This window comes from Helianthus annuus, chromosome 13, assembly GCF_002127325.2.
Source record: "Helianthus annuus cultivar XRQ/B chromosome 13, HanXRQr2.0-SUNRISE, whole genome shotgun sequence".
Lineage (NCBI taxonomy): Eukaryota > Viridiplantae > Streptophyta > Magnoliopsida > Asterales > Asteraceae > Helianthus > Helianthus annuus.
The window spans coordinates 5,048,838-5,120,926 of NC_035445.2; the positions used below are offsets into that span (position 1 = coordinate 5,048,838).

The 72,089-nt window shown below is 39.1% G+C and overlaps 1 protein-coding gene and 2 long non-coding RNA genes across 8 annotated transcripts; all 3 read left to right on the top strand.

Moving 5' to 3' along the window:
- Positions 1 to 11,155: 11,155 nt before the first annotated feature.
- Positions 11,156 to 12,766, top strand: LOC110897359. The gene is made up of 4 exons (XR_002568584.2): positions 11,156 to 11,248; positions 11,322 to 11,379; positions 11,698 to 12,360; positions 12,457 to 12,766. It is a non-coding gene; the product is annotated as an uncharacterized LOC110897359 (long non-coding RNA).
- Positions 12,767 to 38,250: 25,484 nt separating this feature from the next.
- On the top strand, positions 38,251 to 40,580 carry LOC110897356. 6 transcript variants are annotated; one of them, XR_002568579.2, is made up of 5 exons: positions 38,252 to 38,360; positions 38,434 to 38,491; positions 38,886 to 39,538; positions 39,635 to 39,747; positions 40,188 to 40,580. XR_002568579.2 is itself a non-coding variant. In XM_022144111.2 (3 exons), exons 1-3 carry the CDS (start codon positions 38,301 to 38,303, stop codon positions 40,475 to 40,477), a joined length of 408 nt encoding a protein of 135 aa, XP_021999803.1. In that variant the 5' UTR covers positions 38,251 to 38,300; the 3' UTR covers positions 40,478 to 40,580. The 6 variants fall into 6 exon arrangements, 1 of the variants encoding a protein (XP_021999803.1); XR_002568581.2 differs by having other exon boundaries at positions 39,635 to 39,731; XR_002568578.2 differs by lacking the exon at positions 40,188 to 40,580 and having other exon boundaries at positions 39,635 to 39,895.
- A 23,888-nt stretch (positions 40,581 to 64,468) lies between these two features.
- On the top strand, positions 64,469 to 65,817 carry LOC110897361. Its single transcript, XR_002568587.2, has 4 exons — positions 64,469 to 64,556; positions 64,630 to 64,687; positions 65,099 to 65,455; positions 65,552 to 65,817. It is a non-coding gene; the product is annotated as an uncharacterized LOC110897361 (long non-coding RNA).
- The last annotated feature ends 6,272 nt before the right edge of the window (positions 65,818 to 72,089 follow it).

Genomic DNA, 72,089 nt, shown 5'->3' on the forward strand with positions numbered 1-72,089 from the left:
AACAATGATCTCGAAAGACTCAAGAACACGAAGGATTCCCTTTTGAAAGATCCTTATCTTTCGTGTTAAATCCTTATCTTTCGAACAACAGATCTCGAAAGATTCACCAATACGAAGGATCCTTATCTTTCGGACACTTGTCTTTCGATTAGATTCCTTTCTTGAAGGATATGACTCAGACTTCGAAGGATGGGTCGAAGGATAACAATCTTTCGAGCCTTCCTTGATCGACAAATGTCGAAGGATAGTCTTTCGATGTCGAAAGATATCTTTCGATGTCGAAGGATATCTTTCGAATGAGCACTGACACACTGACACAGATATGATGGGTTGGTGAAAAGGTGATTGGTTGGTAAGTCAACTTTCGGCAAAAGGGTATGGCAGGCTGACAACAATCTTACCAACCAAGATTTGAAATAAACTATGCCAAAAATGGATAAGCTTATCTTCAAACCAGTCACCGGAAGTTTAACCGGAGCTTTCGCCGGAAAACACAAAGTTACTCAAAAACAAGTTTTCAAGTTACCCAACCCACTTTAAAACACTCCCGGTTAGTTTAAACACGTTTTTACTCAAAGAAAATGCAAGAAACTTAGTAAAAACAGGTGCAAAACCAAGTGTTTCAACACACCAAAACTTGTAAAAACCCGGTTTTAAACAAGGTTAAGAGCCTTAGCTCTGATACCACTTGTAGGTCCCTATTTCGCGGAGGATTACGAACCTAAACCTTGTTATACAAACCTACTAGCGAGTGCGGAATCCAAGCTAGTAAGCAAACCGAGTTAGTAGCAAGTAGAGAAACAAACACACAAGTTCACCGATTAACACAACTTGTATTAATGCAATGAGGGTTCGGTTACAAGCTCAATGTTTACAGAAATGTTCTATAAACTCTCTAAGTGTGTGTGTGTGAGTTCTGGACAGAATGCTCTCAAGGCTCTCTATCTCTCGGAAGTGCAAATGGCAGAACTAACTCACACTCAACACATGCATGGGTATATATACCCAGCTCAGCAGGTCTGCTCGAAGGATTCGAAAGATGGTCCGAAGGATCATCTTTCGGAAACAATGCTTTCGAAGGATAAGCAGGGACCTCGAAGGATGATCCTTCGAGGTCTACCATTCGAAGCATATCTTTCGATGAGATCGAAGGATCCAAATCATCCTTCGATCTCTACATCATCCTTCGATCAGAACATCTTTCAATATGCCAATTGTTGTCCAAGTCAAACCGGAGGATGGTTGACTTGGTCAACTTACAACACAAATCAGGACATCGTTTATATCAGACCGAATACAGACAAAGTACAGACACAAGTGCACCAACATGCAGTCCATTGCTAATAATGCTAATAACTTGTGGGGTATTCTAAACAAAAACATTCAAAGCTCAAGCAAGTTTCACAATCATGCAATTCTTCGGCATGTGCTCAAAAGTGTTTAGGACTTCCATTCTCATATAATCCTCCTCCACAAAACTCAGAGATGTATTTTGGAAAATGTGGTGGCATCAGTAGTACACCACAAAGTAAACATAAAATGGCAACTAATCTGTATGGTTGGATTCCAGATTCTCGAATGCGGACAATACTTATATGCAAAAGGGTTTAGCACCATCTTGGTTTCACTCTCCTATACCGTCAAATAACCTTCCACCACCAAAAATAAATCATTGGGCTACACCTTCTGTCGGTTGTGATCAGACTGTAACATTGAAGAATGATAGTCAAACAAGAACTACGTTCTATGTAGAAATTGTCATGAACGTCATTGATGGTGAGTCCTCGGGTGAAAAGATGATAGTTCCGGACACAGCGGTATTTCGGATGAAGATTAGTGGCGAGGATCAGTACCTTTAGCTTTAGCGGCGACTATTGCCTCTTTTCTTGTAGTGTAGTATCATAATGATGGCGACTCTCCAAAATTTCAGAAACATTGATTTGAGTAGCTCCACAAATGGATTGGGTTGGGAAGGATTGTCAACTTCCTATAGCTAATGAAATCCTTTTGGGATTCATCCAAATTTACATAATTAGTAACTAAAAACCCAATGTGGTTTACACCTTGCTACAAATCCTATTCGTCGAATGCACCATTGCACCGTTGGGGATAAAGTAATCTTCACAATTAGTTTTATATATGGTAAAAAAAAGATTGTGTGAGTTAGTCTTCTAAAGCGAATGGGGATCAAAGACGATATCACTATACATATGATGATGGAGTTGTTTATGTAAGATTAAATATATTATGTATTAATATTTAATCTATAGCCATCATAATCATTTACATTATACAGATCAAAATAAATTAGAACCTATTAAATAATTAGTTGGTAATTGTTGATGGACCATATTACCCTTATTAACTAATTAGGTTTCCTCCTGGGTGCTTATATAAGGAGAATCATGTGGAGGTTAAGGGGTTACTCAGTTACACAATTACACACACCCCATTAGCCATAACATCATAATACGGCCTCCTCTCCTAACCGATATCCCTTTTCGGTTTTCTAAGTCCCCATCATTAGTCAGCACCCTAAGGAGGAACCAGATCACGATGACAAGCATGTCGAACTCCATTACTGGATTCTCCAACGCACTGTCTGCTATCACAGGTATGTTTTTTATGTTTTCCTTCATGTATAAACAGAACTGAACCAACATGTGGTATCAGAGCATATGTTGATTAGTCAGTTCTGTTTTCGTATCCATAATTCTGGGATTGAAACTTGGAAAACGGAATTTTTTGAAACCTTATGAATCATAACAGCCGGTTTCGAGTCGGTCATGTCCACTCGAGATCATTGTTTTCGAAAAAAAGGTTAATCATATGTTCACCGAATTTCAACTGGATTACGTTTTAGCCGAAATCTGTTTAGAAAAACTATTAATATTCAGGTTTCGGGTTGCAGAATTTATGTTTTATGTTTTTAGGGTTCATCATGTTCTTAGGAAAATTCAAAAATTCTATTATGTTTTGGAATATGATTCGGATTATTAAGTGTTTTTCCTGTTTTGATCTGATTTTGTCCTCTAAAAATTTTAGAAAACTGTTAAAAGATAAACAGTTACAATTTTTCGAAATATGTTGATAAAATTAGATCATCTTAAAACAGGAAATAATATCTCATAATCCCTTAGATTTCGAATTTTCAGTTACGTTATTACAATTAACAGCTGTTGGCAGGAAGCTTCGAGATCATCAGATTACGACATTACGACTCGAGACCATCAGTCTCGACTCGAGACCATCAGTCTCGACTCGAGACCATCAGTCTCGACTCGAGACCATCAGTCTCGACTCGAGACCATAGGGTCTTGACTCGAAATCATAAGGGCTCAAAGGTCTCGACTCGAGACCATAACGTCATAACTCGAGACAAAGGTTGCGACTCGAGACCATAACGTCATAACTCGAGACCGTGGTTGCGACACGAGACCTCATCATGACTCGAGATCTCATAACTCAGTCGAGACCTGACTCGAAACCTCATCATGACTCGAAACCTCACCGCGGAGTTTGTTCCGCGCTAACGGGTCCTTAAACCTTCACAACTCGAGACCAGCAGATCTCGACTCGAGACCATAAGGTCTCGACTCGAAATCATAAGGGCTCAAAGGTCTCGACTCGAGACCATAACGTCATAACTCGAGACAAAGGTTGCGACTCGAGACGATAACGTCATAACTCGAGACCGTGGTTGCGACACGAGACCTCATCATGACTCGAGATCTCATAACTCAGTCGAGACATGACTCGAAACCTCACCGCGGAGTTCGATCCATGCTAACGGGTAGTTTGCTATTAAATAATTGGTTTTGTAATTTTTAGTTAATTAATCAGAATCAGATAATGTTTTGCAAAACCAAAATAGCTTAACTTGAATGAGCTCCTAATGTATCATTTCTGGCCAAAGCTGACTTGATACATCTAGTTATCATTCAAGTATTACGAAAGCTATGTTAAGTGTGCATCTTAAGCATGAATGTTTTAATATCTGGCCAAAGCTGATTTAATTCTTTCATAGATGGCATACTTAACAAGTGCATAACTAAAGTGATTGTTTCAATTTCTGGCCAAAGCTGATTTGTTACAACCATTTTGCACATATGCTTAAATGATTACACTTCTGGCCAAAGCTGTTTTGTCTTCGTTTAAGTAGAATTTTAACTAAGTCTATTATATTGATGTTAGTAATAGACAATATCACAGCTTCATAATGTAAAATGGTCATTATTTATGCCTGCCTTAGTTTAACGTGCCCTTAGATCACATTAGGACTTCTTCCTTAGTATCATAACTTGCTCATCTTATTTCCACTATCAGCACCAAATCAGGGGATTCCATCTTTGACTGGTGATAACTTTGCTGCATGGAAGGATGCTCTCATGCTTACGCTTGGGCTGCTGGATTTTGATTACGCTCTTAGGGAGAATAAGCCAGCGGACCTTACCACTCAGAGTACTGCTGCTGAGCAGATACTTCATGAAAAGTGGACTAGGTGTAACCGCATGTGTCTCATGTTTATGAAGCAGTCCATAAGCAATGCTATCAGGGGAGCTATTCCTGATTCTGAAGATGCTAAAACCTACTTGGCTTCTGTGGAGGCGCAGTTCAAGGGGACGTCTAAAGCACACGCTAGTACCCTTATTCTCAAGCTGGTGACAACTAAGTATGATGGGAGGAGCGGCATTCGCGAGCACATCATGATGATGAATGACATGGCCAATAAGCTGAAGGGGCTGGAAATGGAAATCAGTGATGGTTTCCTTGTTCATTTCATCATTACTTTGCTTCCTTCGTCCTTTGAAGCATTCAAGATCAATTACAACACTCAGAAGGACAAATGGACAATGAGTAAATCGGTCGCTATGTGCGTATAGGAGGAAGAGCGTATGAGGATGGATCGCCATACTGATGTTGCAAACTTCACTACCTCCAATTCTAAGAAAAGGAAGAACAATTATCAGAGGAAGGATGCTTCAAAAGTCCAAAGGCCTAATCCTAATTCTAATACAAGTGCACCTTCCAGCTCTAAGAACTCCTTAGGCAGTATCCGCTGCAAGTTCTGTAAAAAGACAGGACACATGCAGAAGGAATGCCCTGACTTTAAGGAGTGGCTGGCTAAGAAAGGTAACGATTATTTCATGATGCTTGAGTCCTATAATTTAAGTGTTCCTGCTAATTCTTGGTGGTTTGATTCTGGTTCTATGGTTCATGTTACCAATTCTACTCAGGGATTCCTTTCAATCCGGAAGCTGGAAAGAAACCAAAGAACGCTTAAGGTTGGGGATGATCGAGAATTAGAAGTGAAGGCCATTGGAACATTACAATTAGTTATGAAAACTGGTTTATGTATTAAACTTTATGATACCTCATATGTTCCTGAGGTAACTCGGAACCTTGTATCAGGACCAAAGTTAGACATGGACGGTTTTATTGTTTCCCATGGTCATCGCAAACTCTCTATCCTCTATGATTCTGTTCTTTATGGTACTGGTGTTCTGGATGGTGGTCTCTATAGATTAGAACTAGAAGATAACTTTTCCAAATCTTTGTTGTCATATAACATTAATGAATCACTCACAAAGATGGAAGAGAAACGAGACTTAGAGACTTCATCCATGTTGTGGCATCAGCGTTTAGGCCACATTTCAAAAGAACGATTAAATCGTCTCATAAAGGATGAAGTCTTACCTCCTCTCGATTTCTCTGATTTTGGAAATTGTGTCAAATGTCTTAAAGGTAAAATGACATTAGCGAATAAGAAAGGTGCCACTAGAAGTTCTAATTTATTAGAAATCATTCACACTGACATTAGTGGTCCCTACCAAATCGCTGGCATAACAGTACATACTTCATTTATCACTTTCATTGACGATTATTCTCGTTACATGTACTTGTATCTTATTAAGGAGAAATCTGAATCTCTTACGACTTTTAAAGATTATAAGGCTGAAGTTGAAAAGCAATTAGATCGTCAGATTAAAGTTGTGAGATCAGATAGAGGCGGTGAATATTATGGAAGACATACTGATGTGGGTCAAGCTCCTGGTCCATTTTATGAGTTTTGTAAGGGCCAGGGGATTGTGAACCAATACACCATGCCTGGTACACCTCAGCAGAACGGTGTCGCTGAAAGAAGAAACCGTACCCTTGTGAACATGGTGCGCAGTATGTTAGCCAACACTAATTTACCATTATTCCTCTGGACTGAAGCGTTAAAAGCAGCTGTTTATATACTCAATAGAGTTCCTTCTAAGTCTGTCCCTAAAACTCCTTATGAACTTTGGACAGGAAGGAAACCGAGTCATAAATATATGAAAGTATGGGGCTGCATTGCTGAAGCAAAACTTTACAATCCTTTCCTAAGGAAACTTGACCCTAAAACAGTTACCTGTTTCTTTATCGGGTATCCTGAGAACTCTAAGGGTTATCGTTTCTATTGTCCTTCCCATGTCACCCGTATTGTTGAAACCAAGCGTGCCGCGTTCCTGGAGGATTTCAAGGTCAGTTGGAGCAGTACCAACCCTTACCAAGAATTGCAAGAAGTACAAGACGGGGGGGGGGGGAGACTCGTCGCTTACCATTACTCCGATTACTCCTCTTGTACCCAATGCAACTACTGCACCTGAAGCTACTGCACCAACTCTAAATTCACCTCTACAATCAGAACCCATTATACCTCATGACGAAGGCACATCAAACGCTCATAACCAAGAAAACGCTGTACCCGAAAATCCACTCAGGAGGTCATCTAGGCAAAGAAGGCCTACTAATTGGGATGATTATGTTACCTACCTGACTGAAATGGATCCCGAAAAGCTCAATGATCCTATCTCTTACAATGAAGCCATTAGCAGTGATCAGTCTTCTCAATGGAATAAAGCGATGATTGATGAGCTTGAATCCATGAAGAAAAATGACGTTTGGGATTTGGTAGAATTACCCAACGGAGTCAAACCCGTAGGATGCAAATGGGTGTTCAAAACAAAACTGGATCCGAATGGGAACGTTGAACGCTACAAAGCGAGATTGGTTGCAAAAGGCTACACTCAGAAAGAGAGAATTAATTATCAAGAGACGTTTTCACCTGTCTCTCGTAAAGATTCATTAAGGATCGTCATGGCCCTAGTAGCTCATTTCGATTTGGAGTTACATTATATGGACGTTAAAACCGCTTTCCTTAACGGAGATTTGGACGAAGATGTTTACATGAAACAACCTGAAGGCTTTAAACCTGAAGGTCAGGAGCATCTAGTCTATAAGTTGAAGAAATCCATTTACGGGTTAAAACAAACATCACGTCAGTGGTACCTCAAGTTTGATGAAGTCATGAAGAGGCAAGGTTTTATAAAGAATCAAGTGGATCAATGCACCTACCTCAAGATGAGTGGGAGTAACTTTACTATACTTGTCCTTTATGTAGATGATATTCTATTGGCAAGTAATAGTTTAGACATGTTGCATGAGTCGAAGCGGTTACTTTCGCATAACTTCGACATGAAGGATCTCGGAGATGCTTCTTACGTCATTGGCATCGAAATTCACCGAGATAGAAACAAAGGGATCTTAGGATTGTCCCAAAGGGCTTACATAGATCGTGTCCTCACACGTTACAACATGCAACAGTGCAAACCCTCCGTCGCTCCAGTAGTTAAGGGAGATGTTTTCGGTTCATTCCAGTGTCCGACAACAGAGGTTGAGAAGGAGCAAATGAGCCAGATACCTTACGCGTCAGTAGTCGGGAGCTTGATGTATGCTCAAGTCTGTACTCGCCCAGATATCGCTTATATTGCTGGAATGCTAGGCCGTTATCAGACTAATCCTGGATTAGATCACTGGAAAGCAGCTAAGAAGGTACTTCGATATCTGCAAGGGACGAAAGACTATAAACTGACTTATAGAAGAAGTGATCATTTAGAAGTGGTGGGCTATTCTGATTCTGACTTTGCCAAATGCAAAGATGACAAGAAATCCACTTCGGGCTATATCTTTATGTTAGCAGGCGGCCCTATCTCATGGAAGAGTCATAAACAACAGTTGACCACAACTTCCACAATGATGGCAGAGTACATTGCTGTTTATAACGCAACCTGTCATGGAATGTTGCTTAGAAATCTGATCATTGGACTCAAAATCGTTAATTCCATTTCTAGACCATTGAAGATTTACTGTGATAATTCAGCTGCCGTTAGTTTCTCGAACAGTAACAGTTCGACTGGAGCTGGTTTATATCTCGATACAAAATATCTATTTGTACGTGAACGAGTTGAGGAAAATAATCTATGTATGGAGTATATTAGTACTAAGGATATGCTTGCGGATCCGATGACTAAAGTTCTCCCTCCTAAGGTTTACGAAGAACATGTTCGGAATATGGGATTTAGTAAAGACCTTATTTAAGCATATTGTACTAGCTTATGTTTATGATTAATGAAATTTCCTCAGTTTGATTTTGTATGTCTGTTAGAATATGTTCAACCGGTATAATGGCATATAGACAAAGAAAGTTACAAGTCAAACAAAGGGCTTAGGCGTATTTTGATCATGACGATTAGGTTTTAAATTAAGGCTATAGTATGATTAATGGGGGTCCTGAGTCGCATAATGATTCAACGGCTGTATTTTTCTGCTATAGTACTTGTTTAAGGCTAAAATGAGTGTTAACTCCTGATCAGGCTTATCTAATACTCATAGTAAATGACTACTTTGCTAAGTGGGAGAATGTAAGATTAAATATATTATGTATTAATATTTAATCTATAGCCATCATAATCATTTACATTATAGAGATCAAAATATATTAGAACCTATTAAATAATTAGTTGGTAATTGTTGATGGACCATATTACCCTTATTAACTAATTAGGTTTCCTCCTGGGTGCTTATATAAGGAGAATCATGTGGAGGTTAAGGGGTTACTCAGTTACACAATTACACACACCCCATTAGCCATAACATCATAATACGACCTCCTCTCCTAACCGATATCTCTTTTCAGTTTTCTAAGTCCCCATCATTAGTCAGCACCCTAAGGAGGAACCAGATCACGATGACAAGCATGTCGAACTCCATTACTGGATTCTCCAACGCACTGTCTGCTATCACAGGTATGTTTTTTATGTTTTCCTTCATGTATAAACAGAACTGAACCAACAGTTTAGTGAATCATTTTTCGAAAGAATCCCATAATTTTTTTTAATGGGCCACAAGAGTATATTGGTTGCAAAGATTTGAGAGTCAAACTAATCGAGATTGCATACTTGGTTCCACATTGATCGATTTATGATGGCATAATCTTTAATTGAATATACACTTATGCAATAAAACTAATAAAACCTACCTCTTATAAGATTCTGATTGTTCTACTTTCTATGGATTCAAACGGGAGGATTTGTTGGCATAAATTCAAATCATACGTTTTCTTTATCATAATCTATGCATGTATTTGACATATATTTATTACATTGTCTGTCACTCCTTTTGTATCTTGTTCATTTATGGGAGTTGACAGCTTAAATCCTTGCATGTAATATTCCACAAGGAAAGACATGAAAATTAAAAGCATAATCATTAAGAAAGTAGAAAGTGAACATAAATCACCAAAACAGATTTGATGGGATGGACTAAGATAGTTATTCAAAAGAACTTGTTTACTGCATTTGAATTTCCTTCCCCCTTTACCACATAAACCAATATTTATTTTTTGATGTAGGTTTTAAACACAAACAAATTTAAGAAACTTACTTTTCTACATGAGTAAACAAAGAAGTTATCTAAATAAAAAAAATAAGTATCACTAGAGTTTTCATGCAAACTAAAACCTCATATCTTGTGAGAAATCATGGAACCCTTTTTGTTCATGGATGTTGTTCTTGAGCCTTTGCAATAGTGAGAGTTTTGTCTAGGTTTCTTTGACAGTGATAGCAACTTCAAAAACAATACTTCTTATCCTTGGCTTGTTCACCTTTACAAAAACACTTAGGTTAATAGATAAGAGGATATAAACTTACTTTATTATGTATGGACAACTAGATTAGTAGGAATAAAAAAAGGGACGAGGCATAATGAAAATAAATGGAGTTGAAATTGTAAATCATTTTGACCTGTATTGGGTTAAGTTTACGTGCCAATTTTGATATTTGTATAGCGGATTTTATATATATGATATTGACTTTCTTGTTTTATGTGTACTAAAGTGTTTAATGTAGTACCAATTGATATGCATTTTATGTTATTATAGAAATGGCCCTGAAAAGAGCCAATAATATGCCTGTGACCGATATAGCACAGATGATTGCTCAACAACTCCAGACAGTAATTCCTACCGTCACCCACCTCCATCGCCGCCGTCCATCACTCACTGCTGACACCACCACCGCCGCCACCACGACTACCGTCGCCATGACCCACATCTGCCCCCGCCATCACCCGCCACCGCCGTCACCCGCTTCCGCCCCTACCGTAAGCCGCAACCATCACCATCTATGCCACCAACCTCTGCCCCACCACCATCCACCACTGCCGCCACCTCCGACCACCGCTACCACTAACACCTATCACCTCCGACCACCGCTACCTATCACCACCGACCACCGCCCCTCACCACCGATTTTATTACTTTGTCTTTTATTGGCTACCAAACAACACAAAGTAATGATTTTTTCATTCTGACATGGTACCCAAACAAGATAGAGAATGATAATGATCCATTCCTTTACCTCGTCCATTCCGTTGTCCATCCATTCTATTACGCCATACCAAACAGACCCTAAGAATGTAATCCCATATAACAAGGCATGCCCATTGGTAGTCAGGAGGGTGCAAAGCACCCGACGCCGAGCACAGGACCGGGACAAAGGACGTCAATAACACATTTATTTTGAACGAACAATGACTTAGCCGAAGTTGACTTTTATGAAACAACCACCCATGTATGTTAACTCTCGCCTACCTAGGTTTGTTCACCTACAAAATGATAGCTAGGTGAGAAAAAATATTAGGATGTAAAATTACAACTTGAAGATATGAACGATTACACTTACAGAAATAAACGGAGGGGGTAGAATGAAAATTAAAAAATGGGCAAAAACTGTAAATTTTTGTTGGGTGACCTAATTATAAAAGCCTACTATCGTTGTTATTCTTTTGTGAGGTTTTATTCTGCCGGCAGACAATTAGCTAGATGGCCGCAGTATCGTCGTTGTTTGATGAAATCTAGCCCACTGATATCGCAAAATCATCTGTGAGTGGTATCGTCCGTCATCAGTTTTTGCCTTTCGATTTTTTCATGACTGAGAATTGATCTCATTGTGCAGGGTGTTGAAGAAACATCGTTGACTGCTTATAGGATTTCGGAGGACGATCTCATCTCAGGTAACTTCGTCTTAAATCTGTTGCAAATTTAGCACTTTTCTATGAAAATTTTGAGCGGATTTTGTGGATCGATCTACGTTTTCTTTGATTTGAGTTTTTTTTTTTTTCATGTGAATTGCGTATCTTAGACCTAGCGATAATTTTTTTAAACACAGTTAAGTTTGTATATAATAGAATCTAAAATTAAAAGTCATTGTTAGGGATTGATTGAGTCAACAAGATGTCAAAATATTTATACTGAATCTGGTTTGGTATCTCTGTATAATATTTTGGTAGAATCAATCATGATTTATAATTGCCCTCTATTTTGCATATCAGTCTTATGGAGTTGCTGGAAGGTGTTGATCGTCAATTCAAAAAACTTTGGTGGCTTCTTAAGAGATCTATGATGGATTGTTTGAAAATTTACACTCTTTTGTGAAAAGATATATGGCAGGTAACGAAACTGAGTCATGCCATTATATGTGAACGATCAGAGCTTTGAGACAAAAGTCAATAATAAACAAAGTACTGTAGTCAAACTAGCTTTACACTCATCGGTCACATTAGAAAGCAATTGAGACAAAAGCTCTTGCAGCCTCCACCCTCTGAAAATCTTTTTTCCAGGAAGAGACTTTTTGATTCTTTTTTTGGATACATTGACCAGTTTTGGTGTTCACCGCTTCTATAGAACTTCCCATAGTAATACCATATAACATTTGGCATATCTTTATCCCCCATGAACTTGTTCACAACGCGAAGATTCTTGCCAAATATATATAAACCAATAATAAAACTATCATGTTCAATCGCGCTCCAACATTCTTCACTTGATGAACACGGAACTGAAACCAAACCATTGTTTGTTTCACAACCTACATTACAAAACTCACCCTTTCTCACCCTTTCTCCCCATTTCCCACCAAACCCTTCACCTTTCTCACGGATTCTCCCCCAAATCGGTTCATTCTCATCAATTTCACCAAATTCTCCTATAAATCGGTAAGTAATGTTTGTTTTAAGTTGAATTTCTTCTTTATTTTGTAACATATTTTGTTAATTTCTTGATTTTTTTTTGTATATATGTGTGTATGCTAGATAAATCCGCCCACCCACCACATCTTCGATCAAGACGAAGTCACTTCGAGTTGAAATGAAGCCACAGATCAAGACGACGGACACGAAGACAATGGCGGTGATGATAACATGATGTAGTTTTACACGTTTTATGCAATGTTATGATGTTAATATGTGAATTAAATGAATAACTTTTAAGTAGGTTTAGGATGTTTATATAATTATTATGTTTATGTAGTTTGTTTGTGAGTTGAGAAGAAAAAACTGGAAATTGGCAGGTTTTGTGTATCGTTGAAAACCGGAAATTATTTTAAATGCAAAAAAAAAAAAAGTAAAAGATAAAAAAGGACTTTTAGCGGAGATTTTGTGGCTACTAAGTATCAGAGTCTTTACCGACGTAGGTCTATTGTGACGACGTGTCGTCGCAAATGGTTGTACACCTTTAGCGACGATAAGAATTTTTAGCGGCAACAAATGGATCAATACTGACGACCTTAAAAGTATTAGTGGCGAGGATTAGTACCTTTAGCTTTAGCGGCGACTATTGCCTCTTTTCTTGTAGTGTAGTGACATAATAATGGCGGCTCTCCAGAATCACAGAAACATTGATTTGAGTAGTTCCACAAATGGATTGGGTTGGGAAGGATTGTCAACTTCCTGTAGCTAATGAAATCCTTTTGGGATTCATCCAAATTTTCATAATTAGTAACTCAAAACCCTATGTGGTTTACACCTTGCTACAAATCCTATTCATCGAATGCACCATTGCACCGTTGGGGATAAAGTAATCTTCACAACTAGTTGTATATTTGATTGAAAAGGAATGTGTGATTTAGTTTTCTAAAGAGAATGAGGATCAAAGACGATATCACTATACATATGATATTGGAGTTGTTTAAGGAATCATTTTTCGAAAGAATCCCATAAATTTTTTATATGGGCCACAAGAGTAATATTGGTTGCAAAGATTTGAGAATCAAATTAGTCGAGATGCATATCTGGTTCCACACTGATCGATTTATGATGGCATAATCTTTAATTGAATATACACTTATGCAATAAAACTAATAAAATCTACCTTTTATAAGATTCTGATTGTTCTACTTTCTATGGATTCAAATGGGAGGATTTGTTGGCATAAATTCAAATCATACGTTTTATTTATGATAATCTAGCATGTATTTGACATATATTTATTACAATGTCCATCACTCCTTTTGTATCTTGTTCTTTTAAGGGAGTTAACAGCTTAAATCTTGCATGTAATATTGGGGGGGGGGGGGTGGATAGTGCACGGTCCTCCCAACCACCGGAGTGATCCCACTCCGGGAGCCGCAAACCGACCAAGCTAGCTTGGCGGTCAATTCCCCTTGCCGAGTTCTTATCCTTGGCGACATATGCCACTCCCAAGACTAGAACCCGGTACCTCTACCTCTGAGAAGAGGTGGGCTACCCCGGTTGGTTTGCATGTAATATTCCACAAGGCAAGACATGAAAATTGAAAGCAAAATCATTAAGAACGTAGAAAGTTAACATAAATCACCAAAACAGATTTGATGGGATGGACTAAGATAGTTATTCGAAATAACTTGTTTGGATATTACTATCTTCACTGCGTTTGAAAATGTTAGACTCTGGCGGTGATGATAACATGATGTAGTTTTACACGTTTTATGCAATGTTGTTAATGCACTTTAGGTGATAAGTGCATGACTCCCATGTTACCAATGAAAGTTTGAAGATCTCAAGTTCAATGAAGACCATGCACTGATCAAGGGGGAGTTTGTTAATGCACTTTTGGTGATAAGTGCAAGTCTTCCAATTTATTAGGGTCTTTATTGTACATATGCTCAAAATTAGTCCCAAGATGTTCCTAGGGACAATTTGTCCAAGTTTTGGGAGGATTTCCTTAGTCAGAGTTTTGTGTATAGGACTAAGGTCAGAGTTTTGTATGTGTAGCTTTTGTCTGAGTTTTGTCTAGGCAAAAAGGTCTGAGCTTTGTGCTATATGTTTTGTCCGGGCTTTCTAGTTAGTCTTGAAAGTCCGGGTTTCACCTTGTATATATAACTTTATATGGAATAGACAAGGCAACGATTTCTGTGTGAATTTCTGTGCCCTAATCATTGTCTTTTGTCTGGCGGCTGCTTTGTGTGAGTGACGTCATTCATCTTCATCAAGAATACTCAGTGTATTCTTGATTTCTCTCTCAAATCCTTGCATTCTAGTGTTTCATCTGCAGTGGTTGATCATCAGGTGGATTCCGCACACCTGTTGGTTGCTTTAGCTGAGTGAGATCTTGGATTAGGAGGCCTTACAAGTGGTATCCGAGCAGTGTGCTCATACTACAGTAGGTGTTTCTTAGTTTGAAGGTTTTGGTGAGAAAAGTTCATAATTTGATTGGGTTTAGTGAGATTTTAGTGAGTTTTTGTGTTTTATTCATGATTCTTCCTTCATCTCTAGTGATTTGATGATGGATTTTGAGTAGTTTAGTGAGTTTTTAGTGTTTTCTTCATCTGGGTTTTACAGGGGTTTTTGTTCTTGTTCATACAGAGCTTTGAAGGTGAAAAAGATTCTGAGTTTTGATCTTTGGAAGCTTGGTCCGTGGTTTATACTTTGTGTTTGTGTCTTCGGGTATTGTTGAACCAGTGTGTAGTCACATTGGGGAGATACTCCGAAGATTGGTTTCTTCTGAGTTTTGAGACTTGTCTGAGTTTTCAAATTCAGTCTGAGCTTTTGTCCTTCTCTGAGTTTTCCTTTTAAAGTTGTTAGAGTCTGAGTTTTCACTTTAGTCTTGTCCGAATTTTCCCTTTTAGGTTAAGTTTAGTCCGAGTTTTTTAGCCCCTTGTTAGGTCCGAACTTTATTATATATTCTAGTCCGAGTTCTTTAACATATTTTAGTCTTAGTTTCCTTTTCTTGATAGATATAAAGAGTCCGACTTTTTTAATATAGTTCCTTTAGTCCGAGATTTTTCTTATAGATATTAAGGTCTGAGTTTCCATTAGTTTGGCCCGAGTTTCTTGAGTCTTTTATATAAAGAGTCCGATCTTTTGATATAGATATTTAGTCCGACTTTTATTATATATTTTTAGTCCGAGTTTCTTATTATTCTAGGTCCGAATTTTTTTTTATTATTTTGTAGTTATAGTGTCCGAGTTTAATACTCTGAGTCTTTGGTCCGAGTTTAGTAGAGAGTGTTCCATAGTGAGTCCGAATTTTTATAGAGTCCGAGTTTTTTGGATTAGTCCGAGTTTTAAGTCTTAGATTAGTCCGAGTTCTTTTAATATTCATAGAGTCCGAGTTTGATTTAGTACATTAAAGTCCGATTTTCATTTTTTTATATTATAGTCCGAGTTTTTAATTTTGGTGTCCGATTTTTTTTTTGTTTTAAGAGTAAGTCCGAATTTTAAGGGTGTCTGAGTTTAAAGTTCTAACAGTGCAGTCCGAGCTTTGTTTGTGTTTTATTTCAGGTTCTCTGATCCGGGTTTCACACTCTGATTAAAGCTTAGACATTTCACTTTGAACTTGGAAAAAGTCTTCTGTGACACAGTTTTTGCTTGGAAGTTCTCTGTTGTTTTTCTGAAATGGCAAACAACAATCTCACTGCAATGGTACAAAACCTCAAGCACAATGCTGAGGTAGGAAGTAGCGACAAACCTCCGTTGTTGATAAACGAGCTTGATTTTCCTGAGTGGAAGGAGCGTTTTGAAAGATATGTGCGAGCAAAAGACATCAAAATCTGGTTGTGTATCATTAAAGGATGTGGAGCTACTCCAGTACGTACGTTGACGATTGATACGTATCTGGCTCTCACGGACGATCAGAAGAAATTTTATGACTGTGAAGAGAAAGCTATGTCAATGATAACGATGGCAATGACACAATCTATACTTCATACGTTCCGTAAGAGAAATAGCTCAAAGGAATTATGGGATAGTATGATCCAGCGATATGAAGGAAATGAAATGTACAAGAAACGACGTCTCGAACGTTTGAAGACTCAATTCGTTGTGTTCAAGGCTTTGAAGAATGAATCATTTGATGACACAGTGAATCGATTTTATCATCTGCTGAGCGAACTTGATAGAAGTCAAGAGGGTATCTACACTGAATTCGAGAAGGTTGAGAAGTTTCTGAATTGTCTTTCGAGAGAGTGGAATATGTACACCGCTTTGATCAGAGAGGGTGTTCTCTACGAAGAGCTTTCATTGGAAGAAGCTGTTCAGAAACTGAGGGGTTACGCTTGGAATATGGAAGATCAAGCATCTGATTTTGAGAAGATCCAAGATCCTCAGTTGTATAAAGCTTCGAAACCAACGGATAAGGGTAGTAATGGTGGAGTCGGTGTTGCTTTGTATTCGGAGAATGAAGGTCCTGCAAGTGAACACGCCTTCATAAGCAACAATGACAGTTCAGGTGGAACAACCAATACGAATCAAGGGATGTACTCCTCTAGTGGAGCTCAGAAATCTCAAGGAACAAGCCTGAACATTCCTAAGATAGATGCAAGCTGTTTAAAGATGATTGAAGAAAACATGAGTCTGTTGGCATCCTTCATGACTGCCTACGAGAACTTCTGTCTTGGAAAGCTTGTTGAACCATCAAGTCTCGATGAGGACTTTGATCAGATAGATCAAGATGAAATGGAAGAACTTGATCTACAACTCAATATGGCACTGTTAGTCCGAAGAGCGAAGAAGTTTCTGTTGAAGACGGGTAGGAAGTTCATAGGAGGTCAGACAAAGACTCGAATGGGAGTCGACATGTCCAAAGTAAAATGTTACAACTGTGGTATTTACGGGCATTTCGCACGTGATTGTCGAAAGCCGAAAATGGAAAGATCTGACAACAATTCCCGAGGAAATAATTCAAGACCTCACAACAATTCATCAGCTGGTACCTCTAACTCAAGTGCTCGTTCAAGTGGGTCTGAAAATCTTACACCTTCGACAAACAATGCTATGGTGGCTCAACCTCTACAGAGTGTGACTGAGCCTTATGATTGGGGTTGTGCCTTGGAAGACATTTCGGGAGCTATTGTGTCACAAGCATTTATAGCTGAAATTGTGAACGAAGAAGTGTGTGAAGAAGTTGTCGAAGAGACTAGCATTGAGGAGCTTGCAGTTGTAGCTGAGGTTATTGTGGAAGAATTGGATTCGGGGAATTTTGCTGAGAATGAAAATCCATCGATTGAAGAGTCTGTTGAGAAGTCTGGCAAGACAGAAGATGGAGAAAAGGGAGAACGCTTTGAATTCAACATCTCCACAGCCGAAATGCAGCAATTTGCGGATGCAGAAGCTAAAAGGTTGGAAGAAAACTCCATAGAAAACGAGGCTTGTGCATTCATGGCTGGCATTGAGGTAAAATCATCTTCTGTAGATAAGCGATGTGCTAGATGTGTTGAGTTTGTGACTAAGATTGATAGATATGCACTTCATAACACAAACTTAATTGCAGATTTAGAAAAATCCAGAGAACTCATTGCTGTTTTGTCTAATTCGGATAAAGAACACCGAATTAAGATAAAAGCACTGAAAATGATATCTCTGAATTTGAGAGACTTGTGGCTGTGGGTAATCTTAGAAATCAGGAATTAAAATCTGAACTAGAAATGAATCAAAATTGTGTTTTGGAAAAGAACAAAATCATTTTGGAAAAAGATAATCTGATTTTAGATTTGCAACGAAAGATTGAAAAATTCAGGGATTCATCCGAAGTGATGAATTTCTGTATTAATAGCCAACGTCTCAAAGAATCTGAGGAAGAAATGTTCGGTGTTGGTTATAATAAGGTGCCTCCACCGGTAAACCATAATTATACATCAATGCCAAGCATCGATCCTGAATTGGCAAACTTTGTGCCAACGACCTCTGACAGTTGAACCACAAAGTGAGTTAGAATCTGAGCCAGATGAAGTTACAGACTCAGATCAGTCGAAGAAGAGTGGAATTTCAAAGAAAAATGAGGTGAACCTTGAAAACATTGAAAATTTGATAAGCAACAAGATTTTGGAAATTTTCAATCAAGTTCAAAATGAAAAATCAAAACCAAAGTCACGTGGGAAAAATAAAAAGGCTTTGAAAAATGTCCCTAAAACTGAGTTTGTTAAAGGGGAGGATTTTATCAAAGAAGAAGTAAAAACTGAAACAGGTTCCAACTCTCAGTTTGTGAACTAAATTTTGAAAAATCCCACCAATGCCTCTTCATCTTCGACCGATCATGAGGAACGTCCGAAGAACGCTGCGAAAATTCGCAAATGCTACAAGTGTCGTGGGAAAGGACACTTAGCAGCAGACTGTCCAGATGACAGGGGTAAATCACTTGTTGATCCTGATCAAAAGAAACCTTTTGTTGACAAACCACAAAATGAATCAGTTAATGTTGAAAAGAAAAATGGTAAAAATCAAAAGGTTGAGAAAAACAAAGTGATTAAACAAGAAGTAAAACCAGTTGTTAAACCAAATGTTAAATCACAACAAAATCAGGATCAAGAGGAGAAACCCGCTGTTATTAACCGTGGGGACAGATCAGAAAATGTGCCTCAAAGACATGATACTCGTGAGAAAACCCCTCACAGACGACAAAATCATGTCACCTTTCAAGGAGTTGAGAATGACAAACGTTCTGGAGGTTCGAACAACAACTATGCTAGACCTCATGCACAGAACAGATTCGTGAATGATCGAAATGCGTCACCCCCCCCCCCCCCCCCGATTTCCAAATCAAAGACCGCATTCGGATAATCATCCACGATCATTCTCAAGACACGAAGATGCTCCTAGATTTGGTAGGAATTTTGAGGCACCCAGGAATCAAAATTACAATTACCAAAACTATGGAAGCCGAGGGTATGGAAACTCTGGTTATACCAACAGATCGTCAACTCCGTACAATCCACGATTTGCGGGGACTCATTCCAACAATTTCTGAAATGGAAATGGTGGACACAGAGGCGATGATGGTTATTTCAAAGAGTTTTCTTATGTTGACGAATCAGGACGACCCAAGACCATCATGGCTTGGGTCCCACACTCTAACTAAATTTTTGTTGGGGAGTGTAGGAGCAGCTGAAGAGGGCTATCTATATTTGGTATATAGATAGTGGCTGTTCCAGACACATGACAGGAAATAAAGAATTATTGAACAATTTTAAACAATTTCGTGGTGGATATGTGAATTTTGCCGGTGAAAAGGGTGGTTACATCACCGGTGAAGGCTCTGTGTCAAATGGAAAAATCACGCTGCATAAAGTGAACTACGTTGAAGAACTGAAGCATAACTTGATGTCGGTTTCTCAAATCTGCGATAACAAGTACACAATGTTGTTCACTGATAAAGCTTGCTTCGTTTTGCGTCCGGGATTTGTTGTTCCTGAAGATTGGATCGTCATGAGGGCTCCAAGGGTGAATAACACATATGTCATGGACATGCGCCCGTTGGTTAACTCGTCTGCTCCAGTGACTTGTCTACTTTCAAAGGCGACTGAAGATCAATCGTATCTCTGGCATAGGAGAATGGGCCACGTGCATCTGCGAAAAATGAACCACTTAGTGAAAAACAACTTAGTGTTGGGGGTTCCTTTACGTACTTTCAATATGCACAATAAATGTGAATCATGTGAAAAAGGAAAAATCAAACGAAAGCCTCATAAACCGAAAACAGTTAACTCAATCCAAAAACCACTTGAATTGCTTCACATGGATCTTTTCGGCCCGATCCATGTTGCTAGCATTGGTGGAATGTCTTATTGCTTAGTTGTCACTGACGATTTCTCACGTTACTCATGGGTATTTTTCTTAAAAACAAAGGATCAAACCGCTGGTATTTTAAGAGACTTATTCAAACAACTTGAGAAAAATTATTCACTTCCTATTAAGAAAATCCGAAGTGACAACAGCGCTGAGTTTAAAAATCAGTATATGGATGAGTTATGTCGGGAAATGGGAATAATTCATCAGTTCAGCGCTCCATATGTTCCTCAACAGAACGGAGTTGCAGAACGGAAGAATCGTACCCTGATTGAGGCAGCCCGCACTATGCTTTCTGAATCAAAATTGCCAATTTTCTTCTGGGCCGTGGCGGTGAACACTGCATGTTATGTGTTAAATCATGTGCTTACTGTCAAAAGAGAAGATAAAACTTGTTATGAATTGCTTGAAAACAGGAAACCGAACTTATCCAGTTTTCAACCTTTTGGGATTAAGTGTGTTATCAAACGCACCAAAGATACTCCGAAAATGGGGGAAGTTGGTGAAATTGGGTTCTTTTTGGGTTATGCCAATGGAACTCCAAACAAACGCGTTTATAACATCAAGAAGCGAACAGTGGAGATCGTGTTTGATATAACTCCTTTGAGTTTCGATCCTCCACCGTCCGAATTCGGTCCCAAAAGCGGTTATGATTATGATAAATTATTTGATTCGTTTGATCTTCCTGATGTTTCAGAAGAAGATTCGGAGGTTGTATACACACATCTTGTGAACAAAGATGAAGTGGATGCGAGCTGGAGAGCAAGTATTCCTACAAATGTGTCTTCGAATCTTCCAGTCGCTGATTCTTCGACCGTAAATGATGCTGTTGCTGAGCAGATCCCCAATGCAGCTGCTCAAACTACAAGTGGAGATCTATACGTTGACTTTTCAGCATATCCAAATGTTGATGCGTCTTCTGGTAATGGTGGAGCTTCTAGTAGTAATGCAAATGCTGAGGGGGAGATTCAATCGAATTTGGGAAACAATCTTCAAGCTCCGGCAATCCCTGTTCCAAGAACAAATATTCATCATCCTGTTGATAATATTATTGGGAATCCAAATGCGGGAGTGCAAACGCGAAGGAGTATTTCAGAGATGCAATGTCTGTTCTCTGCTATCAAGAAAAAAGAAATCTACAATCTTAGCCTGCACGAATGTTTTATCTCTCAGATAGAGCCGAAGAACTATCAAATGGCTCTGAAGGATAATTCTTGGTGTGAGGCGATGCAAGAAGAGTTAGCTCAGTTCGACAAGTTAAAGGTGTGGAATTTGGTCAATCTTCCAAAGGGCCAACATGCAATCAACACGAAATGGGTTTTCAAGTGCAAGAAAGACGATAAGGGTGTCGTTGTCAGAAACAAAGCACGGTTGGTTGTTCAAGGCTTCAATCAGGAGGAAGGGATTGATTATACCGAAGTTTATGCACCGGTGGCAAGACTGGAAGCTATTCGTTTGTTTCTATCCTTTGCTGCACATATGCGTATCAAAGTCTATCAGTTGGATGTGGAAAGCGCCTTCCTTTACGGGAAACTGCATGAAACTGTGTATGTGTCCCAACCACCGGGTTTCGAAGCTCCAGGGTTAGACAACAAGGTCTATTTGTTGGATAAGGCTCTCTATGGTCTCCATCAGGCTCCTCGAGCATGGTACGAGACGTTATCAAAGCATCTTTTGGAGCATGGGTTCTCGCGTGGTGCGATTGACTCCACACTGTTCATTTTGAAGAAAGGGGGAGATTTTCTGATTGTGCAAATTTACGTTGATGACATAATTTTTGGTTCTTCAAATGAAGAATTGTCTCGTGAGTTTGAGGCGGTGATGAAGTCAAAATTTGAAATGAGCGCGATGGGGGAGTTATCATTCTTTTTAGGTCTTCAAGTGAGTAAAGAAAAAACCGGGACGTACGTGCATCAGACAAAGTATGTCCACGAGATTCTCAAAAGATTTGGATTGGAAGATAGCTTACCCTATGACACGCCTCTACCGACAAATCTCAAGCTTTCACCCGATGATGAGAAAGATCCTGAAGTGGATCCGACTCTATATCGAGCAATGATAGGTTCATTGATGTATCTTACTGCTTCACGACCAGATATTATGTTCTCTGTTTGTTTGTGTGCTAGGTACCAATCAACTCCGAAGGAGTCGCACTTGAAAGCTGTCAAGCGTATTTTCAGATATCTGAAAGGGACGCCTAAGCTTGGATTGTGGTATCCAGCTGAAGGTGGTCTGGATTTGATGGCGTATGCTGACGCAGATTTCGGAGGGTGCCGGATGAACAGAAAGTCAACCTCTGGCGGCGCACAACTTCTTGGGAATCGTCTTGTCTCTTGGCAATGCAAAAAGCAAGTTGCCGTTTCTCTATCCACGTGCGAGGCTGAGTACATTGCTGCTTCAAGCTGTTGTGCTCAGGTTTTGTGGATTCAGCAGCAAATGAGGGACTACGGTTTGAATTTTACTCGAACTCCTATCCTTGTCGATAACAACTCTGCCATTTCCATAACAAATAATCCAGTTAATCACTCACGCACTAAGCACATAGATGTTAGGCATCATTTTATTCGCGACTGTGCTGAGAAGGGTTTAATAGAAGTGGTTAGGGTAGACACCTTGGATAATCTTGCCGACCTGTTTACGAAAACATTCGATCGGGCTAGATTTGAAAATCTGGTCCGAATGATAGGCATGATCAACCCAGAGTAAAATGCTTTCAAAACTCGCATAGAAACTTTATTTTATCTTTTCTGTATAGTTCTTACCGCTTTCGAAAAATTGAAAAACTCCAAAAATATTTTACTTAGTTGTAGGATAAAATTTCAGAAAAATACAAAAACATTGAAAAACTCAAAATGAAGTCGTGTTGAGATATAAGGGAAATGATAGTACATCGGTTAGTCGTATCTTGTGCAGGACTATGGTTATATGCATAAAATTAACCGTTAACTGTGACAGCTTCATTATACGTTGCTTCGGTAGGTTTTACGCGTAAATAAGAACCTGTCTTTGGTATATAAACATAATGAACTGCGTAACTTGTGTGGCGCATCTCTCGGATATATGGTCTTGGTAGCGTAATTTCGTTTGATAGATTGCCGAGGTTCTGAGATACGTGGTCTTTATGCTGTTTATCATCTGGGTATCATGGTTGTTTCTTTTACCAGAAATAACGGGGACGCAAGTCTAGATCTTCCTTGATACCTTACATACGTGTAAATATCTTAAATACATGATGCATCCGACCCAAATAAGTGATAAACAATCACATGTCCCACAAAATCTTGCGGGAGTCAAGTTTATCCTCAATAAGTGATCCTATCACAAATGACTTGCTCCTGTGCCCTTGCATCTGAAATCCAAATAAGTGAGTATCTCACATTAGCTTATACGTCAAAACAGATGATAAATGGTATACTCACCAGTAAGATGATCTCTCGTGCATACCTTGATACGGGAGTATATTCTGAGGTGGGTAAACATAGTTACTGTCAGCTATTAATACACTTAATTCCATATCTCGAAAACAGTGTTCGAAAGCGTGCTAAAACTTAAGTGGACCACAATACCATTGAACGTCTTGAACTGTCAACATCATTCTAAAAGATTAAAGCTAAATGCGATGGTTCTTGTGTTGGGTACTGACAGTAAAACCGATATGATTCCTTTGCTCCGATTTCACAAAAAAGATAATTAGTGTAAATATGTTCTTAGGTTTAACGTCTTTAATTTAGTTCAAATTGAAAAACCACAAAAAGATTTTGTTTTTTCTTGTTTCTATGTGCGAGTTATCTTATTAAGAATACTCTAGGGTTGTGAAAATTGTTTAAATAAGTTATTAAATGTTGGTTGTTTAATATTTCAATTGTTTATTCTGGGGTATTGGAATTTATTTTCGGGATCCAGGTTTGGGCCGATATCTTCGGGGTCAAGTTTCTTAATCCTGGGTTAAGTGTTTCAGGTCTGGATCGTTCATCTCAAGATGGAATATTTGGAGAAGCTGTGTGCATCTGGATCGTTCATCTCAAGATGGAAATTCATCTCAAGATGGAAGATTTGGAAAGGCTGTGTGCATCTGGATCGTTCATCTCAAGATGGAATATTTGGAGAAGCTGTGTGCATCTGGATCGTTCATCTCAAGATGGAATATTTGGAGAAGCTGTGTGCATCTGGATCGTGCATCTCAAGACTGGGGAAGCAGTGATTTCTAAAAAGAAAGTGACAGAGGAGATTGCTAAGGTGCTGGATCTGATTTGGCTTGCAAACTTAAAGGAAGCACATCTGAAGAAGCTTCGGTGCCTGCCTCTAAAATACAATGAAGAAGATCGTGTTCTAGCTGACCAGTTCATCAAGGTGGTTCAGTTCTGTGTGAAGAACAAGGTCTGGGCAGGAAGCAGCTCTCGAAGAAAGGATGAAGATCTCAAGACCAATGAAGACCATGCACTGATCAAGGGGGAGTTTGTTAATGCACTTTAGGTGATAAGTGCATGACTCCCATGTTACCAATGAAAGTTTGAAGATCTCAAGTTCAATGAAGACCATGCACTGATCAAGGGGGAGTTTGTTAATGCAATTTTGGTGATAAGTGCAAGTCTTCCAATTTATTAGGGTCTTTATTGTACATATGCTCAAAATTAGTCCCAAGATGTTCCTAGGGACAATTTGTCCAAGTTTTGGGAGGATTTCCTTAGTCAGAGTTTTGTGTATAGGACTAAGGTCAGAGTTTTGTATGTGTAGCTTTTGTCTGAGTTTTGTCTAGGCAAAAGGTCTGAGCTTTGTGCTATATGTTTTGTCCGGGCTTTCTAGTTAGTCTTGAAAGTCCGGGTTTCACCTTGTATATATAACTTTATATGGAATAGACAAGGCAACGATTTCTGTGTGAATTTCTATGCCCTAATCATTGTCTTTTGTCTGGCGGCTGCTTTGTGTGAGTGACGTCATTCATCTTCATCAAGAATACTCAGTGTATTCTTGATTTCTCTCTCAAATCCTTGCATTCTAGTGTTTCATCTGCAGTGGTTGATCATCAGGTGGATTCCGCACACCTGTTGGTTGCTTTAGCTGAGTGAGATCTTGGATTAGGAGGCCTTACAAATGTTATGATGTTAATATGTGAATTAAATGAATAACTTTTAAGTAGTTTTAGGATGTTTATATAATTATTATGTTTATGTAGTTTGTTGTGAGTGGTGAAGAAAAACTGGAAACTGGCAGGCTTTGTGTATGGTTGAAAACTGGAAATTATTGTAAATGCAAAAAAAAAAAGTTAAAAAAGGAATTTTATCGGAGATTTTGTCGCTACTAATGATCAGAGTCTTTACCGACGTCGGTCTATTGTGACGACGTGTCGTCGCTAGTGGTTGTACACCTTTAGTGACCATAAGAATTTTTAGCGGTGACAAATGGATCAATACTGACGACCTTAAAAGTATTAGTGGCGAGTGTAGGTCCGGCTAGGAGGATCTAGTCGCCTAATCCTTGTGTACAAACCAACCCGGTTGTGTGGAATCCAACTGGAAAGGCAAACCGAGATAGAACACGCAAATACACGACACACAATATTCACCGATTAACACCTCTGTATTAATGCGTATGAATGGTTCAGTTACAAGCTCAATGTTTACAGATGTATTCTATAAACTCTCAAAGTGTGTGTGTTTTGTGCTCTCAACAATGTGCTCTCTCCAGAGTCTAACATTTTCAGTCTAACTACTGTCTATTTATAGCACCAGACACAACGAAACAGACTAAGACTCGGCGAATCACACTTGGCGAAACAGAAGCTTGGCGAAACAAGGAAATGCTCGACGAAAATGGATCATGTCGACGAAACATGGCTGTTTCGTCGAGATCCTTTGTGATTCGTCCATAATGGGCTTTAACCCAAATGTGTTTCTCCAAATCGTTATAGGCCCAAGCATTGTTTTCTGATTGCCCCAAAGACATGAAACATGCACGTCCATCTTCTCTGTATTCATCAAATTGTAAGATTAGCCAACTTTGTGACATCATCATGACATCATCCTGATGATGTCATGATGATGTGTAAACGGGAATTGGTTGCGGCTCTCCGTGCTTCGAGTGTCAAACTCTGGGGCGCACGACGGACGAATGTCGTGACGTCGGGCTTGATCTGAACCTAACCGTGTCAAAACCAAGTTGAACCGAACCGAGTCGCGACCACATAATATGTATCAACAAACTCCCCCTTGGACGCTACTCGTGAGGTTCATCTTCCATGTCTTCCATGTCGGAGGATCTTCAAAGTCTTCACGTCTTGAAAGCAAAGAGTGTATCAACCAACTCCCCGTTTCATGTAGGAAGTGTGTTGACAAACTCCCCCTTAACATAAGCTCCCCCTTGAGTTATGCTCGTGAAATACTTGATCTTCAGTACTTGAGATCCTTGTGGTGTTGATGATGGTCAGCGGCAACTCGATCATCTTCATCATTTGAGTGCCTTCACGTCGTGTCTTCATTCCGAAGCTTGTCATCGACTATGTTCTCCTTGCCTTTAGTATCTGCACATGCAAGAAATCTAAACGCGTAATGAGAACAATTGCTTGGAATATAGTTAGTATAAACAATTGACACACGTATGACCATGTTTCAAACAAACACCGTCCGACAGTTTGAAAGTTTAATAAATTTATCAATTTTAGATTTTAACTTTCAAAACATGCAGATTTCGACCGTTTATGAAGATTTAGTCGATTCGGTTTTCGTTCAGGTTTCAGGTAACGAGGACTCGAGATCCTACATCGTACGATCGAAAAATAAGATAGAAATAAAATCTTTTTGGATTTTATAAAGTTTATATTAAAACACACCTAAAATCTTTTTGGAATTTTTGAATATTTGAAATGTAAAGACTGAAAGCAGTAAATAAATATTTACAGGCATTTTTTTGCGAGTTTCGAGGGTAAGAGAATCATATCAGTGTACGGTCACGCCAAAACGCTCTTGTTGTTCAATTAGATAACATTAAGATAAGCATCCTATAACAATTATCGGTATTGTTGTCCACATAAGCTCAACTTATCAGATGTAATCATCGCGAGGGGATACGTTAAGGTATGATTTATACTCACCGACCGGTGTTCATCCACATCACGACACATTCCCGTATCAAGGTATGCACGAGGGTTCATCTTACCGGTGAGTATACCGATTATCATCTGTTTGACCGTATATGATGTGAGATACTCACTTATTTTGATTTGAAAACAAGCCCTATGTGATAGAATCACTTATTGATGAGGAACTTGATTTTCAGATGCATGAGGGGCATAGGAGCAAGTCCGTGAACAGGTCAGTACTTTCGTACAGCAGAGAGACGAACTTGACTCCCAGATAAATGTGATATTTTATCACTTATTTGTTTGGACATGTGATTGTTGATCACTTATTGAGGTCGTATGCAGTATGTACACGTATGTATAGTATCATGGAAGATCTAGACTTGCGTCCCAGTTATTTTTCGGTAGAAGATACAACCATGATACCTAGATGATAAGCAGCATAAAGACCGAATATCTCAGAACCTCGGCAATCTATCAAACAAAATTTCGGTACTAAGACCATATGCCAATGAGTGGTTCCCACCTGGTCTTCAGTCGATTTAAGATTTATATCACCCTGCACACTTTAAAATGATTGTGAGCCTACCGATACATCTTATATAGAGCTGCTTATCGTTTTTCATTTAAGGTTTAAAGAGGTTTGGATAGACCACTGATGTACTATCATTTTCTCTTTTGCTCGCCAGGAAACTCATTTTTTTTAATTTTTTATTGTTTTTGTGTTTTTGAAATTTTTCGATGTTTTTGGATTTTCAAGTTTGGATTTACTCCCCCTAAAATCAATAAACTAAGACAAATTTAAAACACAAAGGTATTTACAAAAATGATTTTCCGATGTTGGTTTTACTCTTGCTTGACCTTAATGCCGTTTACCAATAATAAAAAGTCAAATCTTGATTTGTCAAATGCTTTGGTAAAAAGGTCGGCACGTTGGTCATCAGTGTGGACCTTAACAACATCGATTAGCCTTTTATCAAAGCAATCACGTATGAAGTGATATTTGATTTCGATGTGTTTGGTCTATGAATGCTGCACAGGATTTCTAAAAACTGACATCCAGCCGTTGTGGATTTGCCGTCGATTTTGCATCCGCCAAAATCAGAATCACTAAAAGCGATCAATTCAAAGTTATTATCCCTAGGGTACCATAGACCGGTGTCAGGGCAACCCTTCAAATAACGAAAAATCCTGAAAGCGATCAGAATCACTGAAAGCGATCAATTCAAAGTTATTATCCCTAGGGTACCATAGACCGGTGTCAGGGCAACCCTTCAAATAACGAAAAATCCTTTTGACAGCCGCAAGATGTGAGGCCTTCGGGTTGACTTGATATCTGGCAAGAAGGCACGTTGGGTACATTATATCTGGTCTTGATGCTGTGAGGTACATAAGAGATCCGATCATTGCGCGGTAGTATGAGGGGCTAACAGCTTCACCCTTCAAGTCTGGAGTAATTCCGTGATTTTGTGGCAATGGGGTACCGATGGGCGTTGCATCAGACATCTGGAACCGGCTCAAGATGTCACCAAAATATTTAGTCTGATGGATGAATATCCCAGACTCATTTTTTTTCACTTGTAGGCCCAAGAAGAAGGTCATTTCCCCCATTGCACTCATCTCGAATTTATCCTGCATAATGCGCTCGAAATTCCTACACAAGACATCATTAGTAGAACTAAAAATAATATCATCAACGTATACCTGTACCAGTAGAAGATCTCCATCTTGTTCTTTGATGAAGAGAGTACAATCGATTAGACCTCTGCGAAAACCATTCTCCAGCAGATAATTAGATAAGGTTGCGTACCAAGCTCGCGGTGCTTGATGTAGACCATAGAGAGCTTTGTTGAGCAACCAAACCCGATCGGGATGGATAGGATTTTCAAAACCTGGAGGCTGTTCGACGTACACCTCTTCTTCAACCACACCATGTAAGAATGCACTTTTGACGTCCATCTGGTAAACTTTGAATCCTTTGAATGAGGCATAAGCCAGAAAGATCCGAATTGCTTCTAGACGTGCAACAGGTGCATAAACTTCGTTGTAGTCGATCCCTTCAATCTGACGAAAACCTTGAACGACTAAACGTGCTTTGTTTCGGATAACAACTCCACGGTCATCCTTTTTGCATTTGAACACCCAATGGGTACCAATCTTCTTGTAGCCAGCAGGTTTCTCTACGAGTTTCCAGACACCAAGCTTCTGGAATTGTTGCAGTTCTTCCTGCATTGCTTCAACCCATGAGTTATCTTTCATAGCTTCTTTCCAAGTTCTTGGTTCTTCCTGTGAAACATAACACGCGAAAGACCAATCATTTTGTTGACCAGATTCTCGAATAGCTGCATACAACCCTGCATTGTTGTTGTTCCGCAACATGTTTCTTGTTTGAATGCCACTTTGCACATTTCCGATGATGTTTTTTTGAGGATGGGTATTATGAATCCTTGTTTCAGGATTATCTCGAACTAGAATGTTTGTACCCAGGTTGTTGAGATTGAGATCAACAACCAATTCAATGCCCGGAATTGACGAAGAGGATGATGCAGTAGCTTCAGCTGTTCTAGGGGCATCTACTGGAGGAGTACCCTCTGAAGTACTATGAACTGCTGTTGTTGGAGCTTCTTGATCTGCATCGAGAAATTCATCATCCTCTGAAGATTCGTTCAATTTGGTAGCATCGTGAAAGTCCTCATTGTCGAGAGCATTGTTGTTCACTGAAGACGGTTCTTGATTTACAAGAATTGGACGAACCACCGGTGAAACTGTTGCGTTGTCACTCTCGAAAAACATCCTTGCCGCAGCATTTTCTTCAACGGCTTCAACATTGATCGAATTGAAAAAGTTATCGTACTCAAACATCCAAGGCTGACCAGGACATTTGACTGGCAATGTGTGCCTTTGTACTCTGACCTCAGACCATTCCTCGACCCTTTTAGTCTCTAGATTCCAGACTCTTAAGTTCGGGGTGGCATACCCAAGAAAGTATCCTTCAATTGCTTTTGCCCCAAACTTTCCATTAGGATCGATTATTGTGCAAGGAGCTCCAAACGGTTCAAGATATGATAAATCTGGTTTCCGTTTGTGAAGAAGCTCAAAGGAGGTCTTGTTGTGCCTTTTGACTGTGAGGACTCGGTTCAATGTATAACATGCAGAGGCCACAGCTTCACTCCAGAATGGAAAGAATGGAATGGGCAACTGCGACTCCACCAACATAGTCCTAGCAGTCTCGATCAATGTGCGGTTCTTACGTTCAGCGACGCCATTCTGTTGAGGAGTATAAGCTGCACTAAATTCGTGAAGAATACCTTTTGAAGTGCAAAACTCTGCCATGGCATGATTTTTAAATTCTGTACCATTGTCGCTACGTATCCGCCTAACCTTCAACTTGTACAAATTCTCAATCTGAATGATTAAGTTTTTGATAATGCCAAAGGTTTCACTTTTGTGTGCCATGAACGCCACCCAAGAAAATCTTGAATAATCATCAGTTATCACGAGGCAATATTGATCATTCCTAATACTTTTGTGTTTGACAGGAGCGAACAAATCCATGTGCAAACGTTCAAGAGGAACTACCACCGTGTTGATCTTCTTAGTAGGGTGTGGCTTCTTCGTTTGTTTTCCTTTTTGGCACGAAACACAGACGTCTTGAAGATGGAAGTTTTTAAGAGGAACACCATTCATCAATTCATTTGCCACCAAATGATTCCTTTTGCGTAAGTGAATGTGACCCATTCGCCTGTGCCAAGAAATTGAGTCTTTTTCTGTGGCTTTGGAAACGAAACATGTTGCTTGTGCAGACGTTGTGATAGCTTGGCTCATATCAAGGACATACAAGTCATTGATCCTTGGAGCAGATAAAAGAATCCATTCTTTTGGAATTTTGAAGCCGGGCTTCAGCACATAACATCCATTAGCATCAAAGTGTACTGAGAACTGCTTGTCACAAATTTGAGAAACACTAAGAAGATTGTGATCAAGTTGTTGCACGAAGTTGATCTTATCAAAACTGACAATCCCGTTGGATATCATTCCTTCACCCGTAATATATCCGCCCTTATCTCCAGCAAAAGCAACAAAACCTCTTCTAATAGATTTGACGTCATAGAGAAGCTTCATGTCGCCTGTCATGTGCCTGGATGCCTCACTATCAACAATCCAATGACTACTGATAGTTCCTCCTGGAACACCCTGCACATGAACTCAATTGATTAGTTGGAGATGGGGACCCAAGCCATTGTGGTCTTGGGTCTTTCATTTTCATCAACAACAATAACTTCTTTTCTTTGATGATTTGTAAATTGTGATGGTCCCCCTGATTCAGTAACCGTTTTTGGTTTCCAGGTCTGTTTTGTTTTACCAGTGTTGTTCTTTAAAATTTTAACTTCATGGTTGTCAGAAGTTTTTGAATTTTCTGGTTTGACAGAAACAGATGTTTTGTTAACCACATCGGTTTTAATCGCTTTTTCAATTTTCTTGACCTGTTGGCGTTTCTGTTTCTTTTCCCTTTCTCTTACAAGGCGGGGATCTTGTTTTACAGAAATAGATCGCTTGCGGTCAGTTTTGTCACGGGGATCATCAACTTTGCCTTTTTGTTTATGAAGGTATGGACAATTTCGAATTACATGTCCAATTGTTCCACACTCAAAACATGATCTTCGTTCAACAAACCCCGAAGTATCATGTGATCGTCTTGCCGGTAATGATGAACTTTGTGAACCCGAGGTACTAGGTTTTGAACTGCTTGGTTCATTTCTTTTTAACACAGTTGCTTTCTTAACAAAATCTAAGTTAGATTTGTTTTCAAACGTTTCAATTTTGTCCGTTCCCTTAGATTTCACAAAGTTCACATTCTTGTTCTTCTTTTGATTCAGCTTCTTTTGAGCTTGAGTCGTTGATTTTCCTTTTGGCTTGGTGTGATTTTGCTGTTTTTGCACTGTTGGTAATTTCTTATTGCCAAATTGTTTTCGTACTTCGGCCTTTGGGATAGGAGGACATTGTGTTACTGTAACATGTGATCCTGTCTTTCCCAAAAACTTACTTGTCGAATTTTCAAAGACTTTACTGATTAAAGATTGGTTAACATTTTTAATGGGAAAATCTTTGTCTGAATAAATTTTATCATCACCAACTAGAGTGTATAGCAAATTCACACTCTCCGACTCTTTTGCAGACGAAGACTCGATTGCAACAGTCTTAGCGGGTTTTGCTGGAGGATCACATAAAATGTAATTCTCAAGAGGTATGTCCTCGTCCTTGATTACCGCATCAGACTTTGCTTTTGCTGGAATAGCATCATCGGATTCATCATCAGAAGAATCAACATCCTCAATAATGACTGGAGGATCCTGATTCTGTTATGCAGAAGACACACATGTATCTGCTGATACGTCTGAATCGGATGATACTTCTTTCTTGTATCCGAGTCCTGTTGCAAATTCCTTAACATCTAGAGGAACAGATGGTTCAAAGAAAGTTCTATCTTCCTCGTCAGGCATTGCATCATAATTGTGTCTCACATGTGGTGGACATTTCTTGTAACCTATGCATGTGACATCCCGTTTTTCTTTCTGAACGTCAATGATGTGATCCAACACATAGCTAGAGCTCAAATAACTGTCTAGCTTAAGCTCGATCACCTCACTTTTATTTTTCACACAAGCCATTTCCTTTTGCATAATCTCAAGGCTAGTTATGTACAAATTAATGTCAATTTGTTTTCTGGAAACCATTTTAGTTAATTCGGTTTTATCTTTCTTTAATTTCTCAATTACCGATTTAAACTCCTTTTCATGGTTTTCATAAAACATATTGGCTTCAGTGCACTTCGAAAGATCCACGGTCAACTTCTGGTTGTGGATAAACGTCACATCATATTTCTCTTGCAAAGCCTCGTGTTTGCTTTGCAATTCACACCACTTGGCATTCAATGTAACATGTTTGTCTTGCAAGTCAAACAAACTAGCTTGTAAAGCATCATGTTTACCTTGCAACTCAGACATGTTTGCCTCTAAATCAGCACAATTAACACTCATCCTAACACAATTATCACATACAACAGCAGTGGGTTCATCGACACATACCTGACTTGATGAACTGTCGACATTAGCCATAAAGGCTGAATGGAGAGAAGACGAAGAATAAGCAGCTTGATCCACCAGAATAGATCTCCTATGAGTTCCTGATGCTGCTTCCTCCAGAAGCTCATCAATATCTGCATCAACTGACTCACTTGATGTCTCACCCACATGATCATCGCCTGAACTCGAGGATTCTTCATCTGAACTCCTACTATAACCAGAAGAGTCCTCATCCTCAGAGGTTTCACCACCACTGGCGGAAGATTCTCCACCACTGGCGTGATTTAAAGCCTTCACAACTTCAGCAAAACATGCTGTTCCATCTGGAGCATCACCACTCAACTGAATTGACCAGTCACAACCTTCATCTACTTGAACCACAAGTGCCTGGTTGGCATTTGATGGTCCTGCTTGGCTTTGGTTGTTGACAGGTATCAACGTACGCTCAGTGTTCCTATTCTGATTCTGCTGGTTGCCTTGGTTTCTGAAAGGATTCTGGTTCCTATGCTGTGCTGGCTTTGTGCATTCCCTTTTGAAGTGACCCCGTTCACCACAGTTGAAGCACTTCACTGCCTGTTTATCGAACCCATACTTGGTGTCTTTCTTGCTTTCCAAGCTGGTTCTGCCAGTTCTTTCCATGAAATCCTTTGCCCTCCTCACAGCACTTGCAAAGGCCCACTTAATGTCCATTAAATCCATCTCTTCCTTGTCGATCTGCTGATAGTCTTCTTGTGTCAGATTAATGTTGCCAATCTGACCTTCCACTAACCCACAATATGCGCTCACCAAAGTGTTAAGTAGCTCCATGTGTTCCTTTGCTACTTCCACACTTACCTTTGAAAAACTTGATGTGTCAAGCCGTACTGTATTTGGCTTCGATTGCTGACTAGCAGATGATGTGCTTCCATAACACGCTTGTTGTTGAGCAGGAAGTGGATTCCCATAGAAATCAGTTGCTACAGTAGATGGCCGATAGGCTTGCTGTTGAGGAACTGGCTGTAGAGGATTCCCATACAGATCTGTTGTTGGAGCTGGCTTGACAGGAACCTGTATCGGATTGCCATATAGATTTGTGCTTGTGAGGAATGCCGTCTGAAGAGGAGCATGAGACACTGGTCTTGCAGAAGAGGTGCTAGAGGTTCCATAATACATCTCTGGATTCTGTGGAACTGGAACCTTCTTTGCCTTTAGAGTTTCTTCTTGATCCTTATTCTCCAAAAGCTGCACGAAGTCGTTGATGTTTGTTATAGCCAAAACCCTGTTGTATTTCAGAATCTCCAAGAAACTATTCCACTGGGGTGGCAACGCATCAGCAAACTTCTTTACTACCTCAACTGGAGTTGTCATAACCCCAAAATTACCCAACTCTGTAAGCAAGTGATAGAACCGATTTGTCATGTCTCCCAACGATTCCTTATCCATACACGTGAAGCCATCGAATTCTTTCTTGAGTAGATCGTGTCGCAATTGACGTGTTGCTTCACTACCTACCCCTCTGGTCTTCAACGCATCCCACAATTTCTTCGTTGTCTTGAAACTGACAAATTGATGGTAGATATCTTTGCTTAATGCCTGAGTGAGAATGGCATATGCTTTCTTCTCCAGATCATACGTCTTTTTCTGATCTTCTGGAAGATCGGCAAACGTAGCAGCAGATGAAGCGGCAACCTCTATTGTTTGATCGAAATCTGTGGTGAAACGTAACCACAACTCTGTATTTTGCCCCAGCACGTAAGTGTAGAACCTATCAACCCATCCTGGATATTCATTTAAGTGCATCAACTTAGGAGGCCGATTCAAACTTCCGGTTTCGCTTTCGCTCAATAAAATGCTTTGAATACTGGGCGTCTGATTTGATACGAAAGCCCATTGACCGGTTGGTATAGCATTTGCTTGCGAAGAAGTGGATACGGGTGATTCGGCCCATGAGGGAGATAAACTCGTATTCCTGTATTTTCCCTCATCCGGAGCCGGAGTTCCCCACCAACTTGGATTCATCGTTGATGTTTATGAATGAACACCTGAGAAACACACTCAAATCAAACAGTTAAATAATAATTGCAACCTTCTGTTAAAAGTAGACAAGTGTTTCGACGAAACAAGTTTCCAACTCTTATGAGTGACGAAACAGGCCAAAGATTATCAAAGGCCCAAGTGATCAGCGAAACAAAGAGGGCCCAACTTAATTGACGAAACAAATCCTTTATGGGCTTGACGAAACAAATTCTGCTATTGTTTGTTGACGAAACAAACAATGAAGGCCCAACCTTTGTAAGCCCAAATTAATATAACGAAAATAAAAATTCTGTTTTATTAATTGGCTTTTTGATGGCGAAACCGGCCCAAAGACAGAATCACGTGTTAAATTGACGAAACAAACTTTGTGTCTTTTAAATTTTGCTTTTGGGCTCTTGACGAAACAAACTTTTCAATTTTGGGCCTTTAGTCAACGAAACAGAATTATTAATGTGAGCTTTCTATTTTGACGAAACAAGTCCAAATAATTAACAAGCAAATCAAAGGCCCAAAAGTAATCACGTGTTAAATTGACGAAACAAACTTTGTGTCTTTTAAATTTTGCTTTTGGGCTCTTGACGAAACAAACTTTTCAATTTTGGGCCTTTAGTCAACGAAACAGAATTATTAATGTGAGCTTTCTATTTTGACGAAACAAGTCCAAATAATTAACAAGCAAATCAAAGGCCCAAAAGTGTATAGTTGACGAAAATGAATTTTGTTTGGTTGATAATACTTATGACGAAACTGAAGTTTTGTTTCGCCAAGATGTGTTTCGTCGAAAAAGATGTCAGGGGTTGGTAAACTTTTCAAAATTTATCCTTATCCTGACACAACAGTTCCTTCTTTCGGCTAAGACATACCCATTTCACCAACCAAGCATGGTTTCTAATATTTTAATGTTTTAACACTTCTCAATGCACAAACAACTTTCCAAATAATTTCTCAAAGATCAAAAAGTGTAAATTTTTGAAGAACACTATGAATATGGCAAGAACACTATAAACTTTCCGGTAAAACTATGAGTTTTCCGGTGACCCGAGACTTTCCGAACACGCGATTTTGCTAAAATGATTAATCAAAACCAACCACTAACATGAGAACATGATAAACAACAAGGTTTTTAACAAAACACAAAGCAAAAACACAAGATATTTGAAGATTTGACCAGATTTTTCAAGAAAAATAAAAACTTCAAACACCCGGAAAACACCCGAAAACACTCGGTTTTAAAAAGGAGAAGAGCCAAAGCACTGATACCACTTGTAGGTCCGGCTAGGAGGATCTAGTCGCCTAATCCTTGTGTACAAACCAACCCGGTTGTGCGGAATCCAACCGGAAAGGCAAACCGAGATAGAACACACAAATACACGACACACAATATTCACCGATTACCACCTCTGTATTAATGCGTATGAAAGGTTCAGTTACAAGCTCAATGTTTACAGATGTATTCTATAAACTCTCAAAGTGTGTGTGTGTTCTGTGCTCTCAACAATGTGCTCTCTCCAGAGTCTAACATTTTCAGTCTAACTACTGTCTATTTATAGCACCAGACACAACGAAACAGACTAAGACTCGGCGAATCACAGTTGGCGAAACAGAAGCTTGGCGAAACAAGGAAATGCTAGACGAAAATGGATCATGTCGACGAAACATGGCTGTTTCGTCGAGATCCTTTGTGATTCGTCCATAATGGGCTTTGGCCCAAATGTGTATCTCCAAATCGTTATAGGCCCAAGCATTGTTTTCTGATTGGCCCAAAGACATGAAACATGCACGTCCATCTTCTCTGTATTCATCAAATTGTAAGATTAGCCAACTTTGTGACATCATCATGACATCATCCTGATGATGTCATGATGATGTGTAAACGGGAATTGGTTGCGGCTCTCCGTGCTTCGCGTGTCAAACTCTGGGGCGCACGACGGAGGAATGTCGTGATGTCGGGCTTGAGCCGAACCTAACCGTGTCAAAACCAAGTTGAACCGAACCGAGTCGCGACCACATAATATGTATCAACAGCGAGGATTAGTACCTTTAGCTTTAGCGGCGAGTATTGCCTCTTCTCTTGTAGTGTAGTGACATAATGATGGCGGCTCTCCAGAATCACAGAAACATTGATTTGAGTAGTCCCACAAAGGGATTGGGTTGGGAAGGATTGTCAACTTCCTATAGCTAATGAAATCCTTTTGGGATTCAGCCAAATTTCCACAATTAGTAACCCTGCCCCCGCCAGCATCCACCACTGCCGCCACCTGCAACCACCGCCGCCACCTGCAACCACCGCTACCACTACCAGTACCACCTATCACCTCCGACCACCGCTACCACTGCCACCTATCACCACCGACCACCGCTACTCACCATTGATTTTTTTACTTTGTCTTTTCTTGACTACCAAACAACACATATTAATGATTCTTTTCATTCACATGGTACGCAAACAAGACAGAGAATGATAATGGTTCATTCCTTTACCTCGTACATTCCATTATCCATCCATTCTATAACACCATACTAAACAGACCCTTAGAATGTAATCCCATATATCAAGTCACGCCCAGTGGTAGTCAGGAGGGTGCAAAGCACCCAACGCCGAGCACAGGACCGGGACAAAGGACGTCAAGAACACATTTATTATGAACGAACAATGACTTAGCCGAAGTTGACTTTTATGAAACAACCACCCATGTATGTTAATTCTCGCCTACCTATGTTTGTTCACCTACAAAACCATAGCTAGGTGAGAAAAAATATTTGGATGTAAAATTACAACTTGAAGATATGAAAGATTACACTTACAGAAATAAATGGAGGGGGTAGAATGAAAATTAAAAAATCGGCAAAAACTGTGAATTTTTGTTGGGTGACCCAATTATAAAAGCCTACTATCGTTGTTATTCTTTTGTTAGGTTATATTCTGCCGTCAGACAATTAGCTAGATGACCGCAGTATCGTCCTTGTTTGATGAAATCGAGCCCATTGATATCGCAAAATCATGTGTGAGTGGTATCGTCCGTCATCTGTTTTTGCCTTTTGATTTTTTCATGACTGAGAATTGATCGCATCTTGCAGGATGTTGAAGAAACGTCGTTGACTGTTTATAGGATTTCGGAGGACGATCTCATCTCAGGTAACTGTTTATTGATTAAATTTTGTATTCGTCTTAAATCTGTTGCAAATTTAGCACGTTTTCTATAAAATTTTTGAGCCGATTTTGTGGATCTACGATTTACTATATATGTTTGATTTGATGGGTTTTTTTATGTGAATTGCGGATCTTACCGATCATATTCCTCCTGATTTTGAATATCACACGCATTGTATAATGGAAATTAGACCAAGATAATTTTTTTAAACACAGTTAAGTTTGTATATAATAGAATCTAAAATTAAAAGTCATTGTTAGGGATTGATTGAGTCAACAAGATGTCAAAATATTTATACTGAATCTGGTTTGGTATCTCTGTATAATATTTTGGTAAAATCAATCATGATTTATAATTGCCCTCAATTTTGCATATCAGTCTTATGGAGTTGCTGGAAGGTGTTGATCGTCAATTCAAAAAACTTTGGTGGCTTCTTAAGAGATCTATGATGGATTGTTTGAAAATTTACACTCTTTTGTGAAAAGATATATGGCAGGTAACGAAACTGAGTCATGCCATTATATGTGAACGATGAGAGCTTTGAGACAAAAGTCAATAATAAACAAAGTACTGTAGTCAAACTAGCTTTACACTCATCGGTCACATTAGAAAGCAATTGAGACAAAAGCTCTTGCAGCCTCCACCCTCTGAAAATCTTTTTTCCAGGAAGAGACTTTTTGATTCTTTTTTTGGATACATTGACCAGTTTTGGTGTTCACCGCTTCTATAGAACTTCCCATAGTAATACCATATAACATTTGGCATATCTTTATCCCCCATGAACTTGTTCACAACGCGAAGATTCTTGCCAAATATATATAAACCAATAATAAAACTATCATGTTCAATCGTGCTCCAACATTCTTCACTTGATGAACACGGAACTGAAACCAAACCATTGTTAGTTTCACAACCTACATTACAAAACTCACCCTTTCTCCCCATTTCCCACCAAACCCTTCACCTTTCTCACGGATTCTCCCCCAAATCGGTTCATTCTCATCAATTTCACCAAATTCTCCTATAAATCGGTTAGTAATGTTTGTTTTAAGTTGAATTTCTTCTTTATTTTGTAACATATTTTGTTAATTTCTTGATTTTTTTGTGTATATATGTCTGTATGCTAGATAAATCCGCCCACCCACCACATCTTCGATCAAGACGAAGTCACTTCGAGTTGAAATGAAGCCACAGATCAAGACGACGGACACGAAGACAATGGCGGTGATGATAACATGATGTAGTTTTACACGTTTTATGCAATGTTATGATGTTAATATGTGAATTAAATGAATAACTTTTAAGTAGGTTTAGGATGTTTATATAATTATTATGTTTATGTAGTTTGTTTGTGAGTTGAGAAGAAAAAACTGGAAATTGGCAGGTTTTGTGTATCGTTGAAAACCGGAAATGATTTTAAATGCAAAAAAAAAAAAAAAAAGTAAAAGATAAAAAAGGACTTTTAGCGGAGATTTTGTGGCTACTAAGTATCAGAGTCTTTACCGACGTAGGTATATTGTGACGACGTGTCGTCGCTAGTGGTTGTACACCTTTAGCGACGATAAGAATTTTTAGCGGCACTTGATGCTGTCGGTTCTTATATTGTAGAAATTTTGTTAACTTTTTGGGTTAAAAGAATAAACTATAACTTACTAATTACAATAATGTGTATGGTTACAGCTGCTGTTAGGTATTATGGCTTCTGCAACAGGAGCAGCAGGAGTAGGATACATAGGATTCAAAGGAAACAATCACGCAGGATGGACCAAGATTTGCAACGTCTACGGTTCCTTCTGCAGGCATATTGCAGCCTCTATTGCTGTGTCACTCTTACCCTCTGTAGCACTTCTGCTGCTTGTTTGGTTCTCCGTTTTTGTGCTTTCGAAGAAAATCTCAAGGAGTTAGTTTGGTTGACGCGCGATATGTTTCCTGTATGTATTAGTTTTACGATATTTCCCTTCACATTGTGAGCTTTCTCAAGATTTCATGTAATGGCATAAAAATGATATGTTATTTCACACGCTTGTGGAAGCAAGCATAGTTTAATTTAAGCTTAAAAGTTTGTGAAAACAACCCAAACTTCTTACTCAAAACTCTCTAGACAAATAATATTTAAAATAATAATAATACTTGTATAATTGACTTATCTAGTTTAACAAAGAGAGCAACCTGTTATTACATGATGCATTTGATATTAACATGAGTAATTAAGATGGTACATATAGATATTTCACTAAAATAATGTATTTAATTATTATTTTTAACAATGGATGTATACTAGAGAAAAAAAACTCATGTTAGCGTGGGCCCGGTTAAGACAAAATAGTTTGGCCAGAATAAGGCAACACGCTCTCCAATACAAGAAAGTCGTTGCTATTAAAAAAGAAAAGGAAAAAAAACTCGAGCAAATATACTTTTACTTCTAACATCTAATAAATGTGTATGATTGATCATCTCTTGGCCTAGTGACACTAACTAGTGTTTACTCCTATCAAAGTGGTGCATGTTTAAGTCTCGGAAAGTGAACAATAAATGCATTTTAGGAGTATTAGAAGAATTTATGCTCACCATTCAAAAATTTAGATACAGCGGAAATTATTTAATAATTCAACTATTTGACTATTTCCCGCCCCCGTATATCACCATCTTCTACGCCCCTTTGAATCTGAACAAAACTACCAAAATAGCCTTCAAATATCATCACATGAACGAAACTACCAAATTAGCCTTCAAATATTATCACATAAAAAAATATGTTACCATCCAGCAGGGTTGTAAACTAATATATTCCTTGTGTGACATGGCGTGAATTTGATCCATACAGTTCGGTTCGTGACCGTAAAATTCGGTTTATAGTCAATGATATGCACAAAAAATGTGTTTTAAAATAAAAATGATAAAACGATGCCACCCACCTCTGCCCCGCCACCATCCACCACTGCCGCCACCTCCGACCACCACTACCACTACCACCTATCACCTCCGACCACCGCTACCACTGCCACCTATCACCACCGACCACTGCCACTCACCACTCATTTTATTACTTCGTCATATCTTGCCTACCAAACAACATAAAGTAATGATTCTTTTCATCCTCACATGATAACCAAACTAGACAGAGAATGATAATGATCCATTCCATTAAGCCTTACCAAACAGACCTAAGAATGTAATCCCAAATAAAAAGGCACGCCCAGTGGTAGTCAGGATGCTGCAAAGCACCTGACGCCGAGCACAAGACCGGGGCAGAAGAAATATCGTTGACTGCTTATAGGATTTCGGAGGACGATCTCATCTCAAGTAACTGTTTATCGATTAAATTTTGTATTTATCTTAAACCCTAGGCCCATAACTATCCAAAAAGCCCATTTACAACCATTAACCCAACACTCCTACTAATCCACTAAACTACTTATCCATAAACCTTTAAGGGCCCAACATCAATAAAACAACTTTACAACTTGGCAGAATCAGTCCCTCAACCTTTTAACTTAATATAAATTTCATTTTTGGCACTTTTAACCCTTCAAGTTAGGTTGTAGGTATTCCCGAAAGTATAACCGAGCATCGTTAAGCTTCGGGTTCGTTAAAAGGTCACTCAAAGGTTTAAATTAACATGTTGACGCCTTTAACCCCTTTAATTCACAAACTTTCGAATTAAATCACAAACGGTTTCTGTGACACCACACCCAGATAAGGATGCACCGTACACAATTGATACCAACTTACCAGTAAACACTTACGTTATTGATACAAACGGTAATGTACAAAAGTTGGAAACTTAAAGGTACAAAGTTTGGTCAAACTACTATTAGCTGATCACGCAAAATTTCTACCAGATAAGAAAGTTTGAGATACTTTATTTCACTATTCACGCCTATCCGAGATAAACAACCCGCCCAAGACTAACCATCATTTCCTGTGACACATGCTTAAAAGACGTCAGATATTACAAATATTACACTAGTGAGTTTATGAATATACACAATTTACAATTCACATTATTTAATCATGACTTGTACCCGCCCATGTTATCATAACCCAACGTTACCACGTAACTTACATAACCATACAGTTAATGCCCACTACACCACAGGTGTAGTACCGACAAATCCCGCCGTAGCGGCACGTATAAGGGACCAAATTCTCCTATAAATCGGTTAGTAATGTTTGTTTTAAGTTGAATTTCTTCTTTATTTTGTAACATATTTTGTTAATTTCTTGATTTTTTTGTGTATATATGTGTGTATGCTAGATAAATCCGCCCACCCACCACATCTTCGATCAAGACGAAGTCACTTCGAGTTGAAATGAAGCCACAGATCAAGACGACGGACACGAAGACAATGGCGGTGATGATAACATGATGTAGTTTTACACGTTTTATGCAATGTTATGATGTTAATATGTGAATTAAATGAATAACTTTTAAGTAGTTTTAGGATGTTTATATAATTATTATGTTTATGTAGTTAGTTGTGAGTGGCGAAGAAAAACCGGAAATTGGCAGGCTTTGTGTATCGTTGAAAACCGGAAATTATTGTAAATGCAAAAAAAAAAAAAAAAGTTAAAAACGGACTTTTAGCGGAGATTTTGTCGCTACTAATGGTCAGAGTCTTTACCGACGTAGGTCTATTGTGACGACGTGTCGTCGCAAATGGTTGTACACCTTTAGCGACGATAAGAATTTTTAGCGGCGACAAATGGATCAATACTGACGACCTTAAAAGTATTAGTGGCGAGGATTAGTACCTTTAGCTTTAGCGGCGACTATTGCCTCTTTTCTTGTAGTGTAGTGACATAATAATGGCGGCTCTCGAGAATCACAGAAACATTGATTTGAGTAGTTCCACAAATGGATTGGGTTGGGAAGGATTGTCAACTTCCTATAGCTAATGAAATCCTTTTGGGATTCATCCAAATTTTCATAATTAGTAACTCAAAACCCTATGTGGTTTACACCTTGCTACAAATCCTATTCATCGAATGCACCATTGCACCGTTGGGGATAAAGTAATCTTCACAACTAGTTGTATATATGATTGAAAAGGAATGTGTGATTTAGTTTTCTAAAGAGAATGAGGATCAAAGACGATATCACTATACATATGATAATGGAGTTGTTTAAGGAATCATTTTTCGAAAGAATCCCATAATTTTTTTTATGGGCCACAAGAGTAATATTGGTTGCAAAGATTTGAGAGTCAAATTAGTCGAGATGCATACCTGGTTCCACACTAATCGATTTATGATGGCATAATCTTTAATTGAATATACACTTATGCAATAAAACTAATAAAATCTACCTTTTATAAGATTCTGATTGTTCTACTTTCTATGGATTCAAATGGGAGGATTTGTTGGCATAAATTCAAATCATACGTTTTATTTATCATAATCTAGCATGTATTTGACATATATTTATTACAATGTCCATCACTCCTTTTGTATCTTGTTCTTTTAAGGGAGTTAACAGCTTAAATCTTGCATGTAATATTGGGGGGGGGGGGTGGATAGTGCACGGTCCTCCCAACCACCGGAGTGATCCCACTCCGGGAGCCGCAAACCGACCAAGCTAGCTTCGCGGTCAATTCCCCTTGCCGAGTTCTTATCCTGGGCGACATATGCAACTCCCAAGACTAGAACCCGGTACCTCTACCTCTGAGAAGAGGTGGGCTACCCCGGTTGGTTTGCATGTAATATTCCACAAGGCAAGACATGAAAATTGAAAGCAAAATCATTAAGAACGTAGAAAGTTAACATAAATCACCAAAACAGATTTGATGGGATGGACTAAGATAGTTATTCGAAATAACTTGTTCGGATATTACTATCTTCACTGCGTTTGAATTTCATTCCCCTTTTACCACATAAACCAATGATTATTTTTGACGTAGGTTATAAACATAAACAAATTTAAGAGAACTTACTTCTCTACACGAGTAACCAAAGAAGTTATCTAAATTAAAAAAAACATGTATCACTAGAGTTTTCATGCAAACTAAAACCTCATATCTTGTAAGAAACCGAGTCATGCCATTATATGTGAACGATGAGAGCTTTGGTGCGGAGACCACAAACTCATTAGGAAGTTGCAATGTGAATGTAACACGTTGAAATTTACAAAGTGGTCAGAGTCGGAAAATCCCAAGTCAAACATGGGACTTATCTTAAGCCCAAATCAATGCTCAAAAAGAAGTGTTCAAGATATGAAGATCTAAACAAAGATATATCAGATCCCCCACATTTTATTAGCGTATCATCCAAAATTCAATCCTTTGCTTTGGCGTCCAATGTGACATTGCATAGATTATGACCATGCATTGATAGAAATTGGTGCTCATAATTGGGAAATTTAGAGCTGTAGGTCCGTGTTTCGGGATCCAATCCGTGATTTTCATGTTTATGTTCATAGATGGAAGAAGATAAGAGAGGATAAACATAACAAACTTTGTATTAATCCGGTAGTAAACATTACAAGTCGGCCCGATTACATGGAAACCGAACTAATACCAAAGAAGTATACATCCAGGGAGAAATCAAGTGGTGATTTCTCCCGGTGAGGACTCAAACCTCCTATCACTCTCTAGCACACACTTGTGCTCTCACTCTTGAGTTGCAAATGACAAGGTGTTGGTATTTATACCAAACACAGGTTGCACGGTCGAAGGATCAAGCTGACTGGTCGATAGATCATCTGTCGACCATCCTGCTTTCGAAAGACACATATACCTCGAAGGATCACATATCCTTCGAGGTCCATCCTTCGATGGATATCTTTCGAGCTCATCGAAGGATACACAATCCTTCGATGCCTTATCCTTCGACACCAACATTAAACAACCATAACTTGTCTTGCAACCACACACGGTCAACCGAATAACCCTCTCGTTTGACCACTTCAAACGAGCGGGTCTATACACGTTCGATAGACCGTTTCACTAACTATTACAAATTCAGCGTAAAATAATAACTAATCTATTCGACAAGCATCGGACACAAAATCTGCATCAACAAATTCCCCCTTGTCCGTTGCTGTCGAATGCTGAAAATGCAACTGCAATCATCGATCTTCAGTCAAGTAATCATCTTCTCTGTGTTGACAAATTCCCCCTTGACCGATGATCCAGGTAAGTAGTATCTTGATGCTCATTGTATAAAACTTCCCCCTCAAAGTACGCGTATCCAAGTCGAGTGTTGTGCAATTTCCTCACAAGGCTCAATTGACCGATCTTCCGCTGATCTTCCAATACTCCAACCGGCATTTGATAAGGGTTCCATTCTATAACAACTGCATCAAGTCTTGATCTTTAAGCATACCTATGATTGCGTTTAGAAATTTACCGAAGAAATTCAACATATGAAAATTTTTTATCCCCCCATTTCTTTGGTAAAATCTCTAAACCTTAACAGAATCTTTCCACTTCAAAGAAACTGTCGTCAAATGTTCACCAATTCCCTCCACTGAGCAGAACTGTCGTCAATCTTCATTGAATGACGAGCGGAAGCGAACATACCGTGTTGTTTTGGCCCATAATAGTCGCGTTACCATTTTTGCCATTGCATCGGTAACCGTGACTACCCCACAATTTTTCAAACATCAAGTTTTCATCATCTTTTGTTTTCATCGTTCCGAATCATCCCGCGCGCTCCCGAAAACCATACGTATTTTGACCTTGATATTAGGAGCGCGATTCAGATCAACTCCGCAAATACCCGACCCCACTTTGCCACTTACACATTCGGTTCATTATCCAATGCCAAACCACAATTTTAAATTCAACTTTTGAATCATAAAAAAAATTGAATTTAAAATCATGATTTTAGAACAACTTTTGAATTTAAATTCAACTTTTAAATGTCTCAACTAAACATTTAAAAACATGAATTTAAATCAAAGATTAGAACCAGCTCCAATAAAAATTAGCCCAAATAATTACATGCCTTGACTTGATCCATCAACTAGTCCTCGAAGGCCCATATGCCAGGATTTGTAAAATCCAAATTATCACATTCCAATGATAAGGCCTGTTGTCACCAAACTAGACCCCAATCAAAGAGAAAAAGGATATTCAGCAAATTAAAATATGGGCCCAACTCAAAAGTGAAAACCCTAGCTTCAACAAACAGCCGACACTATCATTGTCTTGATTTATTCCCTTTCTACGATGAACAAGGAACAAAAACTGACATGAGTGGACAAGACCTTCTCATCCTCAGCCAACATTATCATTTCTTGACCTCTTTTTCTTCCTCGATAAAGAACAACAACCAGCCGTCCCTTTCACAATCTCTCTCCTCAAAAGTCAACAACCCTTCTTTCAAGACTTCAGCCGACATCAGACTATTCTGTCTCTTTCCTGGTTTCCATTTCTTCGATGAACAAACAGGCAGCAACCAACCTCTTTCTCTCTCCTTAATCTCTTCGATACAACAAAACAAGCACAATAATCCAGCTGACATCTACTTCAGCCGGTGATGATGATCCTTCGACCCAAGATTACCCTTCGAAAGCTTCTGATCTTTCGAACCTGTTGTGATGACCCTTCGATATACAACAAGATGATCGTTCGAAGTTATTTAGGGAGGAAGGTTGATCTTTCGAGATTTGTAGTGGTTGTATCTTTCGAGATTTGTAGAGGTTGATCTTTCAAAGTTGGGATCTTTTGGAAAGACATGTGAAAGGATGACCCTTCGAAGTTTTGTCTGATCCTTCGAAAATGGATGATGACCCTTCGAAAACATTTTGGTTGACCCTTCGAAACAAGAAAATGAACTTTCGAAATCAGTTGAGAAGAAAAAGGTGATCTTTGATTCTGTTCAGGTGACCCTTCGAGAAGCTACTTGACCTTTCGAAGTTGTTTGTGGGTGGAAGTTGATCCTTCGATGTTCTTTACATCTTTCAAGTTATGAAGATGTGAAGAACATCAAGAACATCAAGAACACAGAAGCCTGGGAAAATCTGCAGATTCGATGAAAACATTTGTACACGATTTTTGATGAAGAAAACTTGAATATTTAGGAGAAAAACATAAAACCCAACACTCGTTTTATCACAGATCTGAATATTCGGGTTCAGATCTGAGTTTTTCTCATTTTCACCATTTTTACATCTTGAACAAAAACCCACAAAAATCACAGATCTAGAGCACATGTGACTTAGTAAACGGTTAGTTTTACTAAATCGGGCACCATGGCTCTGATACCAATTGTAGGTCCGTGTTTCGGGATCCAATCCGTGATTTTCATGTTTATGTTCATAGATGGAAGAAGATAAGAGAGGATAAACATAACAAACTTTGTATTAATCCGGTAGTAAACATTACAAGTCGGCCCGATTACATGGAAACCGAACTAATACCAAAGAAGTATACATCCAGGGAGAAATCAAGTGGTGATTTCTCCCGGTGAGGACTCAAACCTCCTATCACTCTCTAGCACACACTTGTGCTCTCACTCTTGAGTTGCAAATGACAAGGTGTTGGTATTTATACCAAACACAGGTTGCACGGTCGAAGGATCAAGCTGACTGGTCGATAGATCATCTGTCGACCATCCTGCTTTCGAAAGACACATATACCTCGAAGGATCACATATCCTTCGAGGTCGATGGATATCTTTCGAGCTCATCGAAGGATACACAATCCTTCGATGCCTTATCCTTCGACACCAACATTAAACAACCATAACTTGTCTTGCAACCACACACGGTCAACCGAATAACCCTCTCGTTTGACCACTTCAAACGAGCGGGTCTATACACGTTCGATAGACCGTTTCACTAACTATTACAAATTCAGCGTAAAATAATAACTAATCTATTCGACAAGCATCGGACACAAAATCTGCATCAACAAGAGCCACTTGCCTATCAAGGAGATGGACTGATCTAAAAGTTCAAAGGGTGGTGAGATTTCCATTCCAGCTCATAGATAGAAGACTACTTTGAACAACAGATCTAGTATTTTTATGAATGAACAAATGAAGCTAATGTAGCAGTGCTAGACTTTCCAAATCCGGCCCCAGGGTCACCTTGGATTGACTTTTCTTTATTAGATTCTCAAGAGTTTTATGCCTTTACCAGTATCATACATTTTTTAGATAAAAATTGTTCCATTGTCTGTTCTTCTTATGCACCTCCAGGGGGATTTTTTACATATACATGATTTTGTTCTTTAAAATGATATAATGTACATTTCAATGTAAATTGTATTACGACTAAAAAAACTTTTCTAAGATTTATAGTATGCAATCTCGTCTAATTTTTCAAATCTGTAACGTGACCACGTATAAGGATAGCTTGTGTAACTTGATAAAAGAAAACGTGTCCTTTATATTTATTGTTGCTTAATCTCTGATCTTTTTAGTTTAAGTAAACTTAGTTAGAAACTCTGTTAGTGTAGTTATTGCCTAAATTGTAATTGGGTTTAAGTTTTTGTCAAAAATGTAAGTAGGTACATTAGATTGTGTTGGTCCCGTTTTTCCAGTGGATCGATAACCAAAACCTATCCTTGTTTATCACAAACACGGTAACGGGTGCGGAATCCCCGTGGCGGTGCAAACCAAGCAAAGTGTAAAAGAAGAACACGCGTAACCAAAAGATTCAATATCTATTGATTAGGGATGAGTACAACCTGAAACATATACAAACAATGTTTACAGAGTTTCACTAAGTCTCACAGGTCTCTCATGTTTCACACAGAAACTGAGAGGGGTATTTATACAAAAACAGACAGAGAACATGACGAAACCGAAAAGCACTCGACGAAACAGGCTAAGCCCACGGAGAAACACCCTAGACGACGAAACACAAATGTGTTTCGTCGTTTCACTTTGAAGATCTTTGACTTTTTCACTTTGTGACATCATCATGACATCATCATGATGATGTCATGATGATGTGGCAGCGGGAACCGGCTCGCGGTGCTTCGTGCTTCGCGTGTCTAACTCTGGAGCGCACGACAGAGGAATGTCGTGACGTCGGGCTTGAGCCGGACCTAACCGTGTCGAAAGCAAGTCGAACCGAGTTGAACCAAGCCGTGTCGCGTCCACACAAAGTGTATCAACAAACTCCCCCTTGGACGCTACTCGTGATGGTTCGTCTTCTGTGATGGTTCGTCTTCTGTGTTTTTCATGTCGGAGGATCTTCAAAGTCTTCACGCGTCATAAGAAGAAAGTGTATCAACAAACTCCCCATTTCATTTAGGAAGTGTGTTAACAAACTCCCCCTTAGAATGAACTCTCCATTTAGTTATGCTCGTGAATCTTTTGATTTGACAATTCTTCAGATCCTTGTGGTGTTGTTGAAGGGTCAGCGGCAACTCTATCATCATTATCTTTTGAGTGCCTTCACGTCGTGTCTTCATTCCGAAGCTTGTCATCGAACATGTTCTCCTCGCCTTTAGCATCTGCACATGCAAGAAATCTAAACGCATAATGAGAACAACCGCTTGGAATATAGTTTCCATAAACAAACGACACATGTGTGACCATTTTACAATCAACTACCGACCAACAACAGTTTGAAAGTTTAGAAAAAGATCAATTTTAATCCTTTAACTTCAAAACTCGTTAACTTATGAAGATACGGACAATTTCGAATTATATGTCCATGTCTGTTGAGTTTTACCAGTTTGGTTGTTTGAAATTTTAACTTCATGATTGTTTGAAGTTTTTGAAATTTTTGAAATTTCCGGTTTGACTGAAACAGATTGTTTTTGAACCACATCGGTTTTAAGAGTCTTTTTAATTACCTTGATTTGCTTGCGTTTCTGTTTCTTCTCCCTTTCTTTCACAAGACGGGAATTTTCTTTTGAAGAAACATATCGCTTTTGGTAATTTTGCTCACGGGGAACATCAACTTTTGCTTTTAACTTATGAAGATACGGACAATTTCGAATTATATGTCCATTTTCACCACACTCGAAACATGATCTTCATTCAACAAACCTCGAAGTATCATGTTGATGTCTCGTTGATGAACTTTGTGATTTCGAAGTACTTGGTCCTGAATTGTTTTGACCATCTCTTTTCAAGTTTTTAACTTGCTTAACATAATCTATGTTAGATTTGTTTTCAAATGTTTCGATTTTATCCGTTCCCTTTGACTTCCCAAAGTTCACCTTTTTGTCCTTCCTCTGGTTCTGTTCCTTTCGACCTTGAGTTGTCGATTTTCCTTTTGTTTTAGTGTGATTTTGCTGAATTTTCTCTGTTGGTAATTTCCGATTGCCATATTGTTTTCGAATTTCAGCTTTTGGAATCGGAGGACATTGAGTTACCACAACTCATGAACTCGACTCTCCCAAAAACTTACTTGTCGAATCCTCAAAAACTTTACAGATTAAAGATTGATTGACATTTTTAATCGGAAAATCTATGTTTGAATAAACTTTATCATCACCAACTAGAGTGTACAACAAATTCACACTCTCAGATTCTTGTGCAGAAGTAGACTCAACCTGAACAGTCTTAGCCAGTTTTGTGGGAGGATCACATAGAAGGTTGTTGGTGCACTTGTGTCTGTACTTTGTCTGTATTCAGTCACGTTATGAACGATGTCCAAGTTAGCCTTGTAAGTTTGACCAAGTCAACTATCCTCCTAGTTTGACTTGGCCAAACAGTTTGTGAATGTAACATGTCTGGTTCGAAGGATATCTCATCGAAGGATAGTTAGATCCTTCGATGAGCTCGAAAGTTGAACCTTCGATGGATGGACCTCGATAGATAGTCCTTGGAGGTCACTGTGAACCCTTCGATGGAAGTCTGATCGAAAGATGATCTTTCGATCAGTATTCCTGATCCTTCGATAGGTGCAACATCGATAGATGATCCTTCGTGACATCTATCGGGTCCTTCGGTCAGACATGCTGGGCTGGGTGTATATATACCCATGCAGTGTGTTGTGTTACAACTTAGACACTCAGACAAGAGAGACAGACAGAAAAGAAAGATGCACACAGAAAGATTGAGAGTTTCTTTGAGAGCATTCTGTCCGAAACACACACACACACTTGGAGAGTTTGCAAGTTAGATTTGTAAGCATTGTGCTTGTAACTGGAACCTTCATACGTATTAATACAGTGGTGTTAATCGGTGAACCTTGTGTGTTTGTCTTTCTACTTGCTTCATCCCGGTTTGCTTGCTAGCTTGGATTCCGCACTCGCTAGTGGGTTTGTATAACAAGGTTTAGGTTCGTCATCCTCCGGAAAGGGACCTACAAGTGGTATCAGAGCCGTGGCTCTTTACCTTGTTTAATACCGGGTTTGTTCAAGTTCTTGGTGTGTTTGGACACTAGGTTTAGCACCCGTTTTGGTGGTTTTTCTTGTATCTTAAAACTGAAAAACGAGTTCTAAACCTTCGGGAGTGTTCTAGGTTGGGTTGAGTAACTTGAAAACTTGTTTTTAAGTGACTTTGAATTTTCCGGCCATATTTCCGGTGTGTTCCGGTGACCGGACCTTCTGGATAAGGTTTGCCATTTTTGGGCATACTTTGTTTGAAAGTCAAAAGTTGGTGAAAAGTTGTGTGCAGAACATCCCTTCTGCCGAAAGTTGGTACACCAACCTGTCACCTTTTCAGTTGTGTCAGAAGGATTCGAAGGATATCTTTCGACATCGAAAGACCATCTTTCGATCAGGAAGGCTTGATAGATAATTATCTGTCGACCCATCCTTCGAAGTCAGAGATCTATCCTTCGAACCAGGGAATCTTTTCGAAAGATAGTTACTCGAAAGATAAGGATCTTTCAAATTGTGAATCTTTCGAAATAATCATTCGAAGGATAAGGATCTTTCAAGTGTGAATCTTTCGAGATAACTATTCGAAAGATAAGGATCTTTAATTGTGAATCTTTCGAAATAATCATTCGAAGGATAAGGATCTTTCAAGTGTGAATCTTTCGAGATAACTATTCGAAAGATAAGGATCTTTCATTGTGAATCTTTCGAAGGTTTTGTTCGAAACTCAACAGTAATCTTTCGATCACTGTTGATCCTTCGAACAAGTCTTGATCTTTCGAACAGGTCTATATCTTTAAATTCTTGTCTATTTGAATTTAACAGTTTGTGTTTGTGAAGGTGTTCAATTAGTATTTCATCAAAATGATTTGTACAAGTCCTTGGGATTGGAGTTTGAACTCACAATCAAGTCAAGAACTAACTTCTGCTGATGCTTGGGCAAAAAGTATGTTTCCACCGCCATCAATCAGTCCAAGTCAATGGGCTTTGGTATCCAATCAAAGTCAAAGCATTCAAAACCTTTTGATTAGTGAAAGCGAAACAGGAAGCAACAATCGTCCACCGAAGTTGAACCATATGAACGATTTTCCATCATGGAAAAACCGCTTTCACACGTATGTCCAAGGGCAAAGCACCGATCTTTGGACGTGTATCATCAATGCGTTCAATACTAATCTTGAAACTGCTGCGTCCACTTCAGAAGGTTATGCCAACATGCTGGAAAATGACAAGAAGGCTTATGAATTGGAGAAAAAGGCCTTTGCTACACTTACACAAGCACTCAACAAAGATATCTATCATCAGTTCTCCTACTGCAAGACCACGAAAGCGTTGTGGGATGCCTTAGTAGCTAGAGGAGAAGGCAATGCAGCTGCTCGAAAGTCTCGTCATGATTTGTTGAAGAAAGAGTTTGAATCGTTTCAGTTTTTGGAAAACGAAACTCTAAACGATATGACAACACGTTTCTATCATCTGATCAGTGAAATGTGTGCTTATGGGGTTATTTCTACTCAACAAGACATGGTGAATAGGTTTGCTGACGCCTTACCTCCAAAATGGAGTTCTTTTATTGAGTTGTTGAAGCACACTGGAACTCTAGACACGGTTAACATCTACGAGTTCATTCAGAAGCTAGAACATAAAAATGATGAAGAAATCAGGAAAGCAAGGCGTGCTCCCGCTCCTCAGAATACAGAAATGTACCTTCCAGGCTTCGATGCTTTGGCAAGATCCGCTGCAGCTCAACAACAGCAACCTAAACTGCAAACTGCATTTGTGTCCAACACAAGTTCCTTTCCGTTTCCTCAGTCAACAGCTGCTCCACCACAACCTCAATTCGATCCGAGGTCTTACATTCCTGTTCCAACACAGCCACAAGTCCAACCTCAACAACAAGCTCATTATACAAGCAATCCTCAACCTCAACCCCAAAATCCTAACACAATCCGAGTCGACAGTTCAAATCTTTCACACCTTAGCATTGAAGTTGCTAAGGAGCATATGGAAATTATCAACACCATGGTCAGTGCTTACTGTGGTTTGGTAGCAGGTCAGCTTGGAAACATCAACATGACCAATGAAGATTATCAACAGATCGACAAGGAAGAAATGGAGTTGATGGATATAAAATGGGCTTTTGCAAGTGCGGTTAGAAGGGCCAAAGACTTCATGGCTCGTACTGGTAGAACTTCGTTGGAAGGAAAGAAAGATACGAAGTATGGGTTTGATATCAACGCCGTTACATGCTTCAACTGTGGTAATAAAGGGCACTTCAAACGTGAGTGCACTCTACCAACAAAACATGGCAATCACAACCCTTTCAGAAACCAGACGAGTACGACAAATGTGAATGCCCAACAAGAAAACCGTGAGAGGAGGATGGTGGCAGTTAATAACAATCAAGGCCAGTCTGGAACTTCAAATCACAATCGGGCTTTGGCTGTTCAAGCAGATGAAGGATGTGACTGGTCAGTGCAGTTTGGTGATGATGATCAGAGAAGTGGAACAGCTTGTTATGCAAAGATCATCGAGCATGTTCATAAAGAAGAGTCTTCTGGAAGTGATGACAGTTCTGGTTATTCTGGAAGTTCTGATGAAGAAGGCTCTGTTTCTGGGGATAATCACTCAGAGTCTGATGTGAAGGAGGAAGGAGGTGATGATATTCAAGATCTAATGAATGAAGCTGATGAGCTTAAATGTCAGAAATCAATTCTGATTAAGAAGGCGGCTACTGCATCAAAGGAAATGGAGAAGTTATTTTCTGAAGATGGAGCCTTTTCTTTTCAAACTGCCTTTATGGCAAACGGTTCAGCCTCCTCTAGTCAGGTAAATTCTGAACCTCCTGCTCCAAGTGTCTGTAAATCATGTGTTGATATGAAGCTTGAATCAGAAAAGCTTCATAGTCATAATCAGAATTTGGTTATTGAACTGTCGAAATGCAAAGAGGCGAACATGGCTTTAACTCGGAATGAAAAAGAATTTAAATCTGTAATAGAAACATTAAAGAAAAATGTGTCCGAGGTTAACAAAGTAGTTTACCACAAGCAAGTAAGTATAAATGAATATATTAACATTGTGGAAGAAACTAAAAAGCAATTAGCCATTGCCCAATGCGAGCATGATGCGATCAAACAGAAATTGGATAGTTATTCTAACTCCCAATTTGTGCTTGATCACATCATCGATGTTCAACAACCGAAGGGAAATCAGAAAGGCATAGGGTACAAGAAATGTCCGCCCCCTTTGATGAACAATTATACCAAGATGCCTGATGAGGAGGAAATGCCTCGGTATGAACCCAGTGTGCCTCTAGATGTTGAGGAATTTGCTGCTGGCCTAGGGTTCAAACCGGAAAATTCATCCTCTAAGCAACCAGAAACGTCATCATCCGTGAAGCAAAGTCCTCCAATCATTGAGGACTATGATTCTTCAGATGATGAATCAGATGTTAATGACAAGGATGAATCACTTGATGAAACAAAAGGAGTAGAAATCCCAATTGAGAATCATATTCTTTGTGATCCTCCTACTCCTGTCGTGCAACCTTTTGTCAAGCAAGTGATAGATCCTGTCAAAGCTGTCAAAGATGTCAGGAATGACAAGGAAAGTATGTCTGCTGTTAAAGGTGATAATCTGTTGTATACTTTGGTCGGTGATAGTAAAATTTATTCAAACAAAGATTTTCCAATCAAAAATGTCAATCAATCTTTGATTGATAAAGTGTTTGAAGATACTACAAATAAATTTTTGGGAAAGACCATTCCAGGAGTTGTGGTAACACAATGTGATCCTGTTCCAAAATCAGAGATTAGAAAACAATTTGGAAACCAAAAATCACCGACAAAGCAACAACCAATTACCTTTAAGGGTAAACAACAACAACGAGCTCCAAAGCCAAATGCTAAGGTTGAATCAAAAGGAACTCGTTGCAAGAAGAAAGCAAAAGATGTTAAATTTGTAGTATCAAAAGGTACGGATAAAATTGAGACTTTTGAGAACAAGTCTAACACGGATTTTGTAAAACAAGTGACAATCTTAAAACGTAACAGTGATAACAATTACACTCAACGCACAAATGGGTGTGATGAAAAGGCTAGTACCTCGGGATCCACGAGTTCGACATCTTGTGGTCAATCAAGTTCTCCCAAATGTGTTGAGAGGAGAACATGCTTTAAATGTGGAGAAATTGGGCACATCATCAGAAACTGCCCAAATGCTCCAAAGAGTAAATTTGTTGAGAAAGCTCCACCTGAAACAGTTCATCCTCAACGTCGGTCAGTTTCACCTAAACATGATAAACGAACTGTAAAAGAACAAGAAACTAAACAACGACGTAAGAACATGAAAACTGTTGAAAAAGCTTTAAAATCTGAGGTTAAAACACTTCAAAGGGAACCAAGTGTGTCACAACCTGTAAAACCAGAATCTTCAAAAACTGGTAGGCAAAAACGAACTTGGTTACCTAAGTCAGGTGACTATTCAGGGGGAGCAATTGTTCTTGAAAACCATCAAGAGATTGATATCACGTTTCGTGATGCTCAGGGACGACCCAAGACCACTAAGGCTTGGGTCCCCATTCTCAACTGATGTGTTTAAATGACATGTGCAGGATGTTCTAGGAGGAACTATTAATAGTCACTGGATTGTTGATAGTGGAGCATCTAGGCACATGACTGGCGACCTACGGCTCCTATACGACGTGAGAAATATTAGAGGAGGGTATGTTGCTTTTGCGGGAGACAAAGGCGGATTCATTACTGGAGAGGGAAGTATCTCAAATGGCATCGTGTGCTTCGATAAGATCAATTATGTTAAGCAAATTGATCATAATCTTCTCAGTGTGTCGCAAATCTGCGATAAGAAATTCACCGTGCATTTTGATGATGTCGGCTGCTATGTGCTGAAACCTGGATTCAAAATTCCACAAGAATGGATTCTCTTATCGGCTCCGAGAGTTAATGATCTTTATATTCTCGACATGAGCCAAGCGATTACAACATCTGCACAAGTCACTTGCTTTGTCTCGAAAGCCACAGAAAAGGAGTCTATATCTTGGCACAGAAGAATGGGACACATTCACTTGAGAAAGATGAACCATTTGGTGAAAAATAATCTTGTGAATGGTGTGCCTGTGAGAAGTTTTCACTTACAAGATATCTGTGTCTCGTGCCAAAAGGGGAAGCAAACAAAGAAGTCTCACCCTTTGAAGAAAATCAACACTGTCAGCATGCCTCTCGAACGTCTTCATATGGACCTTTTTGGACCTATGAAGCACAAGACAACGTTCGGTGATGCCTATTGTCTAGTTGTTACTGATGATTATTCTAGATTTTCTTGGGTATCCTTTATGGCACACAAGAGTCAAACTCCTGGCATCCTCAAGGATCTTCTTACAATGTTGGAGAATCTCTATTCGTTGAAAGTGAAGAGGATCCGAAGCGACAATGGAACCGAATTCAAGAATCAAGTTATGGATGAGTTTTGTACTTCTAAAGGCATTCTTCATGAGTACAGTTCTCGTTATACTCCACAACAAAATGGTGTCGCGGAGAGGAAGAATCGAACGATTATAGAAACTGCAAGAACAATGTTAGTAGAGTCGGAACTCCCTATTCAATTCTGGGGGGGGGCTGTATCGGCTGCATGCTACACGTTAAACAGAGTTCTTACAGTAAAGAGACATGGCAAAACTTGCTTCGAACTCCTTCAGAAAAGGAAACCGGATCTTTCTTACCTTGAACCGTTTGGTGCTCCATGTACCATGATTGAGCCGGATGGAAAGTTTGGAGCAAGAGCTATCGAGGGTTTCTTCCTTGGATATGCTACTCCGAATTTTCGTGTTTGGAATCTAGCTACCAAAAAGATTGAGCTATGGAGTGAAGTGAGGGTTCAAAGGTACACGAGTCCTGTTAGGGCTCCGGGTGATCCGTGGATGTTCGATTATGATGGACTATTTGACTCCTTCAATCTGCCAACCTTTGACGAAGAATCAGCAGCGGCTAGGATGTTGTTGGAAAGTGACAACGCTGCTGTCTCGCCTTTGGTTAGACCTATTGTTGTTGACCCTCAAGCTTCTTCGTCTGTCAACAATATGGTTCAAAATGAGGTTTATGAAGATGCTGCTGATTATAATGAATCTTCTGAAGATGATGAATATCATGATGCAGCCGAAGGATCTTCGGCTCCAGCTGCTCCTGTTCAAGGTGCCTCTGGTGATACACCTCATACGCAGAATGTAGACACTGCTGAAGGAAATGCATCCACCTCTACCCACATTCCTGGTGTGGAGTTGGTTGTTGATCTTAATCTTACCAATTTGGGTATCAATGCACGTGTGCCAGAAAATCCTGAAATGAGGATTCATGATACCCACCCCCAGCAGAATATTATAGGAGATGTCCATCGCGGTGTGCAAACGCGTAATCAGCTGAGAAACAACCGGAATGCTGGTTTGTACTCAGCTATAAGAGAATCCGGCCAACAAAATGACTGGTCCTTCGCGTGTTACGTGTCACAAGAAGAACCAAAGTCGTGGAAAGAAGCGTTGAAAGACAGTGCTTGGGTTGAAGCCATGCAGGAAGAATTGCAGCAATTTCAAAAGCTTGGTGTTTGGAAGCTTGTTGAAAGACCTGAGAATTACAAGAAGATTGGCACTCGATGGGTCTTCAAATGCAAGAAAGACGACCGTGGAGTGGTTATTCGGAACAAAGCTCGTTTAGTCGTTCAAGGTTTTCGTCAGATTGAGGGGATCGACTACAACGAAGTGTATGCACCTGTTGCACGTCTCGAAGCAATTCGAATCTTTCTAGCCTATGCGTCTTTCAAAGGATTCAAGGTTTACCAAATGGACGTGAAAAGTGCATTCTTACATGGTGTGGTTGAAGAAGAGGTATATGTCGAACAGCCTCCAGGTTTTGAAGATCCTGTCCATCCCGATCGGGTTTGGTTGCTCAACAAAGCTCTTTATGGTCTTCATCAAGCACCACGAGCTTGGTATGCAACCTTATCTACATATCTGCTGGAGAACGGTTTTCGAAGAGGCCTTATCGATTGTACTCTCTTCATCAAAGAACAAGATGGAGATCTTCTTCTGGTACAGGTATATGTTGATGATATTATTTTTGGTTCTACTAATGATGCTTTGTGTAGGAATTTCGAGCGCATTATGCAGGATAAATTCGAGATGAGTGCTATGGGGGAAATGACCTTCTTCTTGGGCCTACAAGTGCAACAAACTGAGTCTGGGATATTCATCCATCAGACTAAATATGTTGGTGACATCTTGAGCCGGTTCCAGATGTCTGATGCAACGCCCATTGGTACCCCATTGCCAACTAATCACGGAATTACTCCTGACTTGAAGAGTGAAGCTGTTAGTCCTTCATACTACCGCGCAATGATCGGATCTCTTATGTACCTCACAGCATCAAGGCCAGACATAATGTACCCAACATGCCTGCTAGCCAGATATCAAGTCAACCCGAAGGCCTCACATCTTGCAGCTGTAAAAAGGATTTTTCGTTATTTGAAGGGTTACCCTGACACCGGTCTATGGTACCCTAGGGATAATAACTTTGACTTAGTCGCATTCAGTGATTCTGATCATGGCGGATGCAAAATCGACGGCAAATCCACAACGGCTGGATGTCAGTTTTTAGGAAATCGCCTAGTCACATGGCAGTGCAAGAAGCAGACGTGTGTCGCTACATCAACATGCGAAGCTGAATACATTGCTGCCTCAAGTTGTTGCTCCCAAGTTCTTTGGATCCAACAACAATTGCGGGACTACGGTTTTGAATTCCTAACTACTCCTATTTACGTTGATAATTCTGCTGCATTACAGATCACTAGAAATCCTGTGCAGCACTCAAAGACCAAACACATCGAAATCAAATATCACTTCATACGTGATTGCTTTGAGAAAAGGCTAATCGATGTTGTTAAGGTCCACACCGATGACCAACGTGCCGACCTTTTTACCAAAGCTTTTGACAAATCTAGATTTGACTTCTTATTATTGGTAAAGGACATTAAGGTCAAGCAAGAGTAAACCAACATCGGAAAATCATTTTTGTAAATACCTTTGTGTTTTAAATTTGTCTTAGTTTATTGATTTTAGGGGGAGTAAATCCAAAAATCTGAAAATCCAAAAACATCGAAAAATTTCAAAAACACAAAAACAATAGAAAAACAAAAATGAGTTTCCTGGCGAGCAAAAGAGAAAATGATAGTACATCAGTGGTCTATCCAAACCTCCTTAAACCTTAAATGAAAAACGATAAGCAGCTCTATAAAAGATGTATCGGTAGGCTCACAATCATTTTAAAGTGTGCAGGGTGATATAAACCTTGAATCGACTGAAGACCAGGTGGGAACCATTCATTGGCATATGGTCTTAGTACCGAAATTTCGTTTGATAGATTGCCGAGGTTCTGAGATATATTCGGTCTTTATGCTGCTTATCATCTGGGTATCATGGTTGTATCTTTTACCGGAAAAATAACGGGGACGCAAGTCTAGATCTTCCATGATACTATACATACGTGTACATATTACATACTGCATTCGACCTCAATAAGTGATAAACAATCACATGTCCCTCAAATAAGTGATAAAATATCACATTCATCCGGGTGTCAAGTTCGTCTCTCTGCTGTACGCAAGTACTGACCTGTTCACGGACTTGCACCTGTGCCCTCATGCATATGAAAATCAAGTTCCTCATCAATAAGTGATTATATCACATAGGGCTTGTTTTCAAATCAAAATAAGTGAGTATCTCACAGCTTATACGGTCAAACAGATGATAATCGGTATACTCACCGGTAAGATGAACCCTCGTGCATACCTTGATACGGGAATGTGTCGTGTGTGGATGAACACCGGTCGGTAAGTATAAATCATACCTTAACGTATCCCTTCGCCATGATTACATCTGATAAGTTGAGCTTAAGTGGACAACAATACCGATAATTGTTATAGGATGCTTATCTTAATGTTAACTAACTGAACAACAAGAGTGTTTTGGCATGACCGTACACTGATATGATTCTCTTACCCTCGAAACTCGCAAAAAGAATGTCTGTATATATTTATTTACTGCTTAACTTTTATTGTTTTCTTTTAAACAGTTTCGTCGTTTGGTGCATATCAGCACGACAATAGCGGTGATGTCGTTTGATAACACTTAAAGGATTTTAAATTGTTGTCTTTTAATTTCAAAAATACCAAAAAGATTTTAGGTGAGTTTTAATATAAACTTTATAAAAGCCAAAAAGATTTTATTTCTACTTTATTTTCGATCGTACGATGTTGGAGCTCGAGTCTTCGTTACCTGAAATCTGAACGAAAACCGAATTGACTAAATCTTCATAAACGGTCGAAATTTGCATGTTTTGAAAGTTAAAGACTAAAATTGACAAATTTATTAAACTTTCAAACTGTCGGACGGTGTTTGATTGTGACATGGTCATACGTGTGTCATTTGTTTATGTTTACTATATTCCAAGCAGTTGTTCTCATTACGCGTTTAGATTTCTTGCATGTGCAGATTCTAAAGGCTAGGAGAACATGGTCGATGACAAGTTTTGGAATGAAGACACGACGTGAAGGCGCTCAAAAGATGAAGATGATCGAGTTGCCGCTGGCCATCATCAACACCACAAGGATCTCACTTCATAAAGATCAAGTCCTTTCACGAGCATAACTCAAGGGGGAGCTTATGTTAAGGGGGAGTTTGTCAACACACTTCCTACATGATACGGGTAGTTTGTTGATACACTCTCTGCCTTCAAGACGTGAAGACTTTGAAGATCCTCTGACATTGAAGAGTCGAAAGGACATCCGAGACTTGAAAGACATGAAGATCAACGATGATCAAGATAGAGACAAATCTGCAAACATCGAAGATCGAGACAAAGCTACAGCCAAGGGGGAGTTTGTTGGGGCACTTGTGTCTGTACTTTGTCTGTATTCAGTCACGTTATGAACGATGTCCAAGTTAGCCTTGTAAGTTTGACCAAGTCAACTATCCTCCTAGTTTGACTTGGCCAAACAGTTTGTGAATGTAACATGTCTGGTTCGAAGGATATCTCATCGAAGGATAGTTAGATCCTTCGATGAGCTCGAAAGTTGAACCTTCGATGGATGGACCTCGATAGATAGTCCTTCGAGGTCACTGTGAACCCTTCAATGGAAGTCTGATCGAAAGATGATCTTTCGATCAGTATTCCTGATCCTTCGATAGGTGCAACATCGATAGATGATCCTTCGTGACATCTATCGGATCCTTCGGTCAGACATGCTGGGCTGGGTGTATATATACCCATGCAGTGTGTTGTGTTACAACTTAGACACTCAGACAAGAGAGACAGACAGAAAAGAAAGATGCACACAGAAAGATTGAGAGTTTCTTTGAGAGCATTATGTCCGAAACACACACACACACTTTGAGAGTTTGCAAGTTAGATTTGTAAACATTGTGCTTGTAACTGGAACCTTCATACGTATTAATACAGTGGTGTTAATCGGTGAACCTTGTGTGTTTGTCTTTCTACTTGCTTCATCCTGGTTTGCTTGCTAGCTTGGATTCCGCACTCGCTAGTGGGTTTGTATAACAAGGTTTAGGTTCGTCATCCTCCGGAAAGGGACCTACAAAGGTGATTCTCGAGAGGTATGTCCTCTTCTTTGGTAACTGCTTCAGACTGTGTAGAGTCAGTATCATCGGATTCATCATCTGAAGAATCAGCATCCTCAACAAGTCAGACAATTTCCCACCCAAAACAACACAATTATAACATTTATCAGTTTTAGATTCATCGACACATACCTGACCTGATGAACTGCCAACATTAGCCATAAAGGTTGAATGATGAGAAGAAAAAGAAGAAGAATAAGCAGCTTGATCCACCAGAATAGATCTTCTGTCATTTCCTTCTTTAGCTTCCCTTAATAGCTCCTCAACATCTGCATCAATGGACTCATGTGACACTTCATCCGTGCTATCTTCTCCTGAACTTGAGGTTTCCTCATCTGAGCTCCCACTATAACCAAAACTATCTTCATCAGAAGATTCTCCACCACACGCGTGTTTTAGATCTTTGACAACTTCAGCAAAACACGCTGTTCCACCCTGATCATCGTTACCCAACTGAATCGACCAGTCACAACCTTCATCAACTTGCACCACAAGAGCTCGGTTGTTGTTTGATGGACCTGCTTGATGAGTATTGTTTGCAGGCATTAAGGCACGCTCATTATTCCTGGTTTGAGTCTGATTCTGTTGATTGCCTTGATTTCTGAACGGATTATGGTTCCCATGCTGAGCTGGCTTCGTACATTCCCGTTTCAAATGACGCTGTTCACCACAATTGAAACACTTAACCGCTTGTTTATCGAACCCATACTTGGTGTCCTTCTTGCTTTCCAAGCTGGTTCTACCGGTTCTTTCCATGAAGTCTTTTGCTCGCCTCACAGCACTAGCAAATGCCCACTTGATATCCATCAAATCCATTTCATCCTTATCTATCTGCTGATAATCTTCCTGAGTCAAATTGATATTCCCAATTTGCCCTGCTACCAACCCACAGTAGGCGCTCACCAAAGTGTTTAATAGCTCCATATGTTCCTTTGCCACTTCAACACTCACTTTCGAGAAACTTGAAGTGTCTAGCCGAACTGTGTTTGAATTAGTTGGTTGACCAACGTTGACTTTGACTGTTGATGAAGCGTTTCCATAGCAGGCTTGTTGTTGACTTTTGTAGTTTGGATCAAGAAATGATGGTACTCCAGTAGACTCATAGCTTTGCGCTGGGGCAGCTGGTTTTGGTGTTCCATACATATCATACTTTCTATGGATTCAAACGGGAGGATTTGTTGGCATAAATTCAAATCATACGTTTTCTTTATCATAATCTATGCATGTATTTGACATATATTATTTATACATTGTCCGTCACTCCTTTTGTATCTTGTTCATATATGGGAGTTAACAACTTAAATCCGTGCAAGTAATATTCCACAAGGCAAGGCATGAAAATTGAAAGCAAAATCATTAAGAAAGTATCAAGTGAACATAAATCACCAAAATAGATTTGATGGGATGGACTAAGATAGTTATTCGAAAGAACTTGTTTGATATTATCGTCACTGTGTTTGAATTTCACTCCCTCTTTACCACATAAACCAATATTTATTTTTGACGTAAGTTTTAAACACAAACAAATTTAAGAAACTTACTTCTCTACACGAGTAAACAAAGAAGTTATCTAAATAAAAAAAAAGTATCAATAGAGTTTTCATGCAAACTAAAACCTCATATCTTGTAAGAAATCATAGACCCTAAGAATGTAATCCCATATAACAAGGCACGCCCAGTGGTAGTCAGGAGGGTGCAAAGCACCCGACGCCGAGCACAGGACCTGGACAAAGGATGTCAAGAACACATTTATTATGAACGAGCAATGACTTAGCCGAAGTTGACTTTTATGAAACAACCACCCATGTATGTTAACTCTCGCCTACCTATGTTCACCAACAAACCGATAGCTAGGCGAGAAAAAATATTAGGATGTAAAATTACAACTTGTAGATATGAACGATTACACTTACAGAAATAAACCGAGGGGGTAGAACGAAAAGAAAAAGTGGGCAAAAACTGTAAATTTTTGTTGGGTGACCCACTTATAAAAGCCTACTATCGTTGTTATTCTTTTGTTAGGTTTTATTCTGCCGTCAGACAATTAGCTAGATGGCCGCAGTATCAGTATCGTCCGTGTTTGATGAAATCGAGCCCACTGATATCGCCAAATCATCTGTGAGTGGTATCGTCCGTCATCTGTTTTTGCGTTTGGATTTTTTCATGACTGAGAATTGATCTCATTGTGCAGGGTGATGAAGAAACATAGTTGACTGCTTATAGGATTTCGGAGGGCGATCTCATCTTAGGTAACTGTTTATGGATTAAATTTTGTATTGGTCTTAAATCTGTTGCAAATTTTGCACGTTTTCTATAAAAATTTTGAGCCGATTTTGTGGATCTACGATTTACTATATATCTTTGATTTGAGGTTTTTTTTTTTTTTTTTTTTTTTTTTTTTGGGAATTGCGGATCTTACTGATCATATTCCTCCTGATTTTGAATATCACACGCATTGTATAATGAAAATCAGACCAAGATAATTTTTTTAACACAATTAAGTTTGTATATAATAGAATCTAAAATTAAAGGTCATTGTTTGGGATTGATTGAGTCAACAAGATGTCAAAATATTTATACTGAATCTGGTTTGGTATCTCTGTATAATATTTTGGTAAAATCAATCATGATTTATAATTGCCCTCTATTTTTCATATCAGTCTTATGGAGTTGCTGGAAGGTGTTGATCATCAATTCAAAAACCTTTGGTGGCTTCTTAAGAGATCTATGATGGATTGTTTGAAAATTTACACTCCTTATCCCCCATGAACTTGTTCACAACGCGAAGTTTCTTGCCGAATATATATAAACCAAGAACAAAACTATCATGTTCAATCGCGCTCCAACATTCTTCACTTGATGAACAAGGAACTGAAACCAATCAATTGTTTGTTTCACAACCTGCATTACAAAACTCACCCTTTCTCCCCATTTCCCACCAAACCCTTCACCTTTCTCATGGATTCTCCCCCAAATCGGTTCATCTCATCAATTTCACCAAATTCTCCTCTAAATCGGTTAGTAATGTTTGTTTTAAGTTGAATTTCTTCTTTATTTTGTTACATATTTTGTTAATTTCTTGATTTTTTTGTGTATATATGTGTGTATGCTAGATAAATCCGCCCACCCACCACGTCTTCAATCAAGACGAAGTCACTTCGAGTTGAAATGAAGTCATGGATCTAGACAATGAACACGAAGACATTGGCGGTGATGATGACATGATGTAGTTATACACGTTTTATGCAATGTTATGATGTTAATATGTGAATTAAATGAATAACTTTTAAGTAACTTTTAAGTCCGAAAATCCCAAGTCAAACATGGGACTTATCTTAAGCCCAAATCAATGATCAAAAAGAAGTGTTCAAGATATCAAGATCTAAACTAAGATATATCAGATCCACCACGTTTTATTAGCGTATCGTCCAAAATTCAATCCTTTGCTTTGGCGTCCAATGTGACATTGCATAGATTATGATCATGCATAGATAGAAATTGGTGCACATAATTGGGAAATTTAGAGCCACTTGCCTATCAAGGAGATGGACTGATCTCAAAGTTCAAATGGTGGTGAGATTTCCATGTGTTCCTCCAGCTCATAGAAAGAAGACTACTTTGAACAACAAATGTAGTATTTTTATGAATGAACAAATGTAGCTAATGTAGCAGTGGTAGACTTTCCAAATCCGGCCCTAGGGTCACCTCGGATTGACTTTTCTTTATTAGATTCTCAAGAGTTTTATGCCAATATCATACATTTTTTAGATAAAAATTGTTACATTGTCTGTTCTTCTTGTGTACCTCGAGGGAGATTTTTTACATGTAGATGATTTTGTTCTTTAACGTGACCACCTATAAGGATAGATTGTGTAATTTGATAAAAGAAAATGTGTCCTTTAAATTTATTGTTGGTTAATCTCTGATCTTTTAGTTTAAGTGAACTTAATTAGAAACTCTGTTAGTGTAGTTATTGCCCTAAATTGCAATTGGGTTTAAGTTTTTGCCAAAAATGAAAGTAGGTACATTTGATTGAAGTGATGCGTTGCATCTCGTTGTTTAATGTCGTGATGTTAGACTGTCATATCCTCAGTTATTGGTAATCAACAATCCAGTACACAGAGATTAATAAAGTGAAGCGTTTCATTGAATCCATTGTTGTATATACAAATTGTTGTTTGTTTAAGGGACCTGATTATAGCCTTCAAATTGCTACCAGAGCAAGGCACACAGAACACAATTGATTCTCTATCTGTGATTTTTTGTTTGATATCAAAATACTCACACACGCATACAACCAATAAACACTTTATCAAAAATAATAGAATGGATATCGAATAACAATATCTTGGTGTCTTCCATGGTTGCAGGAAGTTACACTTATTTACAAGGTTGTTAATCGCGGTTAATTGGAGGAAACTAAAACCGTTAAACGGCACCAAGCAATTAAACTGCCGGTAACTACCAAACTAATGTTAACACTAACCTAAGGCAATGTTTCATACATAATACATACACTTATATTGCCATAAAACATTATCAAGTATATAATACTAATAATTTTTACTAACCCAAAATTGAAACCCTAAATAACTGTAAAACCCAAGCGCAAAATCTGTCATTGGAATCAGAATAGGTTTAATGACTGTTTAATACCAAATCTCAGATTGCAAACCCGAGAAAAAGAGATAAACTTCTGCAGATTTCTTTACTATTCTTTGTATTTTAAAAACAATCTTGTTTGGTAAATAATAATCATATAAAGTATATATTATCCACTTTAATTACCTGTTAATATTTATCTTTAGGGGAAATCATGGTAATAAAGATGTCCCGATCGGTGACTGTTTGATTTTAAATTCTTATCCATCAGTTTTCTTTTATCATGTTTGGAGAATGTTTAGTTGTGATCAGACAGACAAATCGGTCTTGGTTTTATTGGAGTCACTGGATTTTGTCATTGTAGGTCCTTAGAGGAGCATCTAGAAAACCTTATCCTTGTTAATTGACATACCCGCAAGTGCGCGGAATCCGAACGGGTATGCAACCGAGACAAGAACACAAACACAAGAACAAGAATCAAACGTTAAAGCACACTTGTATTACTTTCAGAAGAGTTACAATGCAAAGTTTACAAGACAAACTCTCAACTCTCTGAAGTACTCGCACTATGTTCTCTCTGTGTTTTCACTTTGTGCTCTCCATCTTACAAGAAAACAACCTTATTGGGACAACATTTTTTCAGCTTATAGGAAGGACATGTTGTCTCTATAGGCCTTTTTCACCTATAGAGACGACGTATCGTCTCTATAAAATTTGTCTCTACAGCCTCGTCCCTATAGGCCATTAAAGTCGTCCCTATAGGTGTCGTTGTTATAGAAGAGTTTGTAGGGATGACATGTCGTTCCTACAAGTTTGTGCAAAAAAAAAAAAAAAATTAAACTTAATATTTACTAAATAAAAGAAATGTTTATTCTAATATTTACAAGTTTGTAGGGATGACATGTCGTTGTTATAGATGACCCACATCTGCCCCCGCTATCACCCACCACCGCCGTCACCCGCTTCCGCCCCTCCATCGCCATCGATGCCACCCACCTCTGCCCCACCACCATCCACCACTGCCGCCACCTTCGACCACCGCTACCACTAACACCTATCACCTCCGATCACCGCTACCACTGCTACCTATCACCGCCGACCACCGCCACTCACCACCAATTTTATTACTTTGTCTTTTATTGGCTACCAAACAACACAAAGTAATGATTTTTTCATTCTGACGTGGTACCCAAACAAGATAGAGAATGATAATGATCCATTCCTTTACCTCTTCCATTCTGTTGTCCATCCATTATATTACGCCATACCAAACAGACCCTAAGAATGTAATGCCATATAAGAAGGCACGCCCAGTGGTAGTCAGGAGGGTGCAAAGCACCCGACGCCGAGCACAGGACCGGGACAAAGGACGTCAAGAACACATTTATTTTGAACGAACAATGACTTAGTGTAGGTCCCTCGGAGGATGAGGTTCAACCTTAACCTTGTTACGCTAACACACTAGCAAGTGCGGAATCCAAGCTAGAGTGCAACCGAGTTGAGACAAGCATAAACACGATACACACAAAGTTCACCGATTAACACCACTTGTATTAATACGTATGAAAGGTTCGGTTACAAGCACAATGTTTACAAATCAGTTTTGCAAATTCTCAAAGTGTGTGTGTGTGTTCTGGACAGAATGCTCTCACTATCTCTCGAGTGTCTATCTTTCTGTCTGGGTGCATCTGTCTTCTAAGTGTCTTCGCTGAAATGAACACACTGCATGGGTATTTATACCCAAACACAGCAAGTCTTGTCGAAGGATCAGGATGACTGCTCGATAGATGATCTACCGAGCATAAATCTATTCGAAGGATACACAGGGACCTCGAAGGATGATCTATCGAGGTCCATCAATCATCCATCGAAGCATATCTTTCGAGGTCATCGAAGGATTGAAGCAATCCTTCGATGGTCCATCCTTCGACACAGACATTGTACAACCATATACTAACTGTTTGTCCAAGTCAAACCGGAGGATGGTTGACTTGGTCAAACTTACATGACTAACAAGGACAACGTTTTACATCGTGACCGAACACAGACAAAGTACAAACACAAGTGCACCAACAAACTCCCCCTTGGATGTAGCTTTGTCTTGATCTTGATCATCTTTGATCTTCGTGTCTTCAAAACTCTGATGTCCTTTTAAGTCTTCAATGTCGGAGGATCTTCAAAGTCTTCACGTCTTGAAAGCAGAAAGTGTATCAACAAACTACCCGTGTATCATGTAGGAAGTGTGTTGACAAACTCCCCCTTAACATAAGCTCCCCCTTGAGTTATGCTCATGAATGACTTGATCTTCAAAGCTAAAGATCCTTGTGGTGTTGATGATGGTCCGCGGCAACTCGATCATCTTCATCTTTTGAGTGCCTTCGCGTCGTGTCTTCATTCCGAAGCTTGTCATCGACCATGTTCTCCTAGCCTTTAGAATCTGCACATGCAAGAAATCTAACCGCGTAATGAGAACAACTGCTTGGAATAGTTAGTATAAACAAACGACACACGAATGACCATGTCACAATCAAACACCGTCCGACAGTTTGAAAGTTTAATAAATTTGTCAATTTTAGTCTTTAACTTTCAAAACATGCAAATTTCGACCGTTTATGAAGATTTAGTCAATTCGGTTTTCGTTCAGGTTTCAGGTAACGAAGACTCGAGCTCCAACATCGTACGATCGAAAATAAAGTAGAGATAAAATCTTTTTGGCTTTTACAAAGTTTATATTAAAACTCACCTAAAATCTTTTTGGTATTTTTAATATTTGAAATGTAAAGACTGAAAGCAGTAAATAAATATATACATACATTCTTTTTGCGAGTTTCGAGGGTAAGAGAATCATATCAGTGTACGGTCATGCCAAAACACTCTTGTTGTTCAATTAGTTAACATTAAGATAAGCATCCTATAACAATTATCGGTATTGTTGTCCACTTAAACTCAACTTATCAGATGTAATCATGGCGAGGGGATACGTTAAGGTATGATTTATACTTACCGACCGGTGTTCATCCACATCACGACACATTCCCGTATCAAGGTATGCACGAGAATTCATCTTACCGGTGAGTATACCGATTATCATCTGTTTGACCGTATATGATGTGAGATTCTCACTTATTTTGATTTGAAAACAAGCCCTATGTGATATAATCACTTATTGATGAGGAACTTGATTTTCATATGCATGAGGGCACAGGAGCAAGTCCGTGAACAGGTCAGTACTTCCGTACAGCAGAGAGACGAACTTGACTCCCGGATAAATGTGATATTTTATCACTTATTTGATTGGACATGTGATTGTTTATCACTTATTGAGGTCGAATGCAGTATGTATTATGTACACGTATGTATAGTATCATGGAAGATCTAGACTTGCGTCCCCGTTATTTTTCGGTAAAAGATACAACCATGATACCCAGATGATAAGCAGCATAAAGACCAAATATCTCAGAACCTCGGCAATCTATCAAACGAAATTTCGGTACTAAGACCATATGCCAATGAATGGTTCCCACCTGGTCTTCAGTCGATTTAAGTTTATATCAACCTGCACACTTTAAAATGATTGTGAGCCTACCGATACATCTTATATAGAGCTGCTTATCGTTTTTCATTTAAGGTTTAAAGAGGTTTGGATAGACCACTGATGTACTATCATTTTCTCTTTTGCTCGCCAGGAAACTCATTTTTGTTTTTCTATTGTTTTTGTGTTTTTGAAATTTTTCGATGTTTTTGGATTTTCAGATTTTTGGATTTACTCCCCCTAAAATCAATAAACTAAAATAAATTTAAAAACACAAAGATATTTACAAAAATGATTTTCCGATGTTGGTTTTACTCTTGCTTGACCTTAATGCCGTTTACCAATAATAAAAAGTCAAATCTTGATTTGTCAAAGGCTTTGGTAAAAAGGTCGGCATGTTGGTCATCGGTGTGGACCTTAACAACATCGATTAGCCTTTTCTCAAAGCAATCACGTATGAAGTGATATTTGATTTCGATGTGTTTGGTCTTTGAGTGCTGCACAGGATTTCTAGTGATCTGTAATGCAGTAGAATTATCAACGTAAATAGGAGTAGTTAGGAATTCAAAACCGTAGTCCCGCAATTGTTGTTGGATCCAAAGAACTTGGGAGCAACAACTTGAGGCAGCAATGTATTCAGCTTCGCATGTTGATGTAGCAACACAAGTCTGCTTCTTGCACTGCCATGTGACTAGGCGATTTCCTAAAAACTGACATCCAGCCGTTGTGGATTTGCCGTCGATTTTACATCCGCCAAAATCAGAATCACTGAAAGCGACCAATTCAAAGTTATTATCCCTAGGGTACCATAGACCGGTGTCAGGGCAACCCTTCAAATAACGAAAAATCCTTTTTACAGCTGCAAGATGTGAGGCCTTAGGGTTGACTTGATATCTGGCAAGCAGGCACGTTGGGTACATTATATCTGGTCTTGATGCTGTGAGGTACATAAGAGATCCGATCATTGCGCGGTAATATGAAGGACTAACAGCTTCACCCTTCAAGTCTGGAGTAATTCCGTGATTTGTCGGCAATGGGGTACCAATGGGCATTGCATCAGACATCTGGAACCGGTTCAAGATGTCACCAACATATTTAGTCTGATGGATGAATATCCCAGACTCAGTTTGTTGTACTTGTAGGCCCAAGAAGAAGGTCATTTCCCCCATAGCACTCATCTCGAATTTATCCTGCATAATGCGCTCGAAATTCCTACACAAGACATCATTAGTAGAACCAAAAATAATATCATCAACGTATACCTGTACCAGAAGAAGATCTCCATCTTGTTCTTTGATGAAAAGAGTACAGTCGATAAGACCTCTTCGAAAACCATAGAGAGATTCGAATGGATAGGATCTTCATCTTGTTCATCAAGCTCGCGGTGCTTGATGAAGACCATAGAGAGCTTTGTTGAGCAACCAAACCCGATCGGGATGGATAGGATCTTCGAAACCTGGAGGCTGTTCGACGTATACCTCTTCTTCAACCACACCATGTAAGAATGCACTTTTGAC

Bases quoted from the DNA above. Each gene is read 5' to 3' on its own strand.
- LOC110897356 (XM_022144111.2), top strand. From the start codon at position 38,301: ATGACCGCAGTATCGTCCTTGTTTGATGAAATCGAGCCCATTGATATC. The intron at 38,361-38,433 runs GTGAGTGGTATC...CGCATCTTGCAG, and splicing joins TTGATATCGCAAAATCATGT to GATGTTGAAGAAACGTCGTT. The intron at 38,492-40,187 runs GTAACTGTTTAT...GTATGGTTACAG, and splicing joins GGAGGACGATCTCATCTCAG to CTGCTGTTAGGTATTATGGC.